This window comes from Nelumbo lutea, chromosome 2 (assembly GCF_056320005.1).
Source record: "Nelumbo lutea isolate HS-2025 chromosome 2, American lotus-T2T, whole genome shotgun sequence".
Taxonomy (NCBI): Eukaryota; Viridiplantae; Streptophyta; class Magnoliopsida; order Proteales; family Nelumbonaceae; genus Nelumbo; species Nelumbo lutea.
This window is the reverse complement of record NC_142685.1, coordinates 107,098,284-107,170,372: the sequence shown is the minus strand read 5'-3', so window position 1 is coordinate 107,170,372 and position 72,089 is coordinate 107,098,284. Positions and strand designations below refer to the sequence as shown.

The 72,089-nt window shown below is 39.0% G+C and overlaps 3 protein-coding genes and 1 long non-coding RNA gene across 5 annotated transcripts; 3 read left to right on the top strand and 1 right to left on the bottom strand.

Annotated features, from left to right (window-relative positions):
• The first annotated feature begins 14,632 nt into the window (after positions 1-14,632).
• On the top strand, positions 14,633-15,406 carry LOC148872571 (uncharacterized). Its single transcript, XM_088969590.1, has one exon. It carries the CDS (start codon positions 14,755-14,757, stop codon positions 15,106-15,108), a length of 354 nt encoding a protein of 117 aa, XP_088825716.1. The 5' UTR covers positions 14,633-14,754; the 3' UTR covers positions 15,109-15,406.
• An 8,654-nt stretch (positions 15,407-24,060) lies between these two features.
• On the bottom strand, positions 24,061-24,974 carry LOC148872570 (uncharacterized). The gene is made up of 2 exons (XM_088970137.1): positions 24,686-24,974; positions 24,061-24,575 (listed from the first exon to the last, which is right to left on the bottom strand). The coding sequence occupies exons 1-2, from the start codon at positions 24,972-24,974 to the stop codon at positions 24,061-24,063; spliced, it is 804 nt and encodes a 267-aa protein (XP_088826263.1).
• A 23,183-nt stretch (positions 24,975-48,157) lies between these two features.
• Positions 48,158-50,117, top strand: LOC148872569 (phenolic glucoside malonyltransferase 2-like). The gene has a single exon (XM_088973503.1). It carries the CDS (start codon positions 48,536-48,538, stop codon positions 49,910-49,912), a length of 1,377 nt encoding a protein of 458 aa, XP_088829629.1. The 5' UTR covers positions 48,158-48,535; the 3' UTR covers positions 49,913-50,117.
• A 6,567-nt stretch (positions 50,118-56,684) lies between these two features.
• Positions 56,685-71,220, top strand: LOC148872568 (uncharacterized). 2 transcript variants are annotated; one of them, XR_016107189.1, is made up of 2 exons: positions 56,685-57,251; positions 70,864-71,220. It is a non-coding gene; the product is annotated as an uncharacterized LOC148872568 (long non-coding RNA). The 2 variants fall into 2 exon arrangements; XR_016107190.1 differs by lacking the exon at positions 70,864-71,220 and adding an exon at positions 68,138-68,807 and having other exon boundaries at positions 56,690-57,251.
• Positions 71,221-72,089: the final 869 nt, after the last annotated feature.

Genomic DNA, 72,089 nt, shown 5'->3' with positions numbered 1-72,089 from the left:
ACTACTATGTCTCTATGGACGTATCCTTCTTTGAGAGTCAACATTTTTTCTCAATTTTTCCTCAGGGGGAGAGTAGGGTTGAGGAGGAGAAATACACAAAGGCTCAAACTCAATTACATCATCTTCCTAATCCTCCACCATTTTATGTTTTTCTTCACTATCATAAGAGCCAGTAGAGTTCAAGATCCGTGGAACCTGAAACTATGCAACCAACATCATTAGACTCTTCAAAGGTAGATCCTCCTCATCAATCAGGTACACTTGCTCCCATTGATATGCCTGAATCTCTTAATATTAGTGGTACGATAGAAAGATACAAAGCTAGATTGGTGGTCAAAGGGTTTACATAGGTATATGGAGTAGACTATGCAAAGACATTTGCTTTAGTAGCCAAGATGAATTCTATCAAAATCCTCATTTCATTGGATGTTATTCTTGACTAGGAACTTCACCAGTTGGATATTTAAAATGCATTATTGAATGGTTACCTAGAGGAGGAGGTTTACATGACTCCACCTCTAGGTTTTTGTGCCAAAGGTAGTGATAAAAAAGTGTGCAAGTAAAAAAAATCATTATAAGGGTTGAAACAATCTCCTTGGGCCTAGTTTAGTAAATTGCACTTAGTTGTACAACAAATGGGGTTCAAACAATGCCAGTCATATCATACTTTGTTTGTGAAGAAAGGTGAAGGAAAAATTGCAGATTTAATTGTGTATGTTGATGATAGTGATCATAGGAGACTAAAAGACTAAAATACATATGGTAAAAAAGTTCTTAACCACTTAATTCAAGGTGAAAGATCTATGCCCCTTATATTATTTCATTGGGATTGAAGCCGATCACTCTCAAAAGGGCATTTTTATTTTCCAAAGAAAATATGTACTAGATCTATTAGAGGGTATAGGCAAATTAGGGGTGAAGCAAATTGATTCGCCTATTGAACCTAACCATTAGCTAGGAGACAGTCAATGGGAGTTTTTGAAAGATGTGAAGAAGTTCTAGAGGCTTGTAGGGAGATTCTTATATTTGTCTATGACCATGCCTGATATTGCCTATACAGTGGGTGTCCTTAGTCAGTTCATACATAATCCTAAGACAATTCACTTTGGAGATATAGAAAGGATCCTTCGATACCTCAAGAAGTTCCTTAGAGCTGGTTTGCTATTCTAAAAACATGGGCATTTGAAGGTTGAAGTGTATATAAGTGTTGATTGGGTAGGGGTAGTCAATGACATAAAATCTACTAGTGGGTATTGTACCTTTGTGGGAGAAAACTTAGTCACTTGGAGAAGCAAGAAGCAAAGTGAGGTAGCTAGGTTGTGTGTTGAAGCAGAATACAAAGCTATGTTTCATGGAGTTGCTGAAATCATATAGATAAAAACTTGTTAGGTGAATTGGGTTTTGTAGTTAACAAACCTATGTTACTCTATTGTGACAATAAAGTTGCTATCAACATTGCTACTTGCTATTAATCCAGTCCTTCATGATTGAACAAAACATATTGAAGTGGACAAGCATTTTTTTAGAGAAAAACTTGTGAGTGGAGAAATGTGCACTCCATATGTCAATTTAGAAGAACAACTTACAGACATCTTCACTATGGGCCTTCATCATGTGCAGCATAATAATTTGTGTGACAAGTTGGGCATGATTGACATCTATGTCCCAACTTGAGGGGGAGTGTTTAGATGTTTATTTTACATTTTATGTTTTTATTCTTCTTAGCTAGGGTCTGGTTAAAATAGTTTTTTTATCATTGGTTATGTACTTTGACTACAACAAGGGTATAAAGGTCTTTTCCTTTTCAATTATGGTCGCCCTATATATAATAATATAAGTTAGCACCGTCAAATAGATTTAGAACCCTTCAAATCTTTCTCCTCTCATCTCTCTTCTCCCTCTTTTCTTTTGCTAATAGTATCATTTACTCGGGTAAGTGATACCCATATCTCCCAAGCGGGTAAGTAACTTTCCCACCTAGGGGAAAGTTTCCAACACTTGGGTGGGGTAAAATTTCCCCTTTTATTAATGGATTTTTATGGTTAAAATGGTCATTGTCTTATTTACCTGTGGAATAAAAAAACATTGGCAAATACATTTACTTAGGTAAATATTTCACATAAAATGCTTATTTGGATAAATGCATTTACCTAGATAAGTAACTTCCCAAAAAGTGAACAGGGCCTTCATAATAAATGCTAAAAAGTAAGATCCTCATTGCTACTTTGATTAGTTTACCCTTTTCCCCCTTATAGACAAAATATTTTCTATGGTTGCTTGTACTTAAATAAATATATTCACTTGTACCATCCAATAACAATAAATATATTCACTTGTACTTAAATAAACTCAATTTGATAAATCATAACATCATTGTTATCCAAGACTTATCCCAACTATATAGGGTTCAATACATGAATTCTGTTTTGCCACTCCAATTTATATGTACGTGTATATGTATGTATTTATAATGAAATGGCCTAAAGCCCCCTCTTTGCTTCTCCATCCCTTCAAAAATTTCCATGTGTTCTTGAAATTTTTAAATAAAAAAGCATCAGACGTGGGGTTATTTAAACTCAACCACAATCTACTTAGTTTATTTTTTTTATTAGGAAATTGAGTCAAATCACTCTCTTTTAACATCGTTTTGTGCATCACACCCTTCATATAATATGTATCCAAAAGTACAATCTAACAGAACAGACAATGTTGCATGAAAAATCAAATGGAGCAAGGGTCACCTATAAAGTATGTCGAAGAAACATTTATATGATGCAGTTATACACTTGTCACGAAGATGACACTTTTGTTTGATAATTTTCTACCAAAAACTGTGAAACAATATGGCATTCTTTAATTTAATTTTAAACTGCCTAAAGTACCTCTTGTAACTTTTCTTTATTGGCCCCTTTGAATCGGCTTTTCTTGCTATTGATGTTTTTACAATCACCAATTTCAGAAAATCAAAAGTTCCATAGGGACATTAATCTACTTTGTGGATTAAGAAACCAAGGGAGGAGAAAGAAGATCATAGATATGATTCAACAGTTTGGATAGAATAGATACAAAAGAAAGCAAAGAAAAAAACACTAAAATTTAATGTGTTTTCCCCCACCAACAGCAATATTTAGAGCAAAAGATCATTAGATGTCAAGACACCTCTAAAAGTAATTTTCCATCTCTTAGGTGAGGCTCTATGGTCAGAAATTGACCAATGTGTGGCATTTGGCAAAGGACATGGTAGGGGTGTAAGCAAACCCAGCCATTTCACAAGCTACTTGGGCTCGACTAGCTAAATACTTGAACTCGGTTTGAAGATTATCGAGTCGAGTAGTTAGTCTATCCAAGTTCGAGCTTCACAACACCCTGCATGAGTAGCTTGTAAGCCTAATCAAGCTTCTAATAAAATATATTGAAAATAATATATTTTTTCAATATATTTTTATTTATGATATAAGTAAATGCTAATTTTTGATATTATTTTACTTGTAATATAAATAAATAAATTTATAATCAAGTTGTATAATATATATTTTTTTATTTATAATATTTTGAATATTAATTTATTTATAATTTTTAATAGCAATTAATTTATAATTAACTCAATCCGAGTCGAGCTTGAGTAGCTCACAAGTATTTGTTCAAATTGAGTTCAAGTACGAAACTTAAAACTCAATCAAGCTCTTTTGAGTAGCACACATGGGTTACCATGTGTTGGTAGCTAATATAACTTTAGCTTGAAGGTTGTTGGTGCTAGAAGGCCCAAAACTAGGCAAACAAGAAACAATAAATAGTAACTCTACACATAGCATTCTATTTAGAACAAACATTTAGCTGTCACCAAACACCATTAGGAAAACCCACCATCTAGTTTGTATATTTACTAAAATACCCCTATAGTTTGTTGTATTTTATTTAATTGAACCTTTGTCAAAAACCATTTGTATTTCCACATAGGAATGGCTTACATGACCTTTTAAGACGAGCCAAAAATATGAAGAGGCATTAGTCTAAGGTTTGTATTCCAAAAATAACCCTAGTAATTAGGGATGAACAAGTAGGCAAGTTCTACTTAGAACCAAATGGATCTAACCTTAAAAACCTACCTTGAACCCACCATATCCAATTTGTTACCAAGTAGGGTCTGGTTCCAAATTCTTGGAACCAACTAGGCTTGTCAATGGGTCGGGTCTACCCGATAGACCTAAATTGTTTAAACAATTTATAACAGTTTTGGTTCTATGAATCACTCCAAAGGGTTGGTTATGGTTTTAATTTTCTATATTGATTATTATATTTTACATGTAATAAAAGTATTATGTATGTCTAAAACTGTAATTTAGGAAAGGTTCAAAACCTAAAACTAAACCTTTTTTGTCCCTTTCCATTTTCCACTATTGGATACATCCTCATTAAAGGAAAAGAGGGGAAGCCAAAGCTCACACCTCTTAGCTCAATCTCTCGTTTGAACTTCAATTCTAAAGCTTCTGTTAGACAGTTTTGTATGCCCTTAGCTCCAATTAGTTTGATGTACTTATGACATTTATAAAGTGCATATTTGATTCATGTCATGTGGTGTGTTTCTGTGTAATACCCTTAAACTGGACATTAATGAGACTCGTGTTAATTTAGAACGTTCATAGCCGTTGGATAAGTCTGGGGAGATTCATTCTGCCAAGGCTGACACTGATGTGCCACCAAGTTGGTTGGGGTGGCCTGTCTCTACCACCAGGGTGAGACCCGAGGTACATGCAGTGTAGGATTAATTGAATATTTAAACCGGACCAGATTTTCAGCATTGCCCTGGACCTTGGAGATTGATGGGCAAAACTGAAAAGTTACACTTGACCTCTAGACTCGATTATGATACTTCACTAGGTATCGGATTGGGCTGTCTTTGATATGCTAATTAGTGAGATCCTTAGCGGGGTCAAAACCTGTGTATGTTGGGGCAGTCTAAGAATTCATCTGAATGGGTGATCATAGTGACAGGATCAACCCCTTTGTCGGACAAAGGTAATGATCGGGGATGCACTCTCTCTGATGGAAACCAAGACTACTGACAGCCGGTTTCAATTATTGAGATTTGTTTTGCAAAATATATTTTATATGAGATATAAAAGTGTATACATTATGGTTTCCAAACATTTGCAAAATGTTTTAATTCCCGGGATCCATGTAAGCAGAGAGTGCAGCACTGTTCCTTGCAGCCAAGGGAGATGTCCTCTCTTGTCAGGTAGTGTTTGATCATTATGGGCTGAGAGGTTAAGTGTAAAACCATTGAGGGTAATACCTGATGGGCTAATCTTGCATCTGCCCATAGTCCCTGGGTGTTACAAGGTGGCTTGGCCCAATGACCACTTAGGGTAAGTGTTGGGCCCATAGAGCCCATGCGATGGGTTTCATGGGGTGCACTGTCCATAACAATGTATTCGGCCAGGCCTTGTAACAAAGGCTGGGCTGAACCCATGTAGCTGATGTGTAGATCACTGTTTGGGTCCCACGCCATACAAGGAAGCCCAACTGGGCAGCAGTTTGGAAGGATAAGTGAGCACATAACCTTATTGGGCCTAAAGCCCATTTCGAACTGGGCTGATTTGATTAGTTAAATAAGGGGCGAATTCTGAGATTGGATTAGCAGATAGGATTGGGTTTTAACCCTATCCACTCAGAGAGTCCAGATCTAAATGTGATTCAGATATGGAAACCTCCTAATGAGATTAGGAGAAGGCCGATATATTCTGTAGATGAGATAAGGGTTTACCCTTATCACTTAAAGGGAACTCTGACCCAAATATGATTTGGATCAGCAACTCCTAATGGAATTAGGAGCTGATCCCTTTAAGGTTATAAAAGGAGGGGGCAACATTTGCACAACACTCCACATCCTGTCTTCAGAGTTGAAATCACAGAAGAGAGAATTCAGCATCACTGTGTTAAATCTCTCTTGTCGCCTCCTTCCTACTGCCGCCATATCTGCTAGTTTGATCTCTTGTTCTTAGTAGGAGTGATCAAGATCAGATCTTGATATCAGTTCTTTGTGGAAGGACTGATTGGAAGTAGTGCTCACGTGCCATCCAACTGATTCTTGCGAAGGATCTGGTTCTTGTGAAGAACGCTGTTGATTCTGCTCCATCCTACATTGCGGCATCTTCAGTGGGAGAAGTTTTTGGTTCTTTCCTTGAGCGTGAACACCTCCATTGGGAGATATTATTTCTCCGTATCATGTATATTCCTTTCTTATTATTTTTGTTCAGATCTGGTTCGGTTCTTGGTTCAAGATTGATCCTTGAAAAATATGATTTTTCTAAATTAGAGAATACGATTCCTAGTAGGATGGAGAGAAATTTTGAAATTCGCCCATTTTATTCCGCAAGATTCGGGCATCCATACGATGGATCTCTCATCCCTTCAGTGGTATCAGAGCCAGGTTCAAGTCTTGAACCGAATTGGATCAAATCTGAACCTGCGCAAATGGGCAGAAGGCGTTCTACCTGATTTGCGTAGATATAAGGTTTTTCTGGAAAATTTGTTTCCAATTAATGGGTGATTAATCTGAAATTAAATTTTATAAATCTGATTATTATTTAGAATTATTCTTTATAATTTAATTGATTTATGGGTTGTACGTACACATGGAGATCGAAATCTTGATTGGCGTAGGGAACCTGCGATTTTGCAGTTTCTTGAATATTTTTATTACATTTGGTCTGTAAAATAATTTTTTTTAGACTGAATGTATAGGCATTCGATCTGATGTAATTATAATAGAAATTAGGTTTTCTATTTATTTTTAATTTTTGAATCGAAGATGGCGGCGCAAGGAAGGAGATTTCGCAGATGGGAGAATCGCTATCTGCAATTTGTAGTTTATGAAATTGCGAACTGTGGTCTAACCTCTGTTTTGCAGTATAGATTGTGCGAACAGCCCTATCTGACTGATTCTTGATTTTCTTTTATCAGTATTTAATTTCATATTAATTTCTTAAATTAAATCTTTAATTAAAGATCAAACCCTAGACCCATTCAAACTAGATTGGTCCAAACTGGTTGGACCGAATCTAGGGTTCGATCAAAGCTAAATGTCAGCCCTATTTTTCCCTCTAATGGGCCTAAGGATTGATAATTAATTGAAAGTTTAATTCGGCCCAACCTGTAAAGGCCCACTTCACAGATAAAGCTATATGGACCGAATTGATCAACCCTAATTTCGGCCCATATGCCTAGATGGTTAATATTATGGGCTTTACAGATATTAATTGATTTGATCAATTCTTCCTGCATGTGATGTATGGATGTGTGATGTGCTACGTTCATGGGCCATATGTGCTTGGCACATGCTGATTCGATAGTGGTTCTTGCACACACCATGGCTGAATGCACATCATTGCCATGGTGTCCCTACTGGTCATTGGATGACCTCCCTCAGTGGTGGGCCCCACACCTCTTGAAGAAGATACGTACGAAAACCCTAGTTGATTTGGGCCACCAGAAATCTGGCTTTGTGAAAGCCAGTGGGAGCCACTCAGGTTTGACCTAAAACTAGGGCATAACTTGTTCCCTCCTGAAATATGAGTGCATGTGATAAGGAGATACATATGATGGACTCTCTAAAGGCTTTCCGTCATTAGCATGAAGACGGATCCTTCAAGTGATGAGGGGAAGCACCAGAAAATGGGCCAACCACTTTGCTGTTGGATCTGTTGGATTGTTTCATATGATGATAGGGACGTCATGGACCAATGTGGGAGGGGTTTCACCAGAAAATGAGAACTCTCTCACAGTACCTTGGCGTGGTCGAATATGATGGGTGAGTACTCACTGGACAGAAAGGTTTACCCGTAAACGGTTATGAACCTCGTCTGAGAGAGGCCAAAGGGAAAGCTCATGTGATGAGAGGATATGATCCTTCACAGAAAGGTGGTGGGGTTATGCAACCGAAACAGTTGGCTCCATGCATCCTGTGTGATTTCCCACATTTCCAAGAGACATAATTGTCGCTATCTCCGTCATTGAGATAGAAGGGAAATCCCGGTGATGAACAAATGGAAATGGGACATAGATTAAAAGCTATATCTATGTAGATGACATGAATCAAATTAGGTTGTGGACTGATGTCTTGCTATTTTACCAGAAAATGGCTAACGGACAATTCGCTAAGCTTTTTGATGACAACAAACTTAAAGGCCCTAATTACGTTGTCTGGTACCGTAACCTCATGCTGGTACTAACTTCTGAAAATTTGGATAAAGTTGCCAAAAACCCTGCCCTGGAGCGTCCGGGTGAACGGGCTTCTGAGGCCCGCAGAAGGGACTACCTTGAGTGGGAGGAAAAGAACTCCCTAGCCCGCTGCTATATCATAATTTCTCTAGACAACCCAATAGAGAGGCAGTTCGATCAGATCGAACTGGCCAAGGACATATTGGACAGTCTGAAAACTATGTATGAAGAGCAGAATCGTTCTACTCGGCAGAAGGTCTTGAAGTGGTTCATGGCCGCTCAAATGACCAAGTGCATGACCATTGTCTTCGGATGATGGGATACATAAACGAGTTGGAAGCCCTAGGGTCTAGGCTAGACCACGTCACCAAAGTAGATGCCATTATGAATTCTTTTCCTTCGTCCTACAATCAGTTTATCATGAATTATAACATGAATAAGCTGAACGTTAGCTTACAAGAGCTCAACAATATGTTGCAACGGGCTGGGGAACTGATTCGTAAGGATGAGCCTGTGGCCATGCTTATGGAAGCTGGCAAGCGTGGCAAGAAGAGGAGGTCGAAGAAGAAGCCTCAGAAAAAGGGCAACAAATCCAAGAAACAGAAGAAGGACAGGGCATCCGATGCTTGTCACCATTGTCACCAGATCGGCTACTGGAGAAGGAATTGCCCTGCCTACTTGGAATCCAAGAAAGGTAATCCCGAATCCTATGTCATAGAAATCAATTTGTTGGTTACTTCTGCTTCCTGGTGTATTGACGTTGGGGTTTCAACTCATGCATGTAACACATTGCAGAGTTTCAGAATAAGCAGAAGACTGAGTGAGGGAGAAGTAACACTCTTCTTAGGTTGCAGCTGCGGCCATCGAAACCGTAGAATTGTTTTTTAGAGAATGATCACTTGTACTTAAAGATTGTCTTTATGTACAAAATTTAAGAAGAAATTTGATTTCTGTCTCAAAACTGTGTGCTGATGGATATTCTGTTTTCTTTATTAAAAGAAACAACAAATTCATCGCATACAGGGAACTGGAGAACGGTCTCTATGTTCTGCATCCTTCTCTAGAAACCAACATAGCCGAAACTACGTCGGTTAATGCTCCCAAGAGAACTCGTGATACCGTTAGTCCCACGTGCCTATGGCATTACCATCTTGGCCTTATCGGTATTGACCGAATCACAATGTTGGTAATTGATGGTATTTTGGATTTTCTAACTGTAGAAGATCTTCCCACCTGTAAGCTTTGCCATCATGGTAAGATGACAAAACGGCCATTCGGCAGCAAGCCTGAAAAATGCACGGACATGCTTGACCTCATACATAGTGATGCATGCGGGCCCCTGAATGCTAGGAGTCGTAACCAACACGTATACTTCATCACCTTCACCGATGATTTTTCGCAGTATGGTTACGTATACCTAATGAGACACAAGTCTGAATCCTTTGAAAAGTTCAAGGAGTTTAGACAATGTTAGACAATTGTATGCCCTTAGCTTCAATCAGAAATATACACATTATGAATTTATTGTAAATGAATAAAGTACACATTTGATTCATGTTCTTGTGGTGTGTTTCTGTGTAATACCCTTAAACTGAACACTTAATGAGACTTGTGTTAGTTTAGAATGTTCACAGCCATTAGGTAAGTCTGGGGAGATTTATCCTACCACGACTGACATTGGTGTGCTGCCAACTGTTGGGGTGGCTTGTCTCAGCTACTAGGGTGAGACCCGAAGCACATGCGGTGTAGGATTAATAGAACCTTTGAACCAGACCAGATTTCCAGTATTGCCCTGGACCTTGGAGATAGATGGGCAAAACTAAAAAGTTACACCTGACCCCTAGACTTGATTATGATAGTACACTAGGTGTCGGATTTGGCTGTCTTTGATGTACCAATCAGTGAGATCCTTAGCGGGGGTCAAAACCTGGGTATGTTGGGACAGTCCGAGAATTCATCTGAGTGGGTGATCATAGTGACAGGATCAGCCCCTTTGTCGGACAAAGGTAATGATCGGGGATGCACTCTCTCTGATGGAAACCAAGACTGCTGGCAGCCGATTTCAATTGTTGAGATTTTGTTTTGCAATATATATATATATATATATATATATATATATATATATATATATATATATATATATATATATATGTTATGGTTTCAAAATGATTTGCAAAAGGTTTTAATTCCCGAGATCCATATAAGCAGAGAGTGCAACACTATTCCTTGCAGCCGAGAGAGAGGTCCTCCCTTGCCGGGTAGTGTTTGATCATTATGGGCTGAAAGGTTAAGTATAAGACCATTAAGTAATCTTGCATCTGCCCACAATCCCTAGGTGTTACAAGGTGGCTTGGCCCAGGGACCACTTAGGGTAAGTGTTGGGCCCATAGAGCCCATAAGATGGATTTCAGGGGGTGCACTATCCATAAACAGTGTATTCGACCAGGCCTTGTAACAAAGGTTGGGTTGAACCTATGTGGCTGATGTGTAGATCAATGTTATGGTCCCATGCCATACAAGGAAGCCCAACTGGGCAGCAGTTTGGAAGGCTAAGTGAGTATATAACCTTAAATGGGCCTTAAGCCCATTTCGGACTAGGCTGATTTGATCAGTCAATTAAAGGGGGCGAATTCCGAGATGGATCAACTGATAGGATTGGGCCTAGACCCTATCCACTTAGATTAGGAGATGGCTAATCTGATATGTAGATAAGATAAGGGTTCTCCCTTATCACTTAAAGGGCTTTCTAATCCAAATATAATTTGGATCAGCAGTTCCTAATAGGATTAGGAACTGATCCCTTTAAATCTATAAAAGGAGGAGGGGGCGACAGCCTTTAGATATGCAACTTAAGACTCTTGTCTTCAGAGCTGAAATCACAGAATAGAGATTTCTGTAACCTTTACAAAATCTCTCTTGCCGCCTCCTTCCTACCACTACCATTACCTTCAGTTTGATCTCGAGTTCTTGGGAGAAATCAAGATCTGATCTTGATACCAATCTTTTGGGAAAAGATTGATTGGAGCTGTACTCACAAGCCATCCAGTTGATTTTTGCGAAGGGTCAAGTTATTTTTGAAGAACATTGCTGATTCTGCTCCATCCTGCACTACGCCATCTTCAATGGGAGCAGTCTTTGGATCCTTCGTTGGGCGTGAACACCTCCATTGGGAGATACTAATTCTCTGTATCAGGTACATCCTCCCTCCTACTCCTTTTGGTTCAGATCTGATTTGGTTCATGGTTCAAGATTGATCATTGAAAAATATGTTTTTCTAAAATAGGGAATTCGACTACCTGCAAAGATGGAAAAAAAATTTTGAAATTCGCCTAGTCCATTCTACAAGATTTGGGCGTCCATGTGATGGATATCCCATCCCTTCAGACAAGAGGTTGAGAAACAGTTGGGGAGAGAAATTAAGACCCTTCGATCTGATCGAGGTGGCGAGTATCTCTCTGATGAATTCAAGGACTACCTAAAGGTCAACGGTATAGTATCACAGTTAGCTCTTCTTGCTACACTACAACTTAACGGTGTTTAAGAGAGGAGGAATAGAACCTTACTTGATATGGTCCAGTCACTTCTCGCACACTCGGAATTACCCACATCATTTTGGGGATACGCATTAGAGACTGCTATTTACGTGTTGAATAGGGTTCCATCCAAATCGGTTCCAAGTACTCCATATGAACTTTAGAGCGAAAAGAAACCAAGTGTCAGACACTTGAAGATTTGGGGTTGTCCGGCACACGTTAAAAGAACGAGTCCGGACAAATTGGAATCCCGAACCAGCCGTGGCCTATTTATAGGCTACCCCAAAAGCTCTATGGGCTATCTATTCTATGACCCGGGAGAACAGAATTTGTTCTGTAGTCGGAATGCCCATTTCTTGGAAGAGGATTACATCCTAAACAATCACCGTTAGAAAATTTTTCTTGATGAGAAGATCTTAGTAGTGGGAGATGTCCCACATGTTCTAGGTAGTGACCAACCTAGAAAATCTACCTAGGTATCTAGACCACCAGTCCATTATGGTTATGATAATGATAGTTACCTGGTAGAAGCCTTGACTACTGAGGATGATCCAAAGACTTACGCAAAAGCTATGTTAGACATAGATTCCCATAAGTGGTAAATGCTATGAGAGCTAAGTGGCATTCCCAAAGCCAAATGAAAAACAAATGGGTAAATTTCTTAAGCTACCCTTATGATTTAGCTAATTGACCAAGTGTACCCTTATTGTTTGAAAATTGACAAACACTACCCCTACTGTTTTTGACAATTGATTAATACTTCCTTTACCATTAGCATTTGTTAATAGAAAGACAAAGATGATTATTTTACCCATTATTCTTTTTCAAATTTCAAAATAAAACCTTCAAACCCACTAGTGGTTTACATGGCTAACTCAAAATTTACAACCATAACCGGAAAAACAAAGACAAAATTTAGAGCGCTCTCTCTTGTGCATTAAATTTTGAATTAATCAAAAGAATGGTCTAAAGATGGTTGTAAAATCAAAGCTCTCTCTTAGAACCTTGTAAACCTTACGGTTTAGCTTTGGCTTCCCCTGCGTCCGATTCATTGTGCATTAAATTTTGAAATAATTAATGCAGTTTGATACATAGAAAGAGGTGTTAAATCCAAATTATTGTCATTATAGTAGCAACTCCCACCATCTCGGCGCTCCAACAAGATGCTTCGACATTACTATCTTCCTCAGTTCGTTTGAGTTTTAGAATAGAATACCTCTTCTTTGGCATCACTAGCTTCATGGGTCCAACGCATAACCCAACGCCATCCGTCCATCAATGTCCTTGAAATTCACATTGGTGCTTGAATTCAAAAGCTCCTTAATCCTTGTGAGCGTAGGAAAAACAATTCACTTGCCACTTTGGTTGGAAATGAAGTCACCACCCATCAAATTAAGAAATTGAAATCATTTATCTTAATAGTGACTCCAATAACCCAAGGCATCGACTAAACCAGTTCGGGTAGGTCTGAGATGGGAGAGGGAAAGGGTTAGGCACCCTCTCTTGGGCCTAATAGGTGGGGCCCACATGGAAATCTAAACAAACACAAATACAAAGTATGCAATTAATTAAACAAAACAATAATAAACATAAGATGCAAGATTGAATGGCGCTAACTAACCTTATCAAATGGTGGGGTTAGATTGGCCCAAATGGGCTCGAATTAATCAAAGTTAGATAGGATTCAATTCAGTCAATCTAGGGGCTTGAAATAGGATCTTTGTGTGATTGAGGGGCAAACAAGGTTTGTTTTGGATCAAATTTCATAGGGCATTTGGAGGTGTCTAGGATATGAGGGTGAGGTCTAATTAGTCTTGGAGGGTCAAGGTTGTAGGAATTTGGGTTAACAAGATGATTCATAATGGATTTTTGGTTTGATGAAAGGGTGAATGGGGGAATCTAGGGTTGAAACTTTATGGACAGGTATTTTAGTGTATTTAGAGTTTAATGGTGTAGTTTGATTGGTTCAGGTGTGTCAAGATCAAGGGAATTTGGGTTCTAAGTGTTTAGGCTAACGAGAAAGGTCGAAATTGAATCTTTGTTTGATGAGTGTGAGAGCAGAGGAATCTTGAGTTCAAATTTCATGGGTAGGTGTCTTGGGAGCTTCTAGGTATGATGATTGTGTCGGATCTAATGGTTAAGGTACTGATGGGGATTGACCGGGGTCATCAGATAGGTATTGTGTAGGTTTAACGGTGGATCTGAGGGTTTTGGGGTTGAAAGTTGGGTTTCCTGGGTTTTTAGGTGTTTCGGAGAGGTCGGATGGGTCTGATTGGGTGTTTGGGGTAAATTGGGGTACAGGAGGCAGATTGAGCAAAAATCGGGTGTTGACAATCCTAGACGGTGCTAGTGTCGAAGACGCTGTTTTGAACCAACGCCATTATGTGATGCTCGTTTCAAACCTCTAGAGACGTTGGCTGTCCATTTCCAACCCTGAGTAATAGATGCCAATGCTGGTGCTGGAGAGAACAATGAGATATTCCGTCAGAGCCGATGCTGGTGCCGGTGTTGGAAGTTATAATAAGGGTAAATTGGATATTTTTGGAAGTTATAACAGTTACGTGATACACATTTGAATGGTTTATGACTGAACATTAATGGTAAGGGAAGTATTAATCAATTGTCAAAAATAGTAACGGTAGCGTTAGTCAATTTTCAAACCGTAAGGGTATACTTAGTCAATTAGCTAAACCATAAAGATAATTTAGTTTAAGAAATTTATCCAAAACAAATTGTTGAGAGAGGGTTGAATAAGTAAAGCAATTGCAAGCTATGGGGTGTTTTAATAATATACAAACTAGAGTGTAGGTTTTGGTAAATAGGTGAACCTATAGGGGGTGTTTCAATAAATGACCCTAAAAAACTATGCAATCACCAAAGACTCCTTCCATCTCCGGGTCCGGGGACTGGGGTCCAAAGCAAGCAAAGAAACAACCAAAAGCAGCCGAACTCGCCTCCTTCTGATATCCCTCTCTTTCTCTCTCCTCAGTGCAAGAGAAACATGTCCTCGTCTAGGGGCTTCATTGCCGCTTCAGGAATGCTCAGAAGTCGTCTCAAGCCTTCGCTCCGTACAAGGGGAGGCGGGGGAGAAGGGCCGAGCCGATGGACAAGCCCCGGGCACCAAGAACGACCCAACGGTTACCTTTTCAACCGAACCCCTCCTCCACCAGGACAGTCCAGAAAATGGGAGGACTGGGAGCTCCCTTACTACATCACCGGTTTCCTCACCATCGTCATCCTCGGCGTCGGCCTCAATGCTAAGCCCGATTTCACCATCGAGACTTGGGCGCACAAGAAAGCCCTGGAACGCCTCGAGAACCAGAAGATCGCTCTCTCCGCGGAGGAATCCGAGTAATTGGTGATTTGGGTACGGTTAATTGGCTCCACCCTTTTCTTGTTAGTGTATTTCTTTTGATGGGTCTTAAGCTGTTCGGTCGATCTTGATCAAGGCAGGGGAGAACTCGTGTTGATAAATGAAGCTCATGTAGTTCAATAAAGCCTTAACTGTTTCATTCAATCAATTTGGAACTTCTTGTTTTGTTTTGTTTTATCTGTAGTGGGCTATAAAGTTGTTCAGCATGAGAATGTGTGAGAGTTCCATAAATGATTTTACTAAATTGAAATACTTCACTTTATTAGTTATTCTTCTTTCACTGCTTGTTGTTCTGCGGGTCAAGTTTGATTCTCAAATCGGTAATTAACTAAAATTCGTTAAAATGTCATTTGAGGAGAAGCAAAGAAATGTAAAGCTTTGTGAGATTGAGTTGCCTGTGTATATCAATTCTTTATTATGGCACGCCTACTTCCAAATTATACTATTCTTCAAGTGCAAAGAACAATAGATGTTTCATGGAATAAAGATCCTTCATTTTCTTAGGTCACAATTAAAAACACTGGCTGCAAGTTCTGAATTGTCTGTATGATTAATTTATGTGTTTAAGATTCCTTGCTGGTCCTAAGCACTCTGTTTAGTTGTATGAGCCTGATACACTTCAATTTTACTTGCCTTCGTGATGATTTTGACTTTCAACTCTGCTCGAAATGAGCATGATTGCCATATTTTGAGGCTCATTGAACTATGTTGTGTTCTTACTCGGGAATCTGGGCTTGTTAGGAGTTATCTGGGATTTATAGAGGTCGTTAGGGGAGGCTTAGATGATTCTTTTTTTTTTTTTTATCAGAAACACAGAATTTTTATTAGAATTTAATGGAAAATAAATTACAACAAGAGGTTGTTAGAACTAAAACCCATTACAATAAGAATCCCATCACCCTATTAAAATTGGGCCCTGTACAAATGATGTCAATGATGTCTATGTATTCCTTGCTTAGAAAGCCCATCTGCCAAACGGCCCAAACCAGTTGGAGACCTTCTAACCCATCTTGCTTGAATATATATATGTCTTGACAGCAATTTTAACCGTTTGAATTCATTTCTAAATTTCCATAATCCCCTTCTTTTTTTAGCCATCCAATGACTATCTTTGAATCTCCTACCACAGTCAGCCTTATGGTTCCCATTTCCTTGGCTTTTTGCATCCCAACAATAGCTGCCATAAATTTTGCTCACTGAATCACATTGATCATTTGGCCTTGAAAACAATCCACAAATGTTCCCATCATCATCCCGAATCACTCCTCCAATTCTGGAAGGTCCTGGATTGCCCAAGCTACTACCATCGAAATTGAGTTTCATCCACCAACCCATGGGGGGAGACCTTTTTGTTTCCTAGAGGAGGAATGATCAATTGATCTCCAGTTTCTGAAAAAGTCTTAAAGTGAAAAATCTGGAAACAATTGCAAGGTCTTCACCCAATGTGCTACTCTTACTGTAACAGTCTCAATCATTGCCTCCTTATTCCTTTCCTTCTCCTAAAAAATTCTTAGGTTCCTCTCCTCCCAAATTGTCCACCTCTGTGTCCCTTGCACATTTCCACACGATTCTGCCTCTTCTCTTTGTATCCCTCAGAAAGGATGGGTTAAAGAGCCATTCCAAACTAACAGGAGGGATCCACCTGCAACCAAAGAGAGAATGAAACCATTCCCAGAAAAGGGATATGAGGTTAAGAGGTGGTAAGTAGTGTCACTATTCAACTTACTCAACATGCACCAGTGGGAGACAAGATCCAATTTGGTCTTTTCTTTTACAACAAATCACATGTATTGATGCACCTTGATAAGCTTTCTACATTTGGGGGGATAGGGACACTTGGCACTTCTTTCACAGGAAAGGAAGAGGAAGAGGAAGAGGAAGTGGCGACAAGAGAAGAAAAGAAAGATTTACAAGTAAACACCCTGATTGACTGAGAGACCACACCTGAGGCTCAAATCATTTTCTTTTAATCTAGATTGATCTTTTCTTTGTTTCTTTCTTTTTGGCATTACATAGCACATGGGGGGGGGGGGGGGTTATAGGGTGGGGACAGAGCACTGTGCACATGAGGTTGACTGACCTTACCATGGCGAGTCTGCAGATACATGGATTTGACCCTGCACCTCCTCTTTTAGAGGGGTGTCAGGTGATCATCCAAACTATTGGGTCATTGGCTGGACTGATCTTTTCAGGTACTCCGTTAGATCTGAGCTGTTTTTTTTTTTGAATCAGTAACAGAAAATTTTCATTAAGAAAAAAGGAGTACAAGGAAATCAAGGGAGAGGTAAACTCTCTTAACCCTCCCCTAGGGAAAAAACAAAAAACAAGATTACAACATAGCCAGAACATTTGTTCCTTTCCCACCCCTTGCTTAGCAAGAGTATCCACAAAGGAGTTGGCACTTCTCTTTACCCACTGCAGCTGAATTTCCTAACCTTGTACTGGCCGGTTGAACAATATTTTTTCATTAGCAGACTTCCTAGAGCTGAGATTTCTGCTCTTATTATTGATTAGTTGATGCAGCTCTACTATGGTCCATGGTGGCAATGATTTCTGCATTTCATTAGAGAAGCTAGATCTTTGGCATCTAGAGTGAACATATCTTTCAGGTGGACACCAAGATCATGTAATTATCTAGCACAGATTCTTTGGGTAGGGAGAACTTATCTATTTTGGTGAATAATATTCCTTGGGAATGGTTCTGAAACAAGAAAGATTTGGCACCACTTCCTCAAATTTTCTGGTTACAGATGGGCTTTTCCTGAACATATTGAGGAGTCTCTTGGCAATGGCAAGGAAGAGGTCTTGGAAGAAGGGGAAAAACTTACTGGTTCTCACTTCTCAGTAGCTCAAGCTCTTATGTGGGGAGTGTGGATTAAAAGAAATAATTGTAATTTTGAAGATAAAGCTAAATCCTTTGATGATTTGCTCTCTTACCTAATCTACTTGTGTAATCAATGGGTGTTAACTTCCTCTGAGTTCAAAGGCATCTTGATGGGTGATCTTCAAAGGAACTTCTTAGAGATCCTGCATTCATCTCCCAGGCCGCTAAGTATTAGCAGAAGCTGTTCCAGAAGCGTTGGAGATGAAAGTAAATTTTGATGGTAGTGCCATGGGTAACGGTAACCCCGGTTCAGCAGGGGTTGGTGGTGTGTTCAAGAGGAGGGATGTCGGAATTTGGTGGGGTTATAGTGGTCTGATAGGGACATCTCACTCAACAAAGGCTGAAATTCTATCTGTCCTCACAGGTCTCTGAATTGCAAAAGACAGAACTCTGCAAACACAATAAAATGGTTAGGAGAGAAGGATGGAGGTCCTTGGAGGTTAGCCCACTATCTGACAGAGGCCAGAGACATCTTGGGTTCCTTGCATGTCAACCTTAATTGGGTTCCTAGGGAACTAAATTCTCTAGCTGATCAACTGGAAAAATCTGCATATGTTTTCCTAAGCTGTCTGTGCTCTAGTTGTACATTATCTCATGTAATCTTGCTTTTAATAAATTTAGTAACTTCTTTCTCAAAAAAAAAAAAAACCGTGGGAATGGGTTTTTAATATGTTGTTTCTCTTTTAATTTGATTCTTGAGGTCCTTTTTCTGTTTTGCTATTGTTTTAGGCAATACGGTCATTCTTCTTTCTGTCTTAGCTAGCGATGTGCACTCTTTACTGGTAAAAAGATATCCTGAGGCTCACCATCTAGTGAAGACTGAAGACTCCATGTGGTTGGTGTGCATTTATAAGCTTGTTACTTGTCATGACTGATAATGGTCAAGAAATCATAATTGGTAGAATATGGCTTATGAAGTCACAAACTCCTAAAGAATTTTGTTGGAATCTTAAAAAAAAAAAACCTAAAAAAAACTAAATATATATGACACATTACCCACCCAAACAGCAGCTTATTAGGTGACTGAAATGGGCTCTAAGCAAGCTGGAAACAGGTTATAAAGCCCTCATCATCTTGAGGTTACCTAACAAAATATGCCAGGCAGAACTTAAGAGAGTTTTGGTAACCAATAAAAATTGTAATGGAATAAATTGGAAAAAGTGCAATGGAATTTATTTTGTGGGATGGGGGAGGAGAGAAGAGGGATCACTAGGTGAGTTGGAGAATTGTTTGTAATCCTAAGGAGAAAGGAGGTCTTGGTCTGGTGCACTTAGATGAAGGGAATCAAGCTCTCCTCGGGAAGTGGCTTTGGAGGTTCAAGGAGCAGAACTCTATGTGGGCCTCAACTATCTCAAACAAATATGACCGGCAAAGCTTTGGAGGGGGCAGCAACGAGCCCTTACCTGATTTCTCAGCAGCAAACACCTGGAAAGGTATTCTTCAAACCTTGGACTCCTTTTCTCCCTTCCTAGGGTTCAACCTAGGTACTGGTTACCAAATCAGGGTTCTTGACTGATCTGTGGGTGAAGCCTTTCCTTCTCTCTACAGGTTAGTTCAAGACAAACAAGTCCTAGTCTCTACCATAGTTTTTCGTGATAACCATAACCTGTCCTATAATTTCAACTTTAGAAGAGCCCTAAAAGACTCAGAGATTGACAAAGCTTCCTCCCTCATCTCCTAGCTCTCGGAGGTCTTTATTTCTAATTCCTTTCTGGACAAACTAATCCTAGTCCCTAACCCTAAATGACACCTTTACCACCAAGAAGGCTGAATACTTATGACATTCTCCAGAAAAAAAGGGAGACTTTTCCTCTCTCCATATGCTTACTTTATGTGTCTAAGTACTGGGGAGTTCAGTGGCCACCTGTTCATCAATTGCCATGTGGCTAGAAGTTTGTGGCAATACTTCTTGGACTTGATTTTTGAGGGCAGTTACAGCTGGGACCCTCCAAATTGTGTTGTTGAGTTCATTAATCAGTGAGACAGACACTTTTGGAGAACTATAACTCATGCAGTCATGTGGGGAATTCTGGAAGAAAGAAATAATTGAATTTTTGATAATAAAGCCTCTTCTTTGAGTAATCTTAAAATCCGAGTGGTAACCATGCTTAACTCTTGGATGAGCACTTTATTCAGGACCGGTGGAGATTGGAGACTCTTTAAAGGCTGAACTGTTTGCAGTTTTACAAGGTGTTCAGATTGCAAAAGAGATGAACTTGGAGAACCTGGTGATTGAAGGGGACTCCAAGGTGGTCGTAGGTTGGCTAAGAGATCCGGACTCAGTGATTTGGTGTTATAGAAATGAAATGAAGAAGTTCCAGTGGTTAACACGGCAGATGAGTCTAAGTATACAATGAGTAGGGAGGGAGGCTAATGCATTGGCTGATTCATTAGCCACGCAAGGGGTAATTAGGCATCAGTTGTATTGGGCACAATTGTAATTACTGTGCTATCTCTGATTTAATAGTGAGGCAGCATCTCACACTTCCTTTTGGGATGCTTGTAACGGTGCTATCTTTATTGATTTCAATGAATTTTAATGATCTTTTACTTATCAAAAAAAAAAAAAATCCTCTGAGATGAGCACTAACAAGATTTTTACTGGAGTTAATATTGGGGACCTACATGGATGCTGGTTGGATTACTTACAAACTTCTCCTGTTGATCTCCTTACTTATAATCTCCTCCCAAGACAGGAGAGTGACCTCATCCTCCAATTTGATAGAAGTTTCAAAAAAGATCTTAATTCCCACGTAGATGCTGGCATTGGGGGTCCTGTTTTACATCTCTAGTGGGGACTTATGCTGGACCTCTAGTGGATGGACAACAGCTTAGGATGCTTCAGGAGCTGAAATTTGTGCTTTCTTACAAGGGTTAAGAATTGCTTAAGGAACTTTGGTTCAGTTCCTTTACTGTGGATGGTGATTCAAGAAATGCCATTAAATGGGCCAAAGAGCAGGGTTCAGGACCTTGGAGATTATCCAGTTTCTTTTTTTTTTTTTTTTTGATCAGAAAAATGCTTTCATTAATAATAGAGAAATTTAGTTACAATAGATAAAGATTGCAGAGGGACAAACTGCAATTTCCAGCAATTAGTTGCAATTCTGCCCAGTACAAACTGAGAGGGTTAGATGCGATGTTTTTGCTAGGTATCTGCCATCCCATTTGCATCCCGTTTGACCCAACCAAACTGAGAGTTGAACTTCCTTGCAAGTGTGTCAATTTCTTTGAAGATAAATTTGAGCTTCCAAGGTACTGATGCGATGTTTTTGGCCCAAGATATGACCAATAGTGAGTCTCCTTCTATTTCCAAGTCTGTTGTTCCTATCTGCTTAGCCATCTTTAGACCTTGAAGTAGGGTTAGAGATTCAGCCTGTATTGAGTCACCAAAACCTATTGGTCCTGAGTAGAGTGCCACCACCACATCCAGATGATTTCTAAACACACCCCCTATGCCTGCCCTTCCTGGGTTGCCAAGAGAACTCCCATCAAAGTTCAGTTTTAGTTTGTTTAGTGCTGGTGGCTTCCATTCCATACTTAAGTACTTTGGGTACATCTGTTTGTGCTACTTCAGCTCAATTTCTTAGGATCTCATTCGTGGAGTACTTTCTGAATATCTCCATGGCCTTCACCAATGTGCAGTTCTGATTTTTATGGCTTCAATAACTTCCTCCTTTGTTTTGCTTTTTCCAGAAAAGATTCTTAGGTTTCTTTCCTCCCATATAGTCCATATTGTAGCTGCTCTTACTGCCTTCCATAAGCACTTTTCTCTTTTCTGTTGACACAGGAAAAAAGGGGCTGAATAGACTTACCACATCCTGTGGAGGAACCCATTTGCATCCAAAGAGAGAACAAACAACGTTCCAAATACCAGAAGCAAAAGAGCAAGATAAAAGTAAGTGGGTTAGGGTTTCACCACATCCCAAACAAAGGACACACACATGAGGAGAGAGGCAATTGTTTGGCCTCCTTTTCTGTAACACTTCCCAACAGAAAGCTTGTACTTTTGGAGGGATCGGTTTAGACCAGATTTCTCTCATTGGGAAGATCACCCCCAGAGGATCAATGTGAGTGAGCAAACCAAAGAAAGATGCACAAGAAAATAAACCATCAGAAGTTGGGGACCAAACTCTACAATCAGCTATAGATTGGTCCAAGTAGACCCTCTCAAGTGTTGAAATCAAAAGCACTAGAGACTTACACTCATTTTCCCTCAACTCTCTTCTGAAACCTAAGTCCCAAGAGATCCCTGAATCTGAAAGCACACCAAACCTAGCAACAGGTTTGTTTTTATGGTTTGATAAGGAGTAGAGGTTTGGGAATTTGATCATAAGAGGCACATCCCAACCCAAAGGTCTTCCCAGAATAAAGCTTTGTTGCCACAACCAACATCAAACCTGATAAATTGAAGAAAGTTTGGATATACCTCAAAGATTGCCTTCCAGGGAGAAAATGGAGCTGCATTGGGGGCTAGTTTTGCATCCCAACCGTTATCTGCTTCTCCATGTAAGCTTTTAATGAACCTGTGCCACAACTTTTCTTCTTCACAAGGGAATCTCCACAGCCATTTCCCTAGAAGGGCCTTGTTTTTCTTTAATAGGTTCCCTATACCTAATCAACCCCGCTCCTTACAGTAACAAACTTGCTCCCACTTCACTAAATGATCTTTCTTTTCATCACCTGGTTCCCACAAAAAGTCCCTCATAATCTTCTCCAACTTCCTAGCTATTTTCACCAGGATCTTAAAGGTGGAGAGGAAATAAGTGGGTAGGTTTGCTAGGGTTGATTTTATCAAGGTGATTCTTCCCCCCAAGGATATATAATTTCTCTTCTACATTGCCAACTTCTTTATGAACCTCTCTACCATCAGTTTTTAGAAGCTTTCAGCTTTTGGATTCCCACCCAAGGGCATACCAAAGTATTCCAAAGGCCAATTTTTCACTTCACAACCTAGCAAATTCGCCATGGCTTGGAGGTCCCCCCCTTCAATGTTGATTCTAGTTACACAACTTTTTTCCCAATTGACTTTCAGTTTGGAGACCTGTTGAAATTCATTCACCAATCTTTTCAGATTCCTTAGTTACACAACTTTTTTCCCAATTGACTTTCAGTTTGGAGACCTGTTGAAATTCATTCACCAATCTTTTCAGATTCCTTACATTGGATTCATCACAACTTTCACAGAAAATGATTATGTCATAAGCAAATTGCAAATGTGACACCACCACTTCTGATCTACCCATCCTCCAACCTTTAAACTGGTTTTCTTGATCAGCCTTGGTGATTTGTCTACTCAAAACCTCAGCCACAAAGGTGAATAAGAATGGGGATAAGGGATCACCCTGTCTTAGTCCTTTTTTAGCCTGGAAGAAATCCTTTGCTACCCCATGTATCAGAATAGAAAAATGTGCTGAGCTAATACATTCTTTAATCCACATCCTCTCTTTCACCTAGCCCCATCTTTTCCATTAAATTCAACAAGAAGGACCAATCCACCATATCATAAGATTTTTCCAGGTCCAATTTACAAATCAAACCTTTGACACCTTGTTTTCTCTTAGCTGCCACACACTCATTTGCCACTAAGATTTGATCCACAATTTGTCCCCCTTCTACAAAAGCTCATTGGCTCTAAGAGATAACATAGGGCAATACAGTCTTCAACCTACCAACTAGTGCTTTTGCAATGATTTTATACAAGCTACCCACTAGACTTATCGGCCTGTAATTCTTAGGGGTTTTGGCCTCCTTTTTTGGCACTAAAGCAATAAAAGTTGCATTTGCTCTAGGTGATAATTTCCCTTTTGATAAAACTCCACAAATACATCCATTAATTCATATTTCAAGATTTCCCAACAATCCTGATAGAAAGCCATTGAAAATCCATCCGACCCCGGAGCTTTAGATCTATCCATCGAGAATATTGCTTCATGTATCTCCTCAATAATAAAAGCTCTTTCTAGGAGGTTAACTTTAGATTCTGGCACTCTGTCCCACTGTAAATCCACGAAGCATCTTTCAGTTTCCTCTTTTTGCCTCCAAGAAATCTCTTATTTTCTTAGGATCTCTTCCAATTGCACTTTTGAGTTCCATCTTTCTACTCTATCCTCCAGCCCACACTCTTTCCGGACCTCCTTTTGGTCCACTTCCTCTATTTTCCTGGCTAATTCCTCCTTTATGACCTCAAATTTTCCAAATTCCTCTTTGTTCCACTCCTTGATCTTTTCCTTCAATCTTTTCAGTTTCTGGGAGAACCTCACCACTTTATCTCTAGCCCTTATCCCACCTTCTAACCACCATTCTTTTACCTTTTGCAAAAAATTTGGAACTTCTAGCCACATGTTTTCAAATCTTAAAGGTGTGGGGCCTCTAATAAGATTTTCTTGGTAGAGGCTTAAGGGGCAATGATCAGATGTCACTCTAGGTAGGGCTTTTGGTGTCAATGTTCCCCACAACTCTTCCCGATCAACAGAGAAAAGGAATCTGTCCAGTTTTGAGCACACTTGATTTTCTTGGAGATTTGACCAGGTGAAAGAGGCCTGTAACAAGGTAGGTTCTTTTAGTTCTAGGGACTCAATCAAGGAATTGAAGTGTCTCATACTAGTTGTTAAGGGCTGGTTGGGGTTGTTTGTCTCATTTGTATATCTTATTACATTGAAATCCCCTCCCAAATGCCTCTGACTGCAGCTATCTCTTCCCAGAATGTGTTCCTCTCTCTATATGAATTCGGCCTATACACATTAGTCAACACCCACTCCCTTCCATCACTCATCCTCTTGGCTTTTATTGATACTGAGTATTGCCCTATCAATTCCTCTTGATCAACTTCCTCATTCTTCCACATTGTAAGGATCCCACCCAAGGCACCCCATGACGGGGCAAAGGACCAACTTAGACCCTTGCCACTCCAGATACTTCTTATCCACCTTCTGTCCAAATCTGAAAGCTTTGTCTCTTGTATCATGACTATAACCGGTCTCTCTTTTCTTATCACATTCTGATGATTCTTCTTTTCTTATCCACCTCTTTTTTTTTTTTATTTTTCCCGACCCAATCTCATTTCCATTTCCTGCATGAAATTTATGTAATCTCCTCTTCCATGTTATGCAATTTTAGATGGATCCCAAGGAACCTCAACCAACTGGCTGATGGGTTAGCAAAATCTGGTTTGGGAAGTGACTTTTTGTATAGTGCAAATATAATGCCTTATTAGCGTATCTTTCCTCTATCCTCTTGTTTTTGTTGAGGCTTGTCTATCCTCTCATGTACTCCCTTCCTCTGGTTTAATACAAGTCATCTTTTCTCAAAAAGATAACCAATAAAAACAAGTGAAAACAGAACTAATAAGTTGGTAAAAAGGGGTTTCAAGTGTGGCCTACAGGGTGGTTAAGTGAAACAAAAGGCTGGTAAAGGTCTGGAGGGGTTGTTAGGACTTGGAAAATTAAAGATGTAGTCTCTGATGTCCAAGAAAAGTGAAAAAAGATAAAAAAAGCAAAGAAGTAAAGAAGAAAAAGGAAACAAGTGAGAAAACAGAGAAGAAATAAAGAGAAATATAAGGATAAGTCTACAGTGGAAAAAAAAAAGCTGGGCCAAAACATGAAAAAGTAAAAGAAGATTTGGGGCAAATGACAGATTCAACCAATATGTAGCATACATCAATGAAGTACTTGTTACAAGGATAAATAAGTCTGATAGAGTCAGCATCATTAAGTTTCTCTTGGAGTCACACCTTCATGGTTGGAGTTGATACCAAATCAAAAATTGCAAGAACATTTCAATTTTCATTCATCCATTCATTAATTCTCAAAAGTCTTTGCAATGATCTTGTAACTCCCTTTGGGATCTACAAGATAATCATCTTCCTAACAAATGCATTTTCTTATCAGTTTTCCTAATGAATGTAATTAAACAAAGAAAAAAATGCTAATAAAGGAGAGAAATTGAAACCTAAAAGATTTGCTTAATCTCTATCAAATCTTGGATTGATTTGATATTAAATCAAACCCTTAATTAATTTGATTGAGAGAATCCCTGTGGGCTTTATGTGAGCTGGCCGAAATTTCTACAATGGGCCCAGTTCATGGGCTGTCTTGCATGTTTGCTGCAAGTATGGGCTGTAAGGTCCATTATCTTAGGAATTGGCTTTCTTTTTAGCCCATTTCTTCTCTCAATCATGCAGTCCATCTAAGAAAAAATTATGATAGAAAAAAGGTTTTGCTTACACATCAAAATTGTTGAAATGGCATGACAATCCATTAGCTATATTTATAATAAAGTCATAATCCATAATTAGTAGTTCCACAAAAATTGTGGTCCATCTTGTATCTTAGCTGATTATAGCATTCGGCCTTATGATATATATTTTTTTGGATGAATTCAGCCTTATGACATTGTTTCTTAAAAGTGTTGAACCTTAACTTATTTCTCATCTACTATTACATGCTCTTGTATGGCATCGATTACCTGCTTCGACAATTTTCTGAAATACAGAAAGAGAGAAGAAAGGGGGGAAAAGAAAAATCAACATAGAAAAAAAAAATGAAAACACTAGACAAAGATGGAATAGGGGAAAAGTCCATTACTTCTGAATTTAGAGCAGACATGATTTCTCCACAACAGAACAATAGGATTCGTTTGTTGTATTTTTTTTCATTGTTTTAGAAATTAAGAAAATAGTAAATAATGTAATTCCATGATTCAATGCCACCATTGCAAAGAAAGGAAACATTTCATTGTTCAATTAGAGTTTTTTAGGCAGAAGAGAACCGTAACACGAGGAAGCTCAATCTGTTTGCAAGTTGAAAAACCCTGGGCTTCTCTATGCTACTTTCACTTGGTCCAGTTTGTAGAAAAGCCTGAGCTTTTGTGAATTTGATTAATTTCAATTTTCTATTGATTGGAAGGTGCATTTTCCAGGAGTGGCTCTATATGAATTGGCCAGATCAAATTTTGACCATTGCAATGGTGGCAAAATCTGAAATGTGAGAGTTTGTGGTCTGAGGATGTGGTGAATGGTTCGACGGTTCAACTGGTTTTGGATTCTGAAACAATTATTAGTATAACTCATCTAATCCAAACCTGAGGTGTGAAATATGGAGGCTTTGGGGTTGACTAGGGAGAAAAGATAGCTAAGAAATTGATGCCCTTGATAAGATGGAAATGGGAAGGACTCTACTTGGGGAGACAAGAAGTTTATGGGACAAATCAATATAGAATTTGATTGGTTTTTGGGATGGGAAGAAACTTATTGGAAATGAGATGTTTGAAGGAAGGATGGAATTCACCTTTTTTCCTCAATCTAGCAAATGGTAGAAGGAAGAATTTGATATCTAATTGGTTGCTGATGGAGTGGAATTATCGTCTGAGATTGTTAGTTTTGAACGCCTTTATTGATTGTATAAAGTCTCTATTATTCCCCCTTTCCCCATATCCTTCTTTGAGGGCCTTGAATGGAGTCATGCTTTGCAGACCTTGTTGTGTGGTTATAGAGACCCATTGGGGAAGGGAATGTAGAGGTGCTGCTATTTATATGAGAGAGATGCTTATGATCCTGATAGTTTTGCATGGAGCATATACTTCAATCAAAGTTGCTAGGAAATGAAAGTATTAATAGAGTTACAGTCTAGTTGAATTATCAAAAGGGAATGACACCACTTTTGTTCTTGTTCATTTTATGTAACTCAGGAGCACGGGACAAAATGGGCATTAGGCCTATCAATCTAGTTGGGAGTGTGCATATGATCATTTGAAATGTTCTCTCCTTGAGAACTAAAGAGGTTGACAACCTCATCTCTTAGTGTTAACTGTCAAGGAGCCTTTTCCAAGGGTAGACAAATATGTCGTTATTCTTATGGCAGATGATAGTATGCATTCTTGAGTGTTAACCTACACTTCAAGGATGGTCTTTTGTCTTCTTATTTTTTGGCTGTTGACTTTTTTGGGGGATCTACAGTGAACTAACATACTTGCATACTTCTTTTTGGAAGTATTAGTGCAAATTTACCTTACCTTTTGGAAGGAATGGGTTTAGAAGAGATAAGAGAGAATATGGAGAGCAAAGGCTTTGTGGGGATTGCACGATGGAGGAAATCTTTGAGAATAGATGCTAAAGATGTTCTTTTTGAGGAGTTGAAGATTAAGGGACATCCTAGCCTAAAGATTAGGGAAATGAAAAAGGTGATGGCCTTGGTTCGATGACATGAGATGGTTGAATGGCTCACGGATTTTGTGTCGGAGGCAGCAACTAAAGGTAAGAAACTAAGCAGGCAGGAGAGTTCCTTAGATACTGGAAGAAGATACTTGGTCGAATGTAAAAGGAACTCTAAAGGATCATACATTGCTTTGTTTAAGTTCTTTGCTAAAGGTAAGAAGCAAATGGTTTGCTTTCATGAAGGAAAAAATAGTCAAGGGTGGAAAGAGGTTGCTAAAGTGATGATGACCTTTCTTACCTATCGGAGAAAAGGGGAGGCTAAGGCAGATGGAGATGATCTCTAGAAGACTGCAGGTGAGGAGCAGAAGAAGAATTTAGGCCCTGTTTGGAAACATTCCATGAGAGTTCTCTCATTCCCGGCGCTCTTGCGGAACAGAAACATGTTTGGCAAAAAAAAAGGCAAGAAATAAGCCATTCCCGAGTGAGAACAACACCCAAAAAACGTGTTCTTCGGGAGTGACAAATCGAGACTCTCAAAGAACATGTTCTCAGGGAATGCGTGGTTCCCACAATGTCCCCCATTATTTACGAACGTGTGCGCGGTGTTCCCATGTGGGAGAAGAGGCAACATTATCATTTCACGCATAATTATGAACTCCAGCTCTCTAAGCCCTAGCCCGAAATCTTTATTCGTTTCAACCTTCTACCACTACAAACCCAGGGAGGCAGGAGTTGAGGCTGTGCCAAGGACTGGACAAGGATCGGAAACTCATCTCTGACAAATCATCTTTTCTGGCAAGAATCACGTACACAAATAAGCTTGTCTTCCATGTTGCCATTTTATCACATTGGATCATTGGATGCTCTGTTTTTTCATCTTAAAATTATAATTTTTTTGATCAGTCGTAAAATTATAATTTGTTTATCAATAACTATTTCAACGATCATCTCCTCTTGGAAGACTATCCCCAATGATCATTATTTATATGATTTTTTAAACACAACGATCATCTCCTCTTGGAAGACTATCCCCAACGATCAATTTTAAACACATCATTATGATGCGACACATGTTTAATTTTAGACTTAATGGGGATGGAGAGCTTTGGGGAGACCTACGATCGGCAACCTTGTTGTTGAGTGGAGTTAAGCCTGAGGACATATATAGGAAGATAATTGTTAATGTTGATGGAGTGTTTTTTCTGATGTGGTTGGCCTCCTCCATTGAAGTGATCTGTGGAAGGAGGCTCGATAGGTTGGAGATGAGAGGACAAAAATACCAGAGTTACGTGGCAGCTTGGGGTTGGTGTACTCAGAGAAAGTTAATACTTTCAAAAAAATAGACAAGCAGCCTTTAGGATTTCCAAAAGATCTGGGCAGATTGTAAGGTCAAAATGGCAAGTGTTAAGGAATAGGTCTGACGCCCACCAAATCATTTGCTCAGGTGGTTGCTTCTAGCACCAATGATTGCCCTTTGGAAATTACAAATTGTTCTTTCCCTCAAGGTCAGGGTAAGTACACTTTGGACAAACTGGGTAGGGAAGTAACAAATGTGGGTGAACCTTTGAACCATGTTGGAGGAGGGTCAAATCCAGCTATGGCCCAAAGAATAGTTGTGGGCCTGTGTCATCTAATGGGCCTTCTATTTTGAGGGATGAAAACTTACTCTGGTAAAGGCCTAATGGACTAGTGTTAGTGGACCCAACCCAGACTCTTAAAAAGGCACATGAGCTTTTAAAAAAATCATGTGATTGAGGTTAGGCCTAAGGTAGACTCTTAAAAAGGGCTAGAATTCATTACTGTCGCTCCATGTAGAGTCACCGATTAGGGGACAACCTTTAAAAGTCGCTTCAGTTGCATTGGTTAACACAAACTTGGTTGAACCTCACCAACTTCCAAAGATCAATCAGACGGGGAATCGGGCCTAGATTCGATGCCTCTGCTAGCAACTTTTGCTCATGTTCCTACTCTTCCAATTCCCCTTGATTTAAATACGCTTATTGTTTTGTTTTCTGGTACTAACAAGGGTCCTTTGCCTGAGACAGGTACTTTGGCAACCAGAAGGAATAACCAAGGGAGGGGAAAGTGGGACTGCACGATTAAGGGTTGTGGAGAAAAGGAAGGGGAGATTTTCTTGAATAGGAAGCAGGAAGAAGAGTTAGAGAGAATCTGGGAGCAGATTTGTGCTCTCTTGGAGGAATATAAAGAGGTAGAAGAGAAAATGGAGGTTACCCCTACAAAATTTGAATAGAAGAAAGAAAATAGAGTCTGAGGAGTGCTGGGGAATATAAAAGTAGGAAAAAAAAAGAAAAGATCAGAGGTGGATAGACTAATCTTAGATATTGAGGGTGATATTAAATTTAGTGGTTGAGGGGAAAGAATGAAGGGTCCTAAGTAAATTTGGGTTGGGGTGCTTGGGAGAGTATCTTTTCCATTATTTTCTAATGAAAATCATAAACTGGAATGTGAGTGGGTTAGGAAGTGCAAGGAAGAGAAGATTAATAAAGGAGATGCTTAGAAGAGAAAGACCGGACGTTGTAATGCTACAAGAGACCAAATTAGAAGGGCTGGACAAAAGATGGGTTAGAAGTATTTGGAAATCAAGAGGGATTAGTTGGGTTTCAATTCCCTCATGGGGAGCTTCAGGGGGTATAATCTCCTTGTGGAAAGAAGATATTGTAGAAGCAGTTGAGGAATTAGTAGGTAACTTGTTGTGTTTCTGAAATTCATGATGGTGGAAGGTAGTTTTACTTGGCTGCTAACTAATGTGTATGGGCCCAATAATTAGAGAGACGAATAAGTTGTGAGAGGAGTTGTATGGTATTCAAGGTTTATGGGAAGGTCCTTGGTGCTTGGGTGGAGATTTTAATGTAATTCGGTTCACAACTGGGTCGATTAACCCTCAATAGTCCATCATGACTAGTATGAGAAAATTCAATGAATTTATCAACTCGTGTGAGATGAAGGAGATTCTTCTTTTGCAAGCCAACTTTACTTGGTCAAACTTTCAGGAAAACTCAACCTGCCTGAAGTTAGATAGATTCTTGTTCAATGAAGCTTGGGAGACTCAATAGAGGGGTTTGATGGCTAAAGGGTTACCTAGAGTTACTTCGGATCATTGCTATTCAGGACAGGAACCCTTAGGTTCTGGACCTAGATCCTTTGGATTTGAAAATATGTGGTTGTCTCACCTAGACTTTGTAAAAAATGTTGAAGAAATGGTGGAGTGAAGAGATAAGGGGGGTTGAAGTGGAAAATAGTTAGATTTCATAAAAAAACTAAAAAATTTGAGGACAAAATTAAAAGGCTGGAATATGGACCATTTTGGGAGAATAGAGGATTTAAAATCTTCTTTGTTGACGTAGATTGAAGAACTAGATGAGAAGGAATCCCAAAGGAAAATGAGTCCATAGGAACAAAATTTGAGATGGTGGTTAAAGAAAGAATAAGCAGAGGTCCTGTTGTGAGAAGAAATATCATATAGCCAAAAATCAAGGGTTAAATGGATCAAGGAAGGAGATGGAAATACAAAATCCTAGGGGAGGGCAGCATGACTCGGGATAGGCTATGGGTTGGCACGACATGACCCATTTTACACCTCTATTATATTTGGCAAATCCTGCAACAAATAAATAGTATAGATTTAGTATTAATAAAGAAGTTGGATTTGTAAAGAATAAAAGGTTGGTTTCCAGATTATCTAAGGATATGATATAATCACCAAATGGTAAAAAGAAAAATCACCAAACTGTAGTTTACATCATGATGAGTGAGGTGCCTTGGAAAGAAGCATCAATGAAAATGAACTATTTTGACAGAATTTGTATCACAAGGAAGAATTGAAAAATAAATCTGAATTTTAGAACGGCAATGACAATTTTTTGCTAATTCATCGCAATGCAGAGAAGAATCAGGGGTGGGGTCAGAGTAGGGTTCAAAGAGAGCTCGTGGTTCCGCAGGTTTGATCTTATATCTATCTTGGAGCTGTACCGACTAACCATCCGAGCCATGAGATGGCATTTGCTGCAAGTTGTGATAAAAAAGACAATCAGGAAATCTCACAATCAAACATAAATACATAAGTGATTCAAAGAAAAAAAGAATAAAAAAGTACGGATGGGTTCATTGATTTCTGATTTTCACTGCAGAATTAAAATTCATACTCTATGCATCTATATCTGCCCGTAAATTAGCATTAATTTCGAATTTACCCCAAATATACTCTTTTTTGAAGAATAAATCCCAAATATATTTTAAACCTACAAATTCTGACACCCATCATTCTCCCAACTGTATTTTAAACCTATAAATTCTGACACCGGCATTATTTCTTTCTTTCTTTGTCAGACTTTTTCTTTTCTTATTTTTTCCTTTATGGGGCTACGGAACGGGTGGGGACGGCCCATCCCCCAATCCCATATTCCCCATAGTGGCTGCAGGCAGAAAACCTACCAACTGAGCCACCACAGTTGATGCACCAAATCGAGACTCATTTAAGCCAACCTCAAAAACCATCTTTAATGGCGTTTTGATGTTTGATTGTTCCACTTTCATGTGCAAATGAATGCTGCAGATAAATGTCAGAACAGGTGGCAGAGGAACAAGGGTACGTCAAAGTAAGAATTTCACATATCTAAAACCTCCCCTTACTTTGTTCACAACTTCTAAAACCTCCCCTGGTTTTTATATGCCTCCAAAAAAACCCCTTATGTCACGTTTTGCCATGGTCTCATAAAAATATTTTAAATGATAAAAATAACCCTAACATACTTTATGTAATCTTAGTTTTTTAATATGTCAAAAATACCCCTAACGCTTGCTAACCATCTCTCTCTATCCTACCAAAAATGTTCTGTAATTAATATCATTTGATTTATTTTTATTGATCAGTTTATTCAAATCTTGATAGGGCTGCACATGGTACCCATGTGTCCGAATTTAAATTCAAATTTGATCCCATTAAGGGTGGTCGAATTTGATCTGGTTAAAATTAGATCAAACATAGGTCCACCCTTATCTGATCCAATATAATCATTTAAATTCAAATTGTCATAAGTTTAAGTTTTAAACAAGTAACTTTCAATCTATTTTGTTCATGACATATAATACTAAAGTCATTTTTAGTTTCTTTTATTAATAATATATAATATTTTATCATTTTCAGTTTAAATTATTTATGCTATTCAATGTCTAATGACAATCCAAATTCAAATCAAATTTGAAAATAAATGAGTCAAATTTTGATCTACTTATATCTGATTCAGTTCAATGTCTAGATGATGATTATGTAGCTAGGGTTTTAAATTTCATAAATTGAGAATCCCTATTTGGAAAATAAAATAGATTTTCCTTTTTAATTATATAACCCCAAAATTTACTCCATGTGGAGGGGTGTTCATCTTGAAATTTTATTAACCATTTTTAAAAGGGAAAATAGAAGATAGAGGGGGAGGAAGAAGCCTCTCTTGCCCTAAAATCCAAGCAAATAAAGCTCTTCCTCATCACCTCAAACCCACCTAATACAAAACAAATTCAAAGAAGCTAGTTTCTCCTAAGAATTTGTAAACCCAAGTAGACTAAAAAAGAGAGTTATTTTGCTCAATTGCCTACTATTAAATCAGTAACTAGAATGGAAGTAAACTAAGTTGGATAACCTTATTTTGTCAAAGGCTTTAAAGTAGGCTTAAGTACAATATTTGGCAAAAATTCATGTGCTCTTAATAGGGGCGCTCACATTTCAGTTACCGTAGGCTCTTTTTTAAACCAAATTGGTATCATTATCACCGATTTTTGAAAAACCTTAAACCAAGACCAACTGAAAGCGTTCGGTTAACTGGTCCATCGGTTTGGTTCCTCGGTTTCTTGGTTTTTTGTATTTATAATAAATGTTATAAATAAATATATAAATATATAGTATCAATAGTATAAATATATTATAGTATTATATAAATATTGTATAATATATAATATAATATATTACACATGTATATATTATATTACTAGTAATTAAGCACATTTTCTTCATATTAATTACTTCAATTTTGGATATATCATAATTAAGATAGAAATTGAAAATTAACAAAAAATAACAATATGATTAAAAACAAACTTAAATGATTGTAGTAAATGTGCATATGGAAAACTTATTAAATTTTATAAATAAAAAAAATATTTTAACAATGATTTTTATCTAATATGATGAATATAAAACATTAGAAATGTTCCCAAATGTTTTCGACAAAATTATGTACACTTTCATTTTTTGTGTTCTATCTTTTTAAATATTTATTATTCAATTATGACATCATGAGTTTCTTTAAAAGTTGGATCATTAACCCACTATCTAGATAAGAAAATAGATTTGCTTCCGGATCAATTTTAAATTATATATTTCATTTGCATCATATAAATAATTTTTTCTTATCACACTTAATTTTTGTTGGACATAATTAATATATAATTTTTTATATATTCTTTTGAGTATTTGTACTTTTTTTTTTTATCTTTTGAAGATTTATTACTTAACTGTTATATGTTCGAGTAATCCATTTGAACCAAACCATTAACCCACCACCCAAAAAGAAAAATAGTTTAATTTCTAGGTTGACATTAAATTTTCTATTACATTTCCGTCATTGATAAAATTATTTATTATGTATAATACTTATTTTTTTCAATATAATGAATGTATAATATTAGAGATGTACCCAATATTTTATTTTTTATAAATATATAACAGTAGATATATGCCCAAAATTTTCTCTATTTTCACTTTTGTGATTCTTTATATTTCCTATTTTTTTTTAAATATTATTTGACTATGACATCATTTCATTTGTAGGTTGATTTTAAATTTGGCATCCGTTTTTGTCATTAATAAAAATAGTTCTTACATTTCATACTTATTCTTGTTTAGCATAATGAATATACAATATTAGAGATATGCCTATTTTTTATTTTTTGTATTATATATTATATTTATTTTAATTTTTAGTATTTAATTATGACATTATTTATTAATCCATTTGACTCCAAATGGTTGAATTTCTTACCCACCATCGGGAGGGAAGAAAATAGTTTTGTTTTCAAATTAATTTTCAAAATATTTATTTTATACTATTAAAATTAATGTTGCGGATTTAATTAGTAGAATTTAATGATGAGAAAAATATATTTTTAATATAGGGCTTAAAGAGAGAATTTACTTTAGATATGAGACTTAATGAGAGGGAATATGAAAATAGTTTTATTTCCAATTGACTTTAAATTTTAAATTTCATTTCCATTATTAATAAAAATATTTTTTATTTATCATACTTATTATTGTTTAATATGTTGAATATATGACATTAAAAATGTTCTCATTTTTTAATTTCTATATATATATATATTTGCATTTTATATGTTTTTGAATGCTATTATTTAGTTGTGGCAACATGGATTGACTCATTTGACCCAAAATGGTTTAACTTCTTACTATCACCTAGATGAAAACACTATTTTATACAAGTAGATTTTAAAAGTATAAGTTTTTATGTTGTTGGAATTATTAATTTATTACATATGAATTTAATTAGTAGAATTTAATGATGAGAAGAAACAAAAATGTCTTAAATATATATTGAATGAGGTGAATGCAAGTTAATATTGGCCTTAAATGTTGGATTTAATGAGAGAAAATTGAATGCATTGAATATCTTAAAATCACTTATTTTCAACTTATTTAATATCTATTATTGATTATCCTAATTTTCCTCATTTTTTATCAATAAATTTAAATATGGAGGGATAAGTTCTGCCCTCAAAAAATTTCCAAAATATATTATATATTATAATATATATAATTTATTATAAATATATTATATATTATAATATATATATACACACACACATACGTGAGTATGTATTAAAAATATATATAATATATATGAATATATACTGGTTGGTTTAACTAACCAATGGTTTTCTTTTAGGTTAACTAAAACCAAACCAATCGGTTCAGTTAACCAGATTTTTCACTTTGAATTCCTTGGTTCAGTTCGGTTTGCTTTTATGATTTTTGTTGAAACCCTACTGTTTAGCATCTTATAGTTACTACTAGGGTGCAACTTGCATTAGGTTGGGTTGAAAATTTGTCAAAGTTTCAATGGGCTAACTGCCGAATATGGTGGAAATTCTTCAAATGGGGAAACCCTATTTATTGCCCCGATTTGAGGAAATTGAAATGGATGAAGACATTTTCTTACATTGTACGTTGAGATCTCGCATTTGGAATATTATGGAAATTAGAAGTATAATAGATATTGGTAACACATGGAGTGTGGCGCGTTGGTTTCAGGTCTTCATAAAGTTGTAAAAGTCCACTGGAGACCCTCTAATAATGCAAAAGGAATTGTATCTGGTTTCTTTTTTTAAAAAGGAATAAGAAAAAATTCAACAAAAGCCTCATAATTTGTATGTCATTTTGTGTGAGGTTCTAAGTATCGTATTGGCCGATACGTATCGTGTCGGTGACTTCTTGATACGCCTCTATAGGGGATGTATTGGAGTTTTGATCGATTCAGGAGGTGGAGTAGCTTAAACCGGCCCCCCTAAACTGGTTTAAAAAAAATAAAAAACTTAAAAAACACTATTGATATTGCCCGATATACCTCTACTAACATAACATATCAGACATATCGATATTTTGAAGCTTGTTTTTATACAATTAGTCTAACTCACTATCTATTTGATGAGGCATCATATGTGGCTTTTCAGGGGTATGATGAGCAGGCCAAAAATAGGAGAACCCAAATGCAGTGGCAAAGTCTTGATAGGCTGCAAATGGTATCCGGACCCACCCTTATCTGGTCCAATATAGTTTGAATTGATGCAGATTAAATATATATTCTCACATGTAGTTTTCATTTATATTGTATATTGATTCAAATGTCAGTTTTTATTAAATTGTCATAGGTTTAAGTTTCATACAGGTAATTTTCAATATATTCAATGTTTGGTTACAATCCAAATTCATTTCAAATTTAAAAATAAGCGAATCAAATGTGGGTCTATTTATATCTAATTCGATTTGATCCATTTGCAGCCCTAGATCTGGGATCCCAATTTATAAAGTCCAATAAGTCCAATGGGGTAAATCCAAGTTTATCGTAAAATCATCAGTACTGGTAGCTGAACCTTGGGTTGTTAGCCATTATTTTTTCAAAGATTCGTAGATAGCGTGGGTTGTGCCAATAAATATTTTAGGGTCCATTTTGGTCGTGGGAATAGGGTCCATTATGATTCCAGTTGTTTGGCTGGGTGGAATAGCATTTCAATTCCTATTCCTAGCAAAATGATATTTCCCTATTTGAGGGAATGCCAGCCAAAATATCATTCCAATTCCAGTCATTTGGCTGGGCAGAATAGGATTTCATTCCCATTTCTAGTTCCATTTAAGGGAATGGCCATTCTGACCTTTCCCTTTGAGAATGAGAATCTCACTCCAATTAGCTAAAAAACAAAAAAAACTATTTACTTACCCCTCCCCCGAAATCCAATTTCTATTTACCCAATGCCAATCCTTCTTGGGAGTTGTGCATATTTTGTGAAATATGATTTCAATTCTTGTCTTAACCATAAGAGGCAAGAGGGAATAAGCAATTCCAATTTCCGTTCCAAAAGATTTCCATTCCAATTCTGATTGTGAACAAAATGGACCTTTAATTAAACCACCATGGCCAATAACACCCCTACTTATTCTTTTCTGAAGTTACCCTTCATTTCTTAATTATAGGTTTATTTTGGACAAAGATAATCATAGCTGGATACATACTTTCCATAAAACAAATTAAAACAAGTTTGGGTTATATTGAGTCAATATCTGGTCCATTGATAGAAGATAATAATATAAGTGTTAATGGATCAGGTTTGAGTTAGAATTAATCTAAATTAAAACAAATTTGAACAGATTGGATGATTTAGGACCAGGATCAACGGGTTGAATACATCATTTCTAAATCCTAGCATCATTTACTCCAAAGGTGTCATTGTTCCCTCAACTCATGGAAGAGGAAAAATTAGCCACACCTGTGGGATGGTGGGAGTAGCCATGGGCTAAACCAATGATGGCTACGACATGCGATTTATTGTTGGGGTGGTGGTGCTGTACCTTATGTCAGCCCAAGGCTACTCAAACAAGAGACCGAATCTGCTCCTCACACCTGGCGCCTCACTGGTGCCTCACACACACATCCTACCATGAATTGGGAACATCTTCCATACTTATTAGTGAGTATTCATGGGAGATGTTCTCAATGCATGGTGGATGTGCCTGTGAGGCGCCCATTTGTGAGGACCAGATCCCACCTTACTGATGGGATAGGATTTTATCTTCACACCGCCTTCACAACACTTGCAGCCATTCATTCATGGGAAGGTGTTTCCAATGCAGAGTCTGGATCTGCTCTTCATGAAGCACTCTTCACACTGACCTCACAGAATATACCAGTCATACATTTTGAACATCAAGTTTCAAGTTCAATTAAAAATTTCACTTATTCTATCGTTGTCAAGTATCAAGTTTCAAGTTCAATTAAAAATTTAACAGGAATTGTCTTTTTCAGCATTTCTATCCTTATAACTTTTCCAAATGTTCAGGGAACCCCATGTCGTTGATTTTTTATTACATTGACGGAAGTTGTCCACATCATGTAATGCCCTTAAGTGTCCAATTGCCCCATATATAACATTTCTACTCATTGAGAGACGTTTTGTTTTCATTGTGCTGCTTGAAGTATTCCAAGGAAACTGAAATATAGGTTTTGGGTCAAATAATAGGAGGAGTATTTTTTGAACATTGAAAAAATGGGTTAAATATAACAAAGGGTAAATAATACCCGTTAGTCTATTTAACGTCAAGTTACCAACATGGGTTCCTTGGGTGTTTTGAAAAGTTATGGTGAGTTTAAGAGAAATGCTAAAAGGTCATTGTGATTTTTAGACAATTTCCCTGTTAGAGTATCTCAATGGTTATGATAGACTTGTAACTGGAATGGGTATGTTTGATGGCTATCCTAGATAATTGATCACCTTATCTCGTTATCATGTAATTTCCTAGATAAATTCTAACTCTGTAATTGTTATCTTCTATACATAGTTATCCTCTTGTAAATTTTCTATTTAAATGATTCAAGAGACCAGCTATCATTGACTGACTCATTCCTTCTCATTGTTTTTAGTATTGCTCTTGTATGGTATCATAGCCATTTTGACAAACGTCATGGCTTCAGAAACAAGCACCACTGCTCATGTCGTCCAGAGACAAATGCAACCTAGATCGACAGATGGTTGAACCATTATGGTGGTCTCCCTTTCTAGTTTTATGAATGTAGTCTCAGTAAAACTAAATCGTACTAACTTCCTGCTTTGGAGCTCTCAAACTACACCAGCTCTTAGAGGGCATTGTTTATATGGCTATGTGGAGGGATCTTTTCCTTGTTCTCTACTCTTCTTGGAAGATGGCAGTAGCCAAGGATCCAGTCGCAGCAACCCAGATCATGCAACATGGATCAAACAAGACCAATTGATCATAAGCTGGTTACTATCTTCATTAACAGAGCCAGTTCTGGCTCAAGTAGTTGGATGTAAGACATCCAGAGATGTATGGGATTGACTTCATGTTCTCTTTTCTTCTACCAATAAAACTCGAATCCATGATTTGAAATTAGAATTAGCCTATCCGAAGAAGGGTACTCTCATTGTCACCGATTATGTTTAGAAAATTAAAAGTTTATTTGATGCTTTAGCTGCTTTTGAACACTTTCTCACTGATGTTGATCAAATTCATTATCTTCTTGGTGGTTTACCTACTGAATATGATACCTTTGTGCTCTCTGTGACTACTAGACTAGATAGTCATTCTTTTACTGAAATTCAAAGTCTGTTACTTACCTTTGAAAATCGCTTAGAGCATCACTCTTCACAATTTTCATTGGATTCTCCATATGCTAATTTGGCCAATAAGAAGAAAACCTTCAATCGCAATCAGTCCTCTTCTTACAAGCCTCGACAATTTAATAATGATGGTGGTTTTGACAACTCCAAGAAAACTTCCTATAATAACAATATTCGCAGCAGATCCAGTTCTAAGAACACCACTATGGTGTGTCAACTCTGTGGGTATCCTAGCCATACAACAACTACTTGCCGCCGTTATCTGGAACTCATTGCCAATAAGCCTACCAAGCAAGCTTATACAGCCTCATCTTCACGATCAGCTAGTGATGAAAATTGGTATCCTGATTCTGGAGCAACCAATTGTATGACTTCAGATCTTGGGAATCTCTCTCTTCACGACGAGTATTGATGGATCAATTTATGGTGATGAACAATTTCTTGTGCTAAGTACCTCATCATTTGGTCTGCTTCCAAGTGTCCGATGACTCAGGCCGGAGTGGAGAACTTTTACTGTCGAGCTAAATCGAGCTGGGTAGACTAGGTGGCGATCTGACTATAGTGCTGAGCTGCCTATGAGGTGTTGGGTTGACCAGGTGGCGAGCTGCCTAGGTGTCGAGCAGCTGGCGGTGAGCTGGGTTGATGAGCTTCGTTGCTCTTTAGGGACCTGCAAGTCAGTACTCTCATAGTAGATTACGAGCTAAAAATCATAAAGTATGAGAGCTGGAATTTGCTTACTTGCTTACTTGCTCACTTGCCCCTTGTCATTGGGGTTGATGCCTTTATATAGGCCTTGCTCACGTACTGCCCCCGAGGTCTCCGAGAGGTCATGCCTAACTGGTTTGAGATCTTCGGAGGTAGCTACCATGCACGTTGACCATATTCCGAAATGAGGGCCAACCTCCAAGGATCGTGTGGTATGCATGCCAAATTTGTCGTCGAGCACGTCTCGCAGGTCGCCAGGTTGGCACATGTTCCAGGTCGGTGCTTGGGCCAGGCCGCCAGGTTGGACACCATCAAGTTGGCAAGTTGTTGCCTGAGTGGTTCCGGGTGTCACCTAGTTGTTCTGAGGTCCCATGTGTCACAATGTCATTGGAGGGTCAAATCCACCCTCATCATTTGCCCCCAACTCCCGAACTGAATGTAACTTGGCGAAGGGAGTAGATTTCTCCTTTTGGCTTGGAATGAATAATTCGATGAGCTCGCATGCGTCGATTCAATTCCTTAGGCTCTGGGAGCGACTCGTAGTCCGCTCTTTGATTTTGTCCATGACGAAGAGGTGACTGGGTCTTATGTGGTGATGAGGTCTTCACTAGTTCGGTATTTTGGCTATTAAGGCTCTGGGAACGACTCGTAGTCTACTCTCCTTGATCTTATCCATGCTGAAGAGGCGATTGGGTCTTATGTGGTATTTTAGCCCTTAGGCTCTGGGAGCGACTCGTAGTCCACTCTCCTTGATTTTGCCCATGTCGAAGAGGCGACTGGGTCTTATGTGGTATCGAGGTTTTCACCAGTTTGGTACTTTAGTGCTATGGTTGCACTGCATCAACCTCGTGACGCCGGTCTACAAGAAGCTACTAGTTGCTCGACCTACGAGGGCAGCACTACTGACTTTAGGTCACCAGCTCGCACGGGAGCCTTGGAAGGCTCGACCAGCAAGGGCGTCCATGTAGTCTGTTGGCCGCCAACTACCGCGGAAGCCACGAAGAGCTCATCTTTGTTGAGGGGACCTCGCGAAGAGGACTGATGAGGCTTTATCCGAGTTGAAATAAAGTTGGTAGAGCTGCTTAGTTTGTTAGCTATCAACTTCCTGCATAGTCTTTGAGTTCATAAAAAATGGAAAGTATAAAGCGAGAGCTTTAGTTTCTAAAAAGTGAGGACTTAGTTTTCTAGAAGAAGAGAACTTAGCCTTTTAGAGGATGAGAAAGCTTTTTGTAGCGTATCCCACAGACGATGCCAATTGATGGATCAATTTTTGGTGATGGCCAATTTTTTGTGCTAAGTACCTTGTCATTTGGTCTGCTTCCAAGTGACCGATGACTCAGACCGAAGTGGAGAACTTTGGTTGTTGAGCTGAGTCGAGCTGGGCAGGCTAGGTGGCGATCTGACTATAGTGTCGAGCTGCCTGTGAGGTGTCGGGCGGACCAGGTGTCGAGTAGCCTGGTGGTGAGTTGGGTTGATGAGCTTTGTTGCTCTTTAGGGACCTACAAGGAACCAAATGTCAGAGGACCCAGGGTGGCTAACCTGACGAGGTCGATTCAATGCTTAAGTCAATACTCTTATAGTAGATTGTGACCTAAAAATCGCAATGTATGAGAGCTAGAATTTACTTATTTTCTTACTTGCTCACTTGCCCCTTGTCATTGGGGTTGGTGCCTTTATATAGACCTTGCTCATTAACCGCCCTCGAGATCTCTAGGAGGTCATGTCTAATTGGTCTGAGATCCTCGGAGGTAACTACCATGCACGTTGACCATCTTCCGAAACGAGGGCCAACCTCCAAGGATCGTGGGGTATGCATGTTGAATTTGTCGGCGAGCACGTCTCGCAGGTCACCAGGTCGGCGCCTGGGCCAGGCTGCCAGGTTGGACACCATCAACTTGGCAAGTTGTTGCCTGAGTGGTTCCGGGTGTCACCTAGTTGTTCTGAGGTGACATGTGTCACTATGTCATTGGAGGGCCAAATCCACCCTCATCAAGTATCATGGAACAGATCATATCTTGGTCGGCAATGGTACGGGTCTAGACATTTCTCATATTGGTTCTTCTATTTTGAATACTAATTTTGGGTCCATTGTCTTGAAAAATATTCTCAGAGTTCCTAATATATCTAAGAACTTGTTCTCTGTCAGCCAGTTTTGTAAGGATAATAATGCAACTTTTATTTTTGACGCTACTGGCTTTTATGTTAAGGACAAAGCGACTGGGAAAACTCTCATCCAAGGGCCGATTAAGGGAGGGCTTTATCAACTCAAGACAAATTGCACATCTACAGCTCCATCGACGTTCAATGGTGAGAAAGCATCGTTTTCAGTATGGCATAAGCGGCTAGGACATCCTAGCAAGAGAGTAGCTGCCCACATCTTATCTTCATTTCAGCTTCCACTAGGCAAGATTCATACCTTGTCGTTTTCTAGTAGTACTTTGTTGCAAAGTATCCATTAGAACTTTTATTTTATGATGTTTGGGGACCAGCCCCTATCTCTACAAGACATGGTGTTCGCTATTATTTGATTTTTGTTGATGCTTACAACAAGTATATGTGGATTTTTCCTATGATTTCTAAAACTCAGGTTGCCTCTATTTTTGTTGTTTTTAAGAAGAATGTGGAGAATTTATTGAACACCTCTATCAAAACTCTGCAAACAGATGGTGGTACAGAATACAAACCACTTCTCCCTATTCTCTCTGATTCAGACATCACTCATCGTCTCTCATGTCCTCATATTCATGAACAAAATGGGGTTGTAGAATGACGCCATCGCCATATTGTTGAAATGGGTCTCACCCTCCTAGCTACGACTTCAATGCCCAAACATTACTGGTATGATGCCTTTGAGACTGCAGTTTTTTTAATTAACTGGCTCTCTTCTCCAATACTGGACATGAATTCTCCCTTAGAGTGTCCCTTTGGCACTAAATTTGATTACAATATGTTACACACTTTTGGATGTGCTTGTTATCCGCATCTTAGACCCTATAAACGTTCTAAGCTGGACTATGGGTCCAAGCGTTGTTTATTTATGGGTTATAGTTTACATCACAAAGGGTACAAATGCTTGGACTTAACATCTGGACGTCTATATACTTCTCGTAATGTGGTTTTTGATGAACATACCTTCCCATGCACTTCTGGAAGCCCAGCTCCACCTCCCAAATCGGCTACTGACACTGTGATTGGCCCTCCTATCATTACATACCCGTGGCTCTCTCCTCAGACCATTCCCGTACCCACCAACACCACCTCCCCTAGCCCACCTATTCTATCTACTAGTGTTAGTTCTGTCGAGTTGCTACCATCATCATCAACCCCATCAAATACGCCCTCTTGCTCCACTACGACTCCACTTAATGCTCATCTCATGATGACATGGAGCAAGAGTGGCATTCACAAGCCAAACCCTCGGTATGCTTTGGAAGCCTCTATTGACCCCGATCTTGAACCCTCTTGCTACACTATTGTCAAAAAAGATCCCCGTTAGGTACTCGCCATGGAAAGATACAAGGCGCGATTGGTGGCGCAAGGGTTTACTCAACAAGCCGGTATTGACTTTGCTGAGACTTTTAGTCCGGTGGTTAAATTGACCATTATTCGGTTAATGATATCTCTCACAGTTCACTATGGCTTGAATCTTAGACAATTTGATGTGAGCAATGCCTCCTTCATAGCTATCTCAGTGAAGAGGTATTTATGAAACAACCCATGGGTTTTATTAATCTAGCACATCCACATTTTGTTTGTCGTCTTAAACGTTCCCTTTATGGTTTGAAACAAGCCCTGCAGGCTTGGTTTACTCGATTAAAGGATTGGTTCACCTCAGTTTTCTGGAATCCTGAGCAGATAGTTCTTTATTCATGTGGAAGACTGACACTGATGTCATTTTTTTTTCTTGTATATGTGGATGACTTATTGATCACTGGCTCTTCTACTTCTGCATTTACTCAACTCATCTCTCAGCTCTCTACCGCTTTTGCTCTTTGAAATCTTGGGGAAGCTCATTACTTTCTGGGTTTGAAACTGCATCACAGTTCAGATGGGGTGCACGTATCCCAACGTAAATATATTCATGATCTTCTTGTCAGGACCAAGATGCATGAGGCTAAACCCCTTCATACATCGCTGGCGGCATCTACCAGACTTGATGTGAGCAATGGTTATCATCTTCCAGATGCCACCGAATATCGCAGTGTGGTGGGGGCACTACAATATGTTACCCTTACTTGGCTAGACATCAGCTTCTCCGTTAACAAAGTTTGTCAATTTATGAAAGAAGCCACTGATGTTCATTGGAGTGCAATCAAGTGGATCCTCCGTTATCTCAAGTCCACAATTGGTCAGGTCATTACTTTTCGTACTTCTTCATAATTGGCTCTCGAAGCCTTTTCTGATGTTGACTGGGCTAGTTGCCCTATTGATCGTCGCTCCCAAGGGGGTTTCTGTGTTTACTTGGGTCGTAATCTGATTTCATGGAGCTCTCGTAAATAGTCCACAGTTTCTTGCTCTAGCATAGAATTAGAATACCGTAGTCTTGCCTCTATTGCCGCTGAAATTCTTTGGCTCCAGATGTTACTCACGGAGCTTGGATTGAAGCTCCCTCGCCCACCTGTCATCTGGTGCGACAATTTGAGTGCCAAGTTTCTCTCCTCCAATCCTGTCCACCATTCTCACACCAAGAACATAGAATTGGATGTTCACTTTATGCAGGAAAAAGTTGCGGCTGGCCTTCTACTGATCAATCACATTCCCAACCATGATCAGATTACAGACATTCTTATTAAATCGCTGCCTGCAACACGATTTCATGACCTTACAACCAAGCTTACCGTCTCCAAGAGACCGCTAAGCTTGCAGGGGGATGTTAGAGTATCTCAATAGTTATGATAAACTTGTAACTGGGATGGGTATCGCTGATAGCTATCATAGATAACTGATCACCTTATCTCATTATCATGTAATTTCCTAGATAAACTATAACTTTGTAATTGTTATCTTCTATACATAGTTATCATCTTGTAACTTATCTATTTAAATGATTCAAGAGACCAGTCATCACTGACCGAGTCATTTCATTCTCATTGTTTTTAGTATTGCTCTTATAAATTTAAAAGTGTTCTTGTTTAGGCTGAGTTTTTCCTTTGCTACAATCAGCTAGAGACCTTACCATCAATTAGGTTGACACCTTCTCTTGTTTAGCTTCATTTTAAATTAAATGGAACAATTAGCTCAATTGATAGGGTCTCTCCTTTATGGGTTTAAGGGATGAGCTACAAGCAGTGGCGGTTCTATGTAGAAGTTAGTGTTGTCAATTGCCCCCCATTGAGGTTTGAAAAAAATTATATAATTATGAAAATTATGAAGAAATTTAATTGTTTTTTCCACAATTATCCCCACACAAATAAAATAGTAGGGGGTCAAGTAAAATTTGACTTATTAAATGAGGTCATATTTTAAAGATGAATAGGTAAAAAAAAAGAGAAAATTTACAAAATTGATACCTATGTCCCTATTTCATATTGACCAAGTTATGAGGTTTGAGATTTAGGGTTTTAAATCTAATGTGTTTTTCATTTGTTTTCTTTTTTCCATTTCACCCTCTCAACAGTTCAATCTCATCTCTCTACTTCGTCTCCTTAAACATATAGGTAACGATTTTCCTCATTCCCCACGGGTATTCATCATTTCTACTAAGTACTTTGCCCCCATTGATCAAAGGTCTTGATCCGCCACTAGCTACAAGATTTCTCGTTTTCAGGTTCTTTGCCTATTATGGGTGTTCAAGATCTTGGAAGCCACCCCCTTGACCTATGGTTAAAGTCAATGTTGATGGGGCTTCTGGTCCATCGTTGTCTAGGTCTAGTCGAGGGCCGGATTATCATCCAAGGTAGTAGTGGTAATTTTATTATGGTTTGAATTGTTAACATCGATTGAGATGTTCTGGAGCTGGTTCACTTGTGGTCTACACTTATAATTTTAATTTATTTACCTAGATGAGATGCACAAAAGATACTTTACTCCTTGTTGGACCGTAGTATAGTGATTCCTTGACGAATTCATCATAACTTTTTATCTAGGCTTTAGTACTAAGAGATCACATTAACATACCACAGAAAGCACCCCACAAATACCCCGCATATACATATCTCAGTGTGCATTAGAAACATCTCTCATACTTATCATGACGGAAGATGTTGTTAATACACACGGGTGGAGGTGTTGTTGGGCGCCAATCTGATGTCTTATACTTGGTTTATAATATTGCTGACTTTTTAGGTTACTTTTGCGGTGGTGGATGATTTGGTGCAATCAATTAGAAAATGTTGAAAGATAATAAAGTGGTGTAGGTATTTATCATTTCTTTATTGAATTTTTAGCTTTGATGACTAAGTCACCAATATAATCATCAATATGGCAATATCCATATCCCCTCCTAAAATCAATCCTCTCAACTATGAATTATGTACCGACATCTGATTGGGCCCAAAGTTTGCGTGTGGTATACTCAGATGATGAGCTACAATATCAATGACTTTTATCTGTCATAAAGCCATTTATTGGCTAGACCCAAAACCAAGTGAATCACCCACAAGTTGGGCATTTTTGGCATTAGATTCAAATAATATCCAAAACACTGTAAGGGTATTCTTGATGTATAAAGATGGGAAAATTCCTGATTGCTATCTAGTACTTTGGGTCTATTGTCACTTTGGTCTCCAAACTTTAAAATGTAATAATTCAGTATCGAACTTTCAAAATGTGTCAATCTAGTATTTGTCGTTAATTAATTTATTTATCAGTCATTAAGTGATATTTGAAAAAACACAAATGTCCTTTGAGTGTCATCTAATTTTCTTTATCAATCATCCACAAAAAACAGTCTCAAATCCTTGCTTCTTCTATTCAATAAAATTGGGATTACGTCTCAATGGACATTCTGGTAACCCCAACTTTCTTGAATAGAAGAGATAAGGATTTGGGACTGTTCATTTTTTGTCAATATTTAGATGGTTGATAAAGAGAATTAAATGACACTCGAAGGATATTTGTGTCTTTTCATATGATACTTAAACAACTGGTTAACGACCTAGTTAATGATAGGTACTAAATTGACAAATTTAGAAAGTTCGGGTACTAAATTATCGCATTTTAAAGTTTAAAGACTAGAGTGACATTAGACCCAAAATACAGGATACTAATCTGGAATTTTTTTAATAAAGAATCTTTGATGTTTCATTACTTTATTAAAACTTGATGGTTGGTATAAAGGGTTTTTTTTTTCATTTAATAAAAAAACAACAGAATGGCTGTAATCCATGTCTTTAAAACCTACCAGAAAACTGTTTCTGGGTCAGCAATCTGACTATCCTGTTTGTACCAATGATTCGTTGCAATTTAAAAAAATTAAAGAATAATTAAAATAGAAAATGGTCAAAATTATTGTCCGGTTCTAATGAACTGATGGTTGACAGAACCGCCTAGCTCAACAGGTCATTCATCAAATCAACAATTTTTATCAAGATTTCAGTTCAGAGGTGAGAAGAGGTGAAACAGAACCGGTTGACTGGACGGTTCGGTCCGACCGTCCGGCCCAGGCCAAGGACGGTTTGAAAACCATATGGCTAGCTATAATCAGCTGGAGCCCAGCATCTAAGTAAAAGCTTTTGCTTGCATTTGCATTTCTCCCTCTTCCTCTTCCCCTACGCTCTCCCCCAAACACCCTCTCCATGGCACCATCCAGCCAGGTGAAGGTGATAGAGTTCTGCAAAATCGCTCCACCACCTGGTTCAGTCGCTCCGGCATCACTCCCTCTCACCTTCTTCGATCTATTTTGGTTACCTTTCCCACCTCCACAACTCCTCTACTTCTACGAATTACCCCATCCACTCGCTCACTTCACAAACACTCTCCTTCCCCGCATCAAACACTCTCTCTCCCTCACCCTCCTGCACTTTTACCCATTCGCCGGAAACCTCTCATGGCCAGAAGAATCTCCCAACCCCATGATCCACTACAAGGAAGGCGACTCGGTCTCGCTAACCATCGCCCGGTCGGAAGGTGGCTTCCACCGTCTCTCCGGCAACCAGGCGAGAGAGTCGAAGGAATTGCATCCCCTCGTCCCTCAATTGCCAGTATCTGGATCGGTCGTCCCGATGTTGGCATTGCAAGTGACTGTGTTTCCAAATTCCGGCATCTGCGTCGGAGTCACCATGCCCCACGCGGTTGCCGACGCCAAAACAATTATGAACTTCGTGAACTCTTGGGCTTCGATTTGCAAGTTTGGTGAGGCATCTCTGTCAACCCAGTCTCTCCCATTCTTTGACAAGACAGTGATCAAGGACCCAAGAGGCATCGAGAAGAGATACTTGAGCGAGCTGACAAACTACTTTCGGTCCAAGTTCAGAGACCGACGGTTAGGCGTTCTGGACTTTGGTCTGCCGGACGACATCGTCCGAGCCACGTTCGAGATGAGTCGAGCCAACATCGCAAGGCTGAAGGAACGAGTCTTGGCCTTGCAGAAGAAAGACAAACACCTACCACCATCTCGGTTCTCGACCTTCACAGTACTGTGCGCTTATATCTGGGTTTGCCTGGTAAAAGCTGGGGACGAAAGGGTTTCTTTTTCGTTTAACGTGGACTGCAGAACTCGCCTAGAGCCTCCGGTACCGGCAACGTACTTTGGTAACTGCGTGGGGACTCGTGTAGTGACGGCCGAGAGGGCTGATTTTCTGAGACAAGATGGGATCGTCGTCGCAGCAAAGCTGATAGAAGACTCGATCAATGGTTTGAACGATGGAGCTCTGGACGGAGCAGAGTTCTGGATTTCACGCTTGCTGTCTTCTGGGGTTAAGGGAAAGGTTTGGGCTGCTGGGTCGCCACGACTAGGGATATACGAAGCGGATTTTGGATGGGGGAGACCGAAGAAGGTGGAATTGGCGTCAATCGACAAAACGGGAGCCATCTTTATATCGGAAAACTGCAACGGAGATGGTGGGGCTGAAATCACTCTGACGCTCAGAGGACCCGAGATGGATGCCTTTGCTTCTGTATTTGTTAATGGTCTCGAGGGAAAAGGCTATGCGATGTACCGCTCTGGACTCTGAAGCTTGCACAGTATGCGATTGAAGAGGTTTTCAATCGCCACTTCCATCCATGGACCAGTTGTTTTCATTGTTTATCTTGCTCTAACTCACTCACGACTGTGTCATTTGTCGCTTTTCTTTTCTTCTCTGAATTCCAGAAAAGACAGAACTTACATTTCCTTTTCTTTTAATCTTCTATCTTTATCTAAACCAATAGTTATCCTGAGTGCTGGTGCCATGCTACTATTTCTCAGAGGAATCTTCGTAGGGGATTTATGGATATTATGCTTAGGTGATGGCTACGCAATTTGTGCTCCCTAGTGCACTTTTTGTGAGGCCTGATCACTATATGGAGTATAGCATCTAGAGAAGATGAATGATTTAGTAGAATAACATCAAACGGATGGAGTTAATTTTTTTCTGACTTTGTCCTTTTGTCATTTAGGGTAATGGAGGTGGTGTAAAGTTTATAATTAATAATTCATTATTATGTATTAATTTATATATACACACATGATACACAGGTTGGGTTTGGATTGGGTCGTAAGAGAGCTGACAAGGACTAGACCAAAGAAAATAAAAAATCTTTCCACTTTTCATGGCAGCGCTAGGATTTGGTCTTTGTCAAAATTTTTACAAAAAATCTGCAAGAATGTTTGACTCGTACGTGGACATGGATGAACCTAAACCTTTTATGACTATTTTTACATTGTCCAATTGACCTCAGATTGAATTTGGGATCAAATTCAAATTCAGCAAGGAATTTTTAATAATTAGAACAAATCCAGATGTGATTGAATCCTTCCTAAAGCTAAATCCAATCACTCTTTAGGTTTGAAGGGTAAATAAGCACAGATACACCCATATCTATGCTGAAATTTAATCAATTATAATTGAATCATGAAGGCAATTAGGATTAAACACTAAACCATTTGATCAAATGGACTCTAATATTATGTCTATGTTTGGTATAACTTTCATTTATTAAATAAACATTTATACTTGATTTGTCTTTAAAACTGAGAAAAAGTATTTGACAAACTATTTGTTCACAATTAAGTATGTGTTTGGTTTTGTTTATATTTATTGAGTAAATGCAGCCACATAGGTGCCCTATCAGCTAAAGCCTCATTAATTGTATGAAGCTTCCTAAAACGGGTAAGTATTTATTGGCACTTTGCTGATGTGGTGTTTAATGACGCCTATGTGTCATAAATGCTTTTATTAATTATTTTTCTCAGTTTTACAGTCACACAAGTATAAAAGGTTTACTTAATAAACATAAGTAGAATTAAACACCTTCTAACATCAGCCAAACAGTAAATAAACACCTAAAATTTGGAGAAACATTTAAAATAAAGCTTCCCCTAACGTTTGATACACACATAAACCAACTTTTATTAATACTGATACATACAAATTCACATGATGAAATAAATACTGATTTAGCGATTATCAAATAAAGAGAAGCTATACCAAGCATCGCGTATATCTAGAAACTGTTTTAACTTAAACGTGAAGTGAGGAACCTGAATATTTTTTTATTCACTAGTAATTCACATGATGAAATAAATACTGATTTAGCGATTATCAAATAAAGAGAAGCTATACCAAGCATCGCGTATATCTAGAAACTGTTTTAACTTAAACGTGAAGTGAGGAACCTGAATATTTTTTTATTCACTAGTAATTCCATCTACAGCCATCATCATTAGAGCAAGCATTTTATTGTAGATCACCTGGGCACGCATGATCCTTGTTTGTTCTAAATTCAAAACAAAATGATCTTTTTCTTGGGTGGGGTGGTTAGTATGTCCATGTGCGGTAGGTACGAAAATAGCAGCCATACACACACATATATATATATTTTTATCATTTTTTCTATAAGATTAGTCAGACTTCGTGCCTTGAAAGATGGGTCTCTGTTAGATCACTTCCAAAGGTTGGTGCCCATGTATTCTTTAGATGCTAAAAAAGATATTTCACATTTGCTTTCGTTTCTCATAAATGCTTTGCTAACATGTACAATTATTTAGGCTTTTGAATATGCTACAAAGTTTTAGGTTTTAATTTAATGAGTTAAAGCTCATATTATATATGGTTGGATCGTTAGAATTGAAATTTGGTTGCAGTTTCAATTTTTATTATTTTTTGGATATTTTGATTTTGCAAATTTCTAACCAGCTGACCCTTTATGAGTCATTAAAATCTAGTTGGGTAAGTTGGGGTTTTAGCATGTTTTCAAAATCGGATTGGATCCGATGGTTAGATCAGAAAAACAAGGAATTGATTAGGTGATCAGTTTCGTTTTTCTCCAAAGTTAGATTTTCCCCAAAAAATCGTTGATTTTGGTCAGTAAATCGCTGATATGAATGGTTAACTGTTCAAACGGTTAGACCATTTGAGCTGGGAACCGGACCCCTAACCGGTTCATTCTCTAGGTTAATTTCAAAAACCTTAGATTTTAGCAACCTACTTGAATTTAACAACTCACTGATTCATTATTATATTCACAATATTGAGCTATTAACCTATTACATTATTTGTATTTAAAAAGTATTGCAATTTTCCCCATACCTGGCCTCCTCGACCCAATCCTAATGCGGATGGGATTAATAGGGATATCCAATCAAAGACGGGGATAAGAGTGAAGTCACTCAAAATATATTTAAAATATTATTTATATTTTAATTTTTTTCTTTTATTTTAAATAAATATTATTTTCAAAAAATTTTATTAAAAAATTTGAGGATTCAAGTTCCCAATGGGAAACCTGTTGGGGACAAAAAACTTTAAAATTATGGAAAATTTTTAAAAATTAAAAAATTATGGACATAATCCTAGAAGACAAAACTCCAAAAATACCATAAAAGCCCGGAGTGGTCTAGATTTGATAAGCTACAAGTGAAGCTTATAGTCGTTTCGGGCTTCCCAGCTTCCCGATGTGTCAAGGAAAACTCCCAAAAGGGTCGATTGAAACTCTTAATACGTGACTAAGCATTGACACAAGTACGTTCTTCTCTTCTTCTTCTTCTTCTTCTTCTTCTTTAATTGAAATGAGTTGCAGCGGTAGGACGGAGAAGAGGAAGGAAATGGTTCAGAGGAGGGTGATTTCTACCCAATTTTCTGCTGCAACTTGTTGCAGCGGCAATGACAGAACAGGGGAGGAAATGTAGGCAAAGAAGAAGAAGAAGAAGAAGGATATATATAGAGAGAGCGAGAGATCAGTAGAAGAGTCAGAGTTGGGTTCAGATCTATTGCTGCTGCAGCAGCGGTGATGAAATAGAGGGAGAGAGAAATGGGAGAGAAGAAGAAGAAGAAGAAGAAGAAGAAGAAGAAGAAGAAGAGGGAGGCCAGAGGCGGAGATTGATCTAGGTTCACCACTGCTTGTGCTTTGTTTTTCGTTCAAAGGAGGCAGGTAATGAATAGTGTATCATTGAATGAAAAACTTAGGAGTTTTATAGGTAGGGTTAAGGGCAGTTTTGTTAATTCGGGGAAATTTAGGGGCACTTTTATAATTTTGAAAAATTGGTGGCATTTTGGTAATGTTTGATCAACTTGATCAAACCGGGTCCAAGGGTTAAACCGAGTTTCCGATCCAATGGTGGGTGGTTTCGGATAAAAAAATGGAGGGTTGAGATGGGTCTGACCGTAGAGAGTGGGTTTGTGTGTGGACCCATGAGATTGGCCAAAACGAAATCTTTTTAGATGGAAAGGTAAATGAGGATGTTTTTGACTGAAATTTCACAAGGTGGGGTTTTTGGACATTTTGAATTGATTGGTAGGGTTAGATTGGCCTGATTAGGCCTGGATTGGGCAGACCTGGAAAGGGATTAATTTGGCTAATCTGGAGCCTTGAAATGAAATCTATGTGTGATTGATGGGCAAATCGAGCAAAAATACTATTATATTTCGGAGTGATCAAGAGTGTCTGATCAGGAATCTAGGGTGAATTGGGGTTAAGAAGCGAATCGAGCAAAAATCGGGTGCTAACACTTGTTGGCGTGAAACACTAGTTGTTGTGAAACGCGTTAATTCTTCCATCTCTTTCAGATGACCGAATAGTGATGTAAGATACTATTTGATGCAATAGTTCCCTAATCAGTAAAGCAGTAGTTCATTTCTTAAACTTTGACATGTATGTTGGGGGAGTCCAAATTTGCTACCGGGTTAGTGCAAGCATGTGCAATCCTCTGAATCGCATCCATGTACTACTATGTTCCCAAAAGATATACCTTCTATGGGTGTTGCCATAACAATGGTGGGGGATACAAATCTTTGGAGGAAAAGTAGCATTAGTAGTGGTGGCAACAATGCTATCAAAGACCCTCACCTATAACAACGATTTTGTAGGAACAAAGATGAATTCTTTAGGCCAATCAATTTTTTCTTTAATAAATTCTTATTTTCTATGTGTTTTTTTTTCTTGCCAAATTCTATATCATGGTCCAAGATAATTAGATCATGTTTAGAGAATGATGCATATATGGAAAAAGGGTTTTAAAATTTCAATGATTATCAATAAATCTTTTTTTTTTATGGATTTGATTTCTTAGAAATTAAAAGATAAACTTGAGGTATAAATCAATTATTTTGCACAGTTGAATGTGTATGTGGGACCTACAAGTCTTATTTTGTACAAATAAAAGTGTATGTGGGGCCCATTAGTGCTAAATGTACATTGATGTATCAATGTATCATTGTTGTGCTATGTATACTTACCAAACAGTCTTTTTGTCATTTTAGCTTTTAAGAAGATCTGTTAAAAAATTGCTATCAAACAGTTTTTGGTCTTTAAAGATCTACTCATGAAAGCTCATCAGTCTTTTAAAGTCTTGAGTTTTTGAAAGATCTTCTTAAAAAGACTTGCCAAATGCCTCCTAAATCTTTCCATTTTGGTTGTCATAGCAGAATTGAAGCTGATGAAAGTTCAAAATTGGAACTATATATACGCCTATCGACAACCTCTTTGTTGTCCATCACGACAAGGAGAGGAGAATTGTGAGGAGGAAGACTGAGAACTTAACAGAATTATTCCCAGATGTGATGATTTATTTCATTCATTTAGTAGATGTGTCCTCCTGGACCTTCCCCATTAGAGCCGCTTTCGGGATTGGATTTATTCCGCTATGACCATTCGGAGTTTACGGAGATGGATTCTCTTTCCCCATCTCATCTCAATGCCCGCAAGAATCAACGGACCAAACGTCTCTTCCCATGACCCTTGTAGAGAAAACCTTTCTTTGAGCTATGCACATGATCAATCTCCCCTTTTAAAGTTAAATGCTGATGTTGGCTTGGGTTGGGTAAGGATTTAAGGCTACAACTTGGACTGGGTTGGCCCGAAAGTTGGGTTGGGTTGGGTCGGGTTGATGTTCAGGTTAGGGTTTGGGTTACAATTCATGAACCGGACTTTATTTCAGGTTGGGTTAGGGTTGACCCCTTAGCCAACCCAACCCAAACCCAATTCTATAGTACATGTCATATATAAATATATATTATATGTAATATATAACATACATTGATTTGTTTAAATGCATGGTACTTGTATAGCCCCCACCACATAGTTCATGTATTTCTTTTAAGATAATCACTTCACTTAATCTTAACCAGAAAGACTAAAACCTTAATAACATTATATAAGGTTTTAAATGATGGGAAGAAGGTTGGGTTGGGCCCAACCCGAGCCCAACCCAACTCAAAATTGACTTCGGGTTGGGTTGGGTTAGGGTTGAAGGAATTTAGTTAGGGTTGAGTTCCTTCAGGTTAGGTTAGGGTTAGGATTTGGGTTTAGAACTTAGGGTTGGCCTTAACCTGACCTAACCTAACCCGACTTGCAGTCTTATAAGGATTAAATACCAATCAACTATGACCCATCATCAATACTTGTTAAAGGGTCATAGCCCACCCTAACATTGACCCACCCATATTGATCCACTTAGACCCATACAAATTGACCATTACCTACTCTCACCCATACTAACCCACCTACTCTCACCTATTGTCAACAACCAATTTTTGCTCGGTCTGCCGCCTAAACCTCCAATTCACCCTAAACACCCGATTAGACCCTTCAGACTTTTCTGAAACACACAAAAACCTAGAAAACCCAAATTTCACTCCGAAAGCCCTTAGATCCATTGTTAAACCTATTCGATACCAATCTGATAGCACTAATTGACCCCTACTTACACTTCAACCACTAGATCTGACTCTACCATTAGACCCAAGACCTCCCAAAACACCCACCTTTAAAATTTCATCCCAAAACACCTTTGCTTACCCCTCCATCGCACCAAGGTTCCTTTTTAAGGCTCTAGATTAATTGAATTCCAAATCCGCCTAATCCAAGCCTAGTTGGCCCAATTTACCTTACCAAGTTAACCGAATTCCATTTTAAGGCCCCTGATTAGTCGAATCAAGCCCTTTCTAGACCTGCCTGATCCAGGCCCGATTGGGCCAATCTGACCCCATTAATCAACCTAGATTCCCCGAAAACCCCACCTTACTAAAATTTAGCCAAAAATACCCACATTTACCCTTACATCTAAAAAGATTCTATTTCAACCAATCTTGCTAGCCCATAGACACAAATCCCCTTTGTAGTCAGACCTATCCAAAACCTCCCTTTGACCCAAAATCCTAGCCACCCATCCAAAACCCTGGTTTGACCACCCTATGACCTAGTTTAGCCCAATTTACTAAAAATTACCAATATACCCCTTAGATTCTATAAAATTACGAAAATACCCCTACCTCCCATATAAATTCAATCTAAACTTTCATTCGCCCTAATCCGGAGAATACGAAGGAAGAAACTATTCATCTTCTCTTTCCTTCGAACAAAGCAAACAATGGTGGCAAAATCCATTCCCCGGTCACCCTTCTCGCTTTCCCCCTCCTTTCTTCACCCTCGCCTTTCCATTATCTCACCCATTGACTCAGAGATCTATTGAAGGCTCTGTTTCTCTTCTCCGCGGCGGCCAGCAGCAGCGACACTCATCCACTTCTCCCAGCGATACTCCTTTCTCCCCGATTTCCTTCTCTTTTTGTTTGATTTTCAGCCGTTTTTCTTTCATTCCCTCTCGCTGGTACTGTCCCTATTCATCTTGTTCATTGTCGTCCTTCTTTGCAAAAGGAACATCATTCTTTGGCGATGTCTCCGTTTGCTACCTGAATCAACGAAGACTCCATTGCTTTTAGTGTCGTCTATCTCTTTTTCATCAATCTCCAGTGACTTTTTGTGTTCTCTTTAGCATATGGTAGGAGACCGTGACCTCCCTTGTTCTGTGAAGGCATTTAATTCTTCTGGAGTTCTCATTCACAGCATCAAGAAACCAACGGCCAGGAAATCACTCAGGTAACTTGATCTGACCTCTCTTTGTATTTGCCTTGACAGGGAAGATTTGAGGTTGGGGAGTGGATGGATCGAGTAGGTTCTCTCGGATCCACTCCCATAAATCCTATTCCCAACCCTATCCTATTTGCACTTTTGCTGTATTCGTTAATAGTGATTTTATTTGGATTTGAATATGATATCGATAGCCATTAGGTTTCATTGTTCTATTCCATCCCTATTTGTCTCCTTTTTTTTTTTGGTTTTACCGTTGAACATCTAGTCTCTCGTGTTCCAATAATGTGGATATTATGATTACTTTCTCAGTTCTGTTTATCAGTTTTAGAGGTTAGACTGTCGAAGTTTTATAAGATTTACAACCCGATTCAGTACTCCTTATCAACCCATGACTATGCATGGCTGTATTCTTAATGGTGATCACATGAGGTTTGCATATCCATGACCATGATTAATGTTGTGCAATTAGTGTTTGAACATGATTATTTTTCGCTATTCTACTAATCTATGCTGAGAAACATTAGTTCTTGAGGATTACCAGTTATTAAACATACTCTCATGGTAGGAAGAATAAATAACAAATGGGCAAATAGGAAATGAATAGGAGAAAAGCAAGGGAATGTGGTTCAGGATTACTGCCTTCTCGTAGTTTAGGAGTATGGTAAGAATGCTAAAAAAACGCGAAGAAATGGTACAATAACCAATGGGATTAGCAGGTCCGAGTAGTCCCTTTAGGAGAGGGGAAGAATAAGACATGTAGGGGAAAAGAGTAGATATGTCAATAATTGGTAAAATGAACAATTGAGTAAAAATAAAATAAAATAAATAAATTGGGGGAGGCTTTCTTTCATGTTCATCGTTGTGCCTTTTATTCTGTGTGATTAGTTGTATGTCTTATGTTTTTGCTTTTACTTGAGTTACCATGTGGGCACCACCTATTGGACCCAGGAGAGGGGTGCCTAACCCCTTCTCTCCCATCCGAGTCTTACCTAGGCTGGTGTAGTCTGCCTTGGGCTCTAGAGTTACTATTAAACCGAAATGAATTTTAATGCTGATGTAACCGTTTTCGGCCACGTACCAATGTTTTGTGATGTAAAATTTTTTGGCTAAGTACCTCGTTATTTGACCCGGTGGTGGTGTGCCTTAGTGACGAGCTACTTGGTGGTGAACTCCATGGGGGAGAACTGCTTGGTGGCGAACTGCTTGGTGGCGAACTGCCCGGTGGCGAGCCTCCTAGTGGAGAGCTATTTGGTGACAAACTGCCGGGTGGCGAACTGCCTGGTGGTGCTCCCTGGTGGCGAACTGCCTGGTGGTGCTCCTTGGTGGCGAACTGCCTGGGGGCGAACTCCCTGGTGGCGAACTGCCTGGGGGCGAATTGCCTGGTGGTAAACTCCCCGGTGGCGAACTGCCTGGTGGCGAACTGCCTGGGGGCGAACTGCCTGGTGGTAAACTCCCCGGTGGCGAACTGCCTGGTGGCGAACTGCCTGGTGGCGAACTGCCTGGTGGCGAACTGCCTATTAGGTGGTCGATGCCTTAGAGAATGTTGGAGCTCCTTGGTGCGGCGCAATCCGACTGTCCTCAGCATGAGGTGGTCTTCTTTCCTTTGTAGGTGGCGGGAGCTGAGGGACCTCCGAGAACTCCATCTTTTCCTCCTCTTTGTAGGTGGCAGGAGCTAAGGGACCTCTGAGAACTCCATCTTTTCCTCCTTGTAGGTGGCGGGAGCTGAGGGACCTCCGAGAACTCCATCTTTTCCTCCTCTTTGTAGGTGGCAGGAGTTAAGGGACCTCCGAGAACTCTATATTTTCCTCCTCCTTGTAGGTGGCGGGAGCTGAGGGACCTCCGAGAACTCCATCTTTTCCTCCTCTTCGTAGGCGGCGGGAGCTGAAGGACCTGCGAGAACTGAATCAGAGGTCCCGGGGGTATTTTCCCGGTGGGGGCTCTCTGATGCTTAAGTTAGCACTCTTATTGTAGAGAGCTTTAAAGATAATATGAGAGAGCTAGAGAGCAGGGTTACTTCCCTTTTCTTCCCATCCTCTCCCCTTTGGGGGGGTGAGGTCTTTATATACCGGAGTCCTCGCGGGTTAGGTGGGTGAAAAGTCTCCAAACGGTAAGACTCGTCGCATCTTGTCAGAATCGGGGTACGGTGGTGAATTCCTCGAGGTCGTCAGGCTGGCGCTTGTGTCAGGCGGCCAGGTCGGCGCTTGGGCCGGGTTGTTAGAGGGGTGCCTACATCAGTCGGCGGGTCAGTGTCTAGGCCAGGTCGTCAGGTCGGCGCCTGTGTCAGTCGGCGGGTCAGTGTCTAGGCCAGGTCGTCAGGTCGGCGCCTGTGTCAGTCGGCGGGTCAGTGTCTAGATCAGGTCGTCAAGTTGGCGCCTGTGTTAGTCGGCGGGTCAGTGTCTAAGCCAAGTTCGTCGGTGGGCGCCTTGGTCGGATCATGCGCTAGGCTGGTCCAGGTCGGCTAGTTCGCACAGGCCGCACGCTAGGCCGTCAGCCGCGTGCAATTCGTGCAGGCCGCGCGCAGTTCGAGCAGACCGCGCGTGCGCCGCGCAGATCGCGTGTGTGCCGCGCGCAGGTCGTGCAGGCACGCGTCGAGCCGCACGTAGGTTGTGCCAGGCCGGCCAGATTGGTGCCCGGTTGGGTCACCAACTTCGTAAGTTTGATGGCTGGGTGTTTTCCTAGTCGTCACGAGGTGCCACGTGTCACAATTTCACTGGAGGGCCAAATTTGCCCTCATCAAATGCCATTCTTGGAGGCCCTATCACCTTCATTTCCTAATCTAATGGGTGGCGACTCCATTTGTAGCCCAAGTGGCAAGTGAGTCAGTTTTTTTTTGGCGCTCACAAACTGGTGACTCCATTGGGGATGTCTTGGACCATAGGTGGGGCCCACATGGGGCCCATTTGGCATGGATTGCTCTTTTATACTTATATTTGCTTTTATTTTATTCCTTTGATTTATGATAAAAATTGCTCATGTTACGATGCTTAGTTGATAATTGCTTGCTATTTGCTTGATGTTTTATTTCCATTATTGCATGCTTGATTCACTCGCTCTCTTGCACACACCATTTGCATTGGTTCTAGCATCCTATGTCCCATTAGGAGAGGGGTCAGTAAGTGGTCAAGACACGATGGACTCTGCTCCCCGTGGTCGCACCCAAAGCCTCCAAACCAGCCACCAACCTGAGAAACCCATTTGTCCAATGGGTGGAGGTTTGAAGGTTGGCAACCTTGTTGGAACCATTGAGTCTAGGTGTCAAACTCTCCCCCTCATGCATCACTGTCCACATGTCAGACTTGTCAGTTAGGGTGTCAGTCGAGTTGTCCGATATGATACCCGATACCGATACTTTGATTCTTGGGAATAAGTAATGTTTAAAAGGAAAATCATATAAGATATTATAAGTTTCGGTTTAGTTAGAATTAAATGGAAGAGAGCTCACCAAGGAGCTCTTCTAAGGAGTGCAAAATGATTGTTTTGATAGAGTTTTTCTATCAAATATCACTCTCTTTGTTGTCGCCATATTAGGGAGATGCTACAAAAGAGCTACAATTGTCAAATAGTTGCAAGTTAAAATATATATAAATGGCATTCAAATAATCAAACTATAAAGATAAATTGATAAATATATAAATGGTACCAACTTTCTAGTGGGATTGAAGGGATATGCTTCCAAAATTGGAGATATCAACCTCTAAATCAATGACTATATCATCATTTTCTGCTTTACCTATATTTACAAAAGGAAAAAAGTCAAAAAAAAAAAAAGAAATAGAGGAAGTACATATCAATGCCTCAACCATTATTGGGACAAGAAAGCTACGATACAGCTTTAATAGTCTTTCCTCCCTCCCATTAAATGTTGCTTTAGAAGCCACAATGAAAATGGAATGCTCAAGATATCACAAGCCATTAGAAACTTGGAAAAATGTTTTTCACATAATTTCCAATATGTTATGATATCTAATTCAGTTTGTCTCTCAACATATGGCTCCTCCAAATACAAGTCAAGTTGTGATTTCTTTTCATTTGTAGAAAAGACTCGACTTTCGTACGCATCATGATCCTACATAATACAAAGAAACATATAATTGAAAATGCAAACCAATATATAATCATCATTTTGCATATGATTTTGTATCAATTTATCATTTACCAAGACAAAAATATAAAATAATACTCACTTTCATTAATCCATACTCATTATAACTTATTGTGTTGCTACCCTCAGTTGGAATTGTGGAAGCACTTAGATCAATGGTTGAATAGTGATTCATGTATTGTTTAAATAATGCATACAATGTGTCTTGAACATGAACACTTTTATCTTTCCCATCTTCACCATATAACCTTTTACATACATATTCCACAATCTTTAACTTGTATTGGGGATCTAAAACTATAACAATGGCTAAAATAGTACTATATTCTACCCAATATTTGTCAAACTTTTCTTGCATAGGTTTAGCCATCACACTTATAAACCAATCTATACTTTCTAATGCATGTTTTAAAGTTCCTTAGATCTAACAAACTCTATGGAAAAATAAGTTTGAATTTGGGCACTTTGTACCAAAGAAAATATTTGTAACTTCATAAATTGGTCTAAAAAACCCCTTAATCTTTTCAACCGTTACCCATTCCTCTTCAGTTGGGTAGTTACAATAGTATGGACCCACCAACTTCAAGTGTCAAAACACCTTACAATACTCAACTACTATTTCAAGCATAAGATAGGTCAAATTCCACCTTGTAGGAACATCCAAGAATAGCTTACTCTTGTATTCTATTGAAAACTGTTAGATGCGTCCCATGAACTACATCAATCGTGACTCAGAACCATTGACAAATTTTACAATGTCAGATTTTTATCAAAGATTCATCTATCATTTTCAACCCATCTTGCACTATTAAGTTTAAAATTGTGCAACACAATGCACATGAAGGAATTTGCCATCATACAAAAGTGCCTTCTGAAAATTCAACCGAGATCCATAAACATTAATAAATGATTCATTAATTGAAGCATTATCTAGTATAATTGAGAATAATTTATTCTCAATTTACCACTCTTTCAACAATTTTAAAACCATATATGTAATGGAAACACCAAAGTGAGGGGGTGGAAAATGGAAAAAAACTTAGTATCTTCTTTTGCAAACACCAATTAGAATCCACAAAATGTACTGTAATGCAAATATAGGATACTGTTGTGATAGAAGTCCACATCTATTGTAAGACTAATTCTACCCCAGATGGATTGCAACAAATCCTAAAACCATTTATTCTCTCTCTCTCATATAATCTTAAAATATCGACGTTAATGGTGTTTTGTGTAATATGTCGAACATCAAAATTCAAAAGACTATGAACATTTATATTTCCTTCATGCTCTACATATGAGAGAAGAAAGTTATGCCTTATTATTTCCATTGTCATTACTTCCCTATATGCATCTTCATTAAATATGTGAGTCCTATTTCTAGGACTATGAGTCTCAAATATCCTTTCTTTATATATTTTCATATGCCATTTCGAATTGGATGTGCCATAACCAAAATTCGTAATGTAAGTTTTGTCATAGAACTTACACTTTGGTCTGGGTTTCCTATCATCATCAATAAACTTTACAAAAACTTCCCATGCATTTGAAAAACCTCTTTTTCTACTAATAAAACTTGAGACTTCTAACATTTTCAACAAAACTTACATAAATAAGATTGTCCTCAACCCTCTAACAATATAAGAGAAAGAATACAAAAAATAATAGTTGTAAAAGTTATTATATGAAAAGTAAGAGACCTTTGTTGACATTGTGTGCCGTTGACATTTGTCACCCTTCCAAACTAATTCCATTGCGTTCGCCTTCATTGTGGGCTAGTAGTAGCCTTGTTGTACGGATTTTTGGGCTAGCGCCCTACCCCCAAGTGTTCATCGTAAAGACCTTCATGGATTTTGCATAACACCTGGTTCACTTTTATTGAAAGCAAGCAGCGCAAGTAGGGAAGTGTGAACGACATGCGATACAACTATTCACCAATGATAACATAGTGAGCCGATTGCCGCTCTACCCTTCAAGGTATATTGCGCTTTGTTGGTAGGGTCTCGTGGCACATATAGTCAACAAGCGAATCTATCCAGTTTGGGTCTACAACCAAAACAAGAGCAACCTCTTATGCCACCTTTTCTATGCTAGGTCGTGGTGGGTTTTCAATGTAAACTGTCATCTTCATGATGTTTGTTGCATTGGCTAGATTCGAAAGTACGTCGATCTCAGTGTTCTCGAACCTTGGAATTTCTTAGATATACCAAGAGTGGAAGTTGGGATGGACCTTTCTAACCTTGGCTAGGTAGGCCAACATGACGGGCTCCTGAGCCTCATACTACCCATTCACTTGATTCACCACTAGTTGGGAGTCACTCCACACCATGAGATGTTTCAAGTTGATTTCTTTTGCCAATGATTGCCTAACTATCAACGCCCTATACTCAATTTCGTTATTTGAAGCTCAAAACGCGAATCGAAGATCATACTCTAGCTTCACCTTGTTAGGTCCATAAAGGATTAGCTCAGCCCTGCTTCTGTGTTGGTTGGACGGGTTGTCCACATGAAGGATCCAGGGTTCTTCGTCCCAAGTCGGATCAAGCGCCACATCGATAGATGCCTCTGGGGTGACTACGAGCTCGACAATTTCAAGGGTTGGTGTGCTAAACGTGCACTCGGTGACAAAGTCTGTCAAGACCTAGGCCTTGATCGTTGGGTGTGGTTTGAATTGAATGCCATACTTATTAAGCTCGATTTTCCTTTTTGTTAACCTTTCTGAGACCTCGGGCTTTTGAAGGAGTTGCCTCAGAGGTCGATTGGTTAAGACCACAACGGTATGGGCCTGAAAGTAAGGGCATAGTTTATAGGTTGATAACACTATTGAGAAGGCCAACTTTTTGATGTTCGGGTACCTCGTCTTGGCAGTGTGCAAGATTTTACTTATGTAGTAGACAAGTCATTGCACCCTGCCCAACTCGCGAATTAGAACCGAGTTGACTACCTTGTCATTCGTTGAGAGGTAGAGTTTTAGTTCATCTCCAACTTCCGACCTAATTAGCAAGGGTAGTGAACTTAGATACTTTTTTAGTTTGTCAAATGTGAGTTGGTAGTTTTCGGTTTACACGATGTCTTAGTTCTTTTTTATGGCTTTAAAGAACGGAAGGCACTACCCAGTTGACTTAGACATAAACTAGTTCAGAGTGGCTATCCGACCCTAGGGGGTCTCATATTTAGGATGGCTTGGATTTTATCTGGGTTGGCTTCGATGCTACGTTGGTTTATTATGTACCCAATGAACTTACCCAACGTGACCCCAAAGAAGCACTTGTTCAGTTTGAGCTTCATATTGTATTTCTTAGAATGCCAAAAGCACCGAATAAGTCACAAATTAAAGAATTTGAAAACTGGGTTTTAACAACCATATCATCAGCATAAACTTCTATTTTATTTCCAATCAAATCAAAAAAATATTTTGTTTACAAGATTTTACTTATGTAGTAGACAAGTCATTGCACCCTGCCCAACTCGCGAATTAGAACCGAGTTGACTACCTTGTCATTCGTTGAGAGGTAGAGTTTTAGTTCATCTCCAACTTCCGACCTAATTAGCAAGGGTAGTGAACTTAGATACTTTTTTAGTTTGTCAAATGTGAGTTGGTAGTTTTCGGTTTACACGAAGTCTTAGTTCTTTTTTATGGCTTTAAAGAACGGAAGGCACTACCCAGTTGACTTAGACATAAACTAGTTCAGAGTGGCTATCCGACCCTAGGGGGTCTCATATTTAGGATGGCTTGGATTTTATCTGGGTTGGCTTCGATGCTACGTTGGTTTATTATGTACCCAATGAACTTACCCAACGTGACCCCAAAGAAGCACTTGTTCAGTTTGAGCTTCATATTGTATTTCTTAGAATGCCAAAAGCACCGAATAAGTCACAAATTAAAGAATTTGAAAACTGGGTTTTAACAACCATATCATCAGCATAAACTTCTATTTTATTTCCAATCAAATCAAAAAAATATTTTGTTTACAAGATTTTACTTATGTAGTAGACAAGTCATTGCACCCTGCCCAACTCGTGAATTAGAACCGAGTTGACTACCTTGTCATTCGTTGAGAGGTAGAGTTTTAGTTCATCTCCAACTTCCGACCTAATTAGCAAGGGTAGTGAACTTAGATACTTTTTTAGTTTGTCAAATGTGAGTTGGTAGTTTTCGGTTTACACGAAGTCTTAGTTCTTTTTTATGGCTTTAAAGAACGGAAGGCACTACCCAGTTGACTTAGACATAAACTAGTTCAGAGTGGCTATCCGACCCTAGGGGGTCTCATATTTAGGATGGCTTGGATTTTATCTGGGTTGGCTTCGATGCTACGTTGGTTTATTATGTACCCAATGAACTTACCCAACGTGACCCCAAAGAAGCACTTGTTCAGTTTGAGCTTCATATTGTATTTCTTAGAATGCCAAAAGCACCGAATAAGTCACAAATTAAAGAATTTGAAAACTGGGTTTTAACAACCATATCATCAGCATAAACTTCTATTTTATTTCCAATCAAATCAAAAAAATATTTTGTTTACAAGATGTTAATAGGTCGCCCCAGTGTTTTTTAAGCCAAAGGGCATAACTTTGTAATAATACAAGTCCATTTCAGTTACAAAAATTGTTTTTTAGTCTTGGACTAAATCCATCTAGATTTAATTGTATTCTACTACAAGAAAATAGACTTTTAGCTATGGACAAAACTGTAAGTATAAGTCTAAAAAACCGTACGTATAGATCTATAGCTACGACCTTGCTACGGATAGAAAGTTGCAGGTGATGTTCACGTGGCTATAGGTTTTAACTATGGATGGTAAGGTCTGTAGCTAAAAAGTGTCTTTAGCTACAGTTATTGTCTGTAGCTAAAATCCAAGATCACAACTATTAACACCTATAGCTACAAACAAAAATTGTAGCTAAAACCACCTACAACTACGGTTTCCATGTTGTCTGTAGCTAGATGTTCGATAATGTAATAACCTTTAGCTACGGATTTTGAAGGTATTCGTAGCTATACCACAACTGAAGTAGAGCAAAAAATACCTATAGCTACGGTTTTTGTAGTATTCGTAATTAAATGTTATGACCCATATTAACCTTTAGCTACGGATTTTGAAGGCATTTGTAGCAAAAGCTAGGATATGGTGGCCGTATAAATCATAAAACTTGGCGGTAAAGATCATAAAACTGCTGCTATAACTATATCCCAAACATTGTTTCAAACTTATAGTGATATGTTTTTCAGACCTATAGTGGCAATTATGATTGCTACTATAGGTTTATGCTTTTTAGAAATATTATATATTTGTTCAAAATCTTAAATACAAAAACCTGAATCATTTCTTATATATAGTAGAAACATGTCCATTCATACATTGCATAAAACCTGCATGCAAATTTTTAATAATAGAAATTACATTATAAAAAGTAAAAAAGTTACGTCTCAAGTACAATTTGCACACATCCATAGGTTCTACATTATAAATTCAAATTGCTTGAAGAGATTAAACTACAATTAACATTTGAAAATCTAATCCAATATGTCTCGATCTAAGAATCTAAAGTTTCTTCTTCCATTCAACCTATAAGAATATAAGAAGAAAAAAAATTAGAATTCCATGAAGTGGTTTTATGAATTCACCACTCATACAATTCATAATACAAATAAATTGCAAACTCAAAAAGTCCTGTCAATTTGTAGTTATTATTCTGTAAAAAATAAACATAATTCTACAATTTGTAAGCCATTTTTGCATTGCAGCAAATAAGAGCTAATGCTCTTATTGAAGTGCCATGAAGTGCCATAAGAGCTAATGGTTTTAAACCTCTAGAAAAAAAGAAATAAAAAAAAAAACTTTGTTGAAGTGCTATTTGGCCAAGCTTAATGCAAAATTTTGAGTTTTAGTCAACAAATATTGCAGACTCAAGAGAAGAAAAAAATTAAAGGCATAGATCTCAAGAGAAATGGGCCACCTCAAACAGTCATTAGACTTGTTCAAGGGCCGGGCCATGCCAGGCTCGGATCGGGCTTTTACTCTTTATAAATAGGATTTTATTAGGCCCGAGCCTAAGTCCAGACCGACCAATGGGCCTACAGCTTGGGCCTGAGCTTGGACCTAATAAAAAGCCCAAAGCCGGGCCCGAGCCCGAGCCTGAAGTCCAACCTAACAAAAAGATAAGTCGGTGCCTGTGTTTGCATCTGTGTTCGCCGTTGGGCAAACAATAAGAGAGGAATAGAACAAAAGGGCAAAGAGAAAGGATTCACCACCAGTGCTTGTGTTCGCCGATGCCTAAGTTTGCGTCTGATAAATGAGTTGAGCTGAGATCCTGAGAGTGAGAAGAGGAACAACCGAACAATGAAGAGAGAGAGAGAGAGAGAGAGAGAGAGAGAGAGAGAGAGAGAGAGGAGGACTCACCAATCACCGCTGGAGTTCACTAGTTGCACCGATGAGAGTGTTCGTCGGTTCTGTCTTCCTGAGAGTGTTTGGCTGTGTGAGGCTGTGACTGTGAGAAGTGAGTTTGTTTGGCTAAGAGAAAGAGACGAGTCAGAAGATAGGGGTTATCCGATTAGGATATTTAGGGTTTAACTTATACAAAAGTCGGGCTGGGTCGGGCTAGGGCCAGGCTTTTTTAACAAATCCTGAACCCGACCCGTAAAATAGATGGGCTTGGGCTTTTAGCCCGAGGTCAAGCCCGCGGGCTAAAATGCATGCCCTTGGGCTACCCGGCCCATAAACAGGTATAACAGTCACCATATTCTGCCCGTCCGACAAGGCTTTCATGTCTCCCGACTTCAAATATGCAGGACCCCCCTTGACCCTTCTGCGGTACCACGTTGCACTGGGTAAGTTAGACAGAGAGGTTTTGGATTCATCAGTGCTCCATTGGTCCAAGGTCGAAACCCTCCTTCCTGGGCATCTCCTCGTTGTCACTTCAGTACGCGGAGGAACTTCCTGGCGTCAAAATCACTCACTGCGACCTGTATAATGATGGGCATGTGATCGTTCATGGCGTGGAGGACTTCTTCGACCCTGCTTTTGCAAACTATTTGGTTTCCACAGTATGATGGAGTATTGGTCGACACTGGCAACTCTGATACACAAGGTTCAACCAAGATGATGGATCTTATTTTTCAACTCACAGAGAGATCAGATGTGCAGATGGTCTCTATACTGTTCTTTGCTGGTTGCATGGTTCTGTGTCTGCTGTTGTAGACGCAGGGAACCTCTAGATGGATATGTTCACCTGATATCAGGCTCAGTTGTATAGTCTGTCTCTGATAGTTCTATACTGTTACTCTCATTATTTGTTTAAGAATTGTATGAGGCAGATGAAAAACAAAGGTGTATTCTACAAGAAAATTAAAATGTCTGCATTACTTTGATTTTTTCATCTTTCTATCCTCTGCTCTGTGCTCTGCACAAATAGTTCATTAATGAAATATTTGAAGGAGTAATAGTTGAAAAAGGAGTTTTTCCCTGGTTTTGCAGATACACAGCCAGATTGACACATACTTGATTGTCAAAAAGAATTCAACACTTCGCACAAAAAAAAAGTGTTTTCTTTCAGATAAAATCCCTCATTCTTACTCTAGTACTGAACTAACCAATAAATCAGAATCTCCAACTGAATATTATATGCTTAATGAAACTTAATTGAAACCAGAAACTCAGGCATTTCAAGTTGATTAAAACAACTGATTTTTGCATCTTTGTTTGATATAGGGTTCTTATCCTTGTAAGAGTATATTAGTGGAAGGACAATTATTGGACAAAGATAAGACTCGCGAGAGTCCCGGGTAGGAAGTAGAGTCCTGGATAGACTCGCGAGAGTCCCGCATATGAAGTCTTTTTTTGTTTTGCTTTTCTTTTTGGATTAGGAAAACCTTGCTTTTAGAAAGTTTTGGGGAGGAAAGAACTCCATCGTTTGTATATAAATATCATAAGGTATCAATTGAAAACGCACCCTTTTGGCTTCCGAAATTTTTTATGGTATCAGAACCATAACAAACGAGAGCGAGAGGTTTGTGTTCTAAGATCTGGAGATCAGTAGTGGTAGTGATGTTGCTCGGCGCCGGCAGTGTGGGGACTGTGTTCTAAGTTGATACCAGTCTGTGTTCTACGGTCTAGAGATCAGTAGCGGTAACAAAGTTGCTGAGAGCAACACTACATTCGCTTAGCGCCGGTAGAGTCCAGACTTTGCACTCTAGTTTCCAGTTCAGCATTTCGTCTTCCTCATCATCTGTTCCAGTCAACTCTGTTCCAGTCAACTCTATCGCAGTCAGGTAGGCACTCTGCACTCAGGCAGAGACGTAGAGTTCTTCATTTCTTCTTCTTCTTTAGTCTTCTTCCAACAATGGTGATACCAGATAGTTATAATCGGAACAGTGTGCAACAACATCAGCAGTCGAATGGGAGCACGTGAGTTTGAACCAACGCCTTCTTTAGCATAAGCTGAAAAGGGTTGTCTACGTCACTTATCGTCAGCGTCTTCTTTAATACCCAAGGATCTTCGTGCATATTCAGTTCTATCGATAAACCGAAGTGATCATCGTTTAATCCTCGGGGGTGATCATGGTAGCGATTCATCCTTTCAACTGCGGCAGGGTCGATCCAAAATAACTCATCACTTTGATCTCCTCTCTCAGGGCGGTTGTGGTGAGTATTCATCCTTTCATCAGTTGCGATAGCGTGGACAACGGGGAATATGATTTCTTGTAGGTTTCTGTTGTTGCTCTCCTCGCCGACAAAGAAATCGGAGAAGGTGACTTCTTGTGCTTCTGCAGAAACTTGGTGAGAGTAAAATAATCCAACTAAAAGGGAAAAGGAAAATCATTCCTTGGGTACAATCGAAGAATCAACCAACTTTTTTTAGCACCATTTTCAAAACCCCTGCAACGCTGACTTTACCTTAGAATTATATTAGAGACAGTACTGATTGGTCGCTCAACTCAAGTAGTGTTGCTGATCGGTCACAATGGGTATTGCTGATCGGTCACCATGGCTGCCTACAACGATAGGAACGGTGAGAGCTCGAGTAAGTCTGTTGGTCCCTCTGGCGGATGTGGCCGAGGTACGACAAAGGCTCATACTGCTCAGTCATCAGCGGGGCGTGAGGTGGCTGCTAATGCAGTTATGACTGATGAAGATAGGACTGGACTGAACGGGCTTAATGACGAGCAATGGCAGACTCTTATAAGCATGCTTAATGCTTACAAAACCAGGACTAATGAAAAACTCTCTGGTAAGAATTACTCCACTGAATGGATTGTTGACTCTGGGGCGTCACATCACATGATAGGGAGTTTAAATGTGCTCGTCGACACCTATGATGTTGCACCTTGTCCTGTTAGCTTACCCAACTGTGCACACACTGAGGCCGTGAAAGAAGGCACTGTTGAACTTGGAAATAATTTTAAGTTGCTGCACGTATTATATGTCCCAAAACTTAATTGTAATTTATTGTCAGTAGGTCGGTTACTTCGTGATAAGATTGTATTGTGACGTTACTAATAAGTTGTGTGTGATACAGGACCGCATCTCGAGGACTTTGATCGGTGCGGGTGAACAGCTTGATGGGGTCTATGTCTTCAAGGGTGTGGCACCGGTTCATACTTACAAGACAGATGGAATTGGATCATGCGATTTGTGGCATTGGAGATTGGGACACCCTTCTTATCAAACGGTTAGTTCGCTTCTTAATATTAGTAATAGTTAGAACAAAACCTGTGATGTTTGTTTGAAGGCAAAGCAAACTAGAGATGTTTTTATCCAAAGCGACAATAAATCGACTGATTGTTTTGCATTGATTCATTGTGACTTATGGGGTGCTTATAGAGTACCTGCATCTTGCGGTGCTATATATTTTTTGACAATTGTTGATGATTATTCTCGAGCGGTTTGGATTTATTTGTTGGCTGAAAAAAGTGAAGTTGGTCGAACACTCAAAAATTTCTATGCAATGATTGAACGACAATTTAATAAGAAGGTTAAGGTGGTGAGAATTGATAATGAAACAAAGTTTAAATCCTTGAAATCATATTTTGATAAGCAAGGGATTTTATTTCAAACTTCCTGTGTTGGAATAGCACAACAAAATTGTCGTGTGGAGAGAAAGCATCATCATATTTTGAATGTGGCCAGAGCACTCAGTTTTCAAGCACATCTTCCAATCAGTTTTTGGGGTGAGTGTATTTTGACCACAGGGTACTTGAATAATTGGACACCTTTGACCATTCTTGGTGGTGAAACACCTTACGAGATGTTGTTTGGACAAAGTCCTTCTTATAAACATCTCAAAGTTTTTGGTTGGTTGTGTTTTTTGCATATTCGGGACTGTGACAAATTTGCCAATAGGAGCAGGAAATGTGTCTTTGTTGGGTATCCTTTTGGGAAAAAAGGAATGGAAATTATATGATCTTGAGTCTGGTGATTACTTCGTCTCATGAGACGTGGTTTTTAGTGAGGTCGAGTTTCCTTTTACCACTCCGGAACATCAACCCTCAGTAACCAGTTCTCCCGTAGCCAAAGAAAATGTTGGGTTGCCTTGGGCCACTCCTCTTGACATGGTATCTGAGTCACCTCATATAGAAGTCAGGGGGAGTGACACGATCAATGAAGAAGGACATCAGAACACAGAAAATGATGAGGTAGGTCCTCTTGATGAGACAATGATCCATATAGCTTGTAGAAATAATGAAACTCTAGCTGCTTCTCATCCCACCACGGAATTATTAGGCCGCGGGCATCAAGAAAAGC

Excerpts from the sequence above, each read along its gene's own strand:
- LOC148872571 (XM_088969590.1), top strand. The coding sequence starts at position 14,755 with ATGTCCTCGTCTAGGGGCTTCATTGCCGCTTCAGGAATGCTCAGAAGT.
- LOC148872570 (XM_088970137.1), bottom strand. The coding sequence starts at position 24,974 with ATGATACAAGAGACAAAGCTTTCAGATTTGGACAGAAGGTGGATAAGA. Across the intron at positions 24,576-24,685 it reads AGAGATAGCTGCAGTCAGAG|AACTAAAAGAACCTACCTTG; the intron begins GCATTTGGGAGG and ends TTGAGTCCCTAG.
- LOC148872569 (XM_088973503.1), top strand. The coding sequence starts at position 48,536 with ATGGCACCATCCAGCCAGGTGAAGGTGATAGAGTTCTGCAAAATCGCT.